The 63,926-nt window shown below is 39.7% G+C and overlaps 3 protein-coding genes and 1 long non-coding RNA gene across 6 annotated transcripts in view; 1 reads left to right on the top strand and 3 right to left on the bottom strand.

Annotated features, from left to right (window-relative positions):
* Positions 1-6,616: 6,616 nt before the first annotated feature.
* Positions 6,617-30,651, bottom strand: LOC109961218 (uncharacterized). The gene is made up of 3 exons (XR_002275104.1): positions 30,523-30,651; positions 10,084-10,166; positions 6,617-6,728 (listed from the first exon to the last, which is right to left on the bottom strand). It is a non-coding gene; the product is annotated as an uncharacterized LOC109961218 (long non-coding RNA).
* A 16,797-nt stretch (positions 30,652-47,448) lies between these two features.
* On the bottom strand, positions 47,449-50,350 carry c1d (C1D nuclear receptor corepressor). 2 transcript variants are annotated; one of them, XM_020601766.1, is made up of 5 exons: positions 50,257-50,350; positions 49,854-49,995; positions 49,288-49,354; positions 48,457-48,512; positions 47,449-48,358 (listed from the first exon to the last, which is right to left on the bottom strand). In XM_020601766.1, exons 2-5 carry the CDS (start codon positions 49,989-49,991, stop codon positions 48,167-48,169), a joined length of 453 nt encoding a protein of 150 aa, XP_020457422.1. In that variant the 5' UTR covers positions 49,992-49,995; positions 50,257-50,350; the 3' UTR covers positions 47,449-48,166. The 2 variants fall into 2 exon arrangements, with proteins under 2 accessions (XP_020457422.1, XP_020457423.1); XM_020601767.1 differs by having other exon boundaries at positions 50,194-50,269.
* Positions 50,351-50,649: 299 nt separating this feature from the next.
* Positions 50,650-63,349, top strand: LOC109961061 (uncharacterized). Of its 2 annotated transcripts, none has more exons than XM_020601617.1 (20): positions 50,650-51,354; positions 51,438-51,645; positions 51,930-52,096; positions 52,236-52,366; positions 52,791-52,957; positions 53,820-53,905; positions 54,247-54,327; positions 54,637-54,751; positions 56,224-56,399; positions 56,867-57,088; positions 57,521-57,723; positions 58,345-58,467; positions 58,930-59,064; positions 59,320-59,569; positions 59,800-60,001; positions 60,260-60,509; positions 60,775-60,902; positions 61,512-61,684; positions 62,072-62,294; positions 63,062-63,349. In XM_020601617.1, exons 1-20 carry the CDS (start codon positions 51,196-51,198, stop codon positions 63,199-63,201), a joined length of 3,339 nt encoding a protein of 1,112 aa, XP_020457273.1. In that variant the 5' UTR covers positions 50,650-51,195; the 3' UTR covers positions 63,202-63,349. The 2 variants fall into 2 exon arrangements, with proteins under 2 accessions (XP_020457273.1, XP_020457275.1); XM_020601619.1 differs by having other exon boundaries at positions 50,651-51,354; positions 61,545-61,684.
* A 266-nt stretch (positions 63,350-63,615) lies between these two features.
* Positions 63,616-63,926, bottom strand: part of dnaaf10 (dynein axonemal assembly factor 10) — a 4,573-nt gene continuing 4,262 nt past the window's right edge. The window contains exon 8 of the mRNA XM_020601620.1: positions 63,616-63,926. This exon is cut by the window's right edge and continues 185 nt beyond it. Coding sequence (XP_020457276.1) covers positions 63,904-63,926 — 23 coding nt within the window. The 3' untranslated portion in view covers positions 63,616-63,903.

Raw genomic sequence — 63,926 nt, 5'->3', positions numbered from 1 at the left:
GCTCTGCCTTGATATGGTTTGTAATCAGTTCTCACTGCAAATCACTGTGAATAGAAGCTTCCTTTTAATACCTCAAACAAGAATGAAAATGTCTGACTGTGCATAATGTGGCCTGGTAACTGTGATAAAGGAGTCCGTTGTTAAAACTCCCTGCATTTCAAAAATGGGTGATTATTTCTTCATTAGAACTACCTCATATTTTCATCTAGTATCACAAATGATCATTTATTCCACAGACTAAATTTGCCAGGGATCCCTAAGATGTTGTGCAAGGCCTTTGAGCAGGGAACACACACACAGCAGGAAAAGCCCCTTTGTAGAGCAGATTGGTATAGTTTCTTTTACAAACTGCAGTACAGTACATGGAGACATTATTTTATCGTGTCTTAGAAGTCAGAGTTCGTTGTTTGTGAAGGTAAAAATCAGCAGCACATCTGAGTAAACCTTTCATTAGAAGAGATTGGAATTTCCGGTTTTGGCAATAACACACTGATGGGCTGAATCGCTAGAAGATGTCTGCCTTGTTGTGCTGTTTGATTTAAATATCAACACCATCAGAAATTATTTGTGGTCAAATTATCCTTTGGGATTGTGAAAGTGTTCCTCAGCTGTCCTCAAAAGCCTGTCCGCTAACAAGTTTAGCACAGCTTGACGTTACCCTAAGGTGTGTTGTCTGCACGGGTGTGTGCATGCAGGCTCGGGTGGAGTCGCTCATGTGGCCACACACATGCACACACCATGACCAGTGTAATCACATCTGAGCTTACGTCTGTGTATATGTCTGACAGTCCTCTTGCTGTGCACCTTGTGGCCTACACCCCATTGATATAATTAAATTCTACTACAAACTTTCCCTTTGAAACTAATTAATTAAGATGCTATTATTTAGCCATTGAGAGGTTAATGACCACCATTAGCAACAAAGGCTACATCCACCATCAGCAGCCAAACTTGGTTATTTGGTCCATTTTGATTATTTACTGAGCCTGAGATTGATGGCTCCTGATACTGGTAGTGACACTAATTAGCTTTTAAAACATAACACACTCAGTCACTGCTCAGGACTGTACAGCAGCTACAGAACAATCCCATCATCCTTTGCTTTTTCAGTACAACAGAGGTCCTCTTTAGAGTGCTGAGATCCTTTTTTACAAAGTCACACAGTTAGTTAGGTTGATGCAAGGCCCTATGCAGCAACTCTGCACCACACCAAGCCAAGCAGCTAAACTACAGGGGTGACAACAACAACTCCTCTCCCACAAACACACAGACAATCTCACCCATGGCTCTGATGTACTTAAGTGATGATAACATTTACCTTCCCCTTCATTTCACACTTTAGAGCTAAGTTACTGGCCAGGCGTCATAATGTCATCGCGAGGACAGCCGGAGTCTGGTGGATGTTACACCTGGCCCAATCCGGTCACCTGATTGGATGACCCTGGAGCTTCAGCCAATGGGAGCACTCGTTGAAATCACTAAGGGGTCTAGATGAGTAATGGCCTCACCAGTAAAGGGCATTCAAATGACATTGTGGGGATAACAGAACTTAGTGTCAAGCGTTTACACTGCTGCTGACATACAGCCGCTTCATAAATGTTTATTAGCTTTGCCTCTATTTATAACTTCTGGAAATCATGACAGACTTGACTACACACTTGTGTCTTTGCAATTTTATGATCTGGGAGTGTATACTCCAATGCACTGTACTGAGGGATCTTTGTGTGGATGTGTGTGTGAGTCTGTATGGCTTTCTGTATCTATAGTTACAGTATATGCACCCAATACTTGAGCATATATGTACTCCTGTGAGTTCATATCAGAAACACATACATAGACATACACCCCTGCCCTCTCTCTCCCTTTCCCATTCTCACATACACAGCTGTTATGTAGAAGCATGAGATTTACTGAGGCTGTGACCAGCTTTTATCTGCAAGTGTGTAAATCAGCACAGCTTTACATCTGGAGGAAGCGGACACTAAAACAGCACTGTGCCAAGGGGTCCGATTCAGGCTAAAGAGGACAGGGAAGAGGAAATACTTATTCATACATGTTTATGAGAAGATAGGTAAAGTTTCCATTAAATTAACTTTATATCATTAACATATATCAAAATTAAACTTGTAAGAAATCTCTAATGTCTGTCAGGGTTGGCATGTAACAATGCCAAATGGTGTTTGTGGTGAACTCAATTATAAAGCCAGACAAACTGAGGTAGAGACAGGATCTTTACTTGTTGCAACCAAACAACCAATACACAGTCCAGGATGACAATCAGGTCGAAAAGACAGTCCAGGGTCAGTGCTGGTAAACAGGTATAACCAGGAGATCCAAACTAGAGAGGTCAAGGGGAAATAAATCAGAAGGTCGGTACACTACAGGCAATCCGAAGCTGAGAGGGCATAGACAAAACACGGTGGTCAAAAACAGTAATTCAACGTCAGGAACAGAGAGTCAGGTAAGGAATAATTGCTGGAGAGTCAGAGCTGGTGTCACCATAGGACGCTGCCTAAATAGAGGTGAACACAGGCGCAGGCAATAAGGAGCAGGTGAAACTAATCTGAGTAAGGAAGAAAGTAAAAAGACCGAAGCTATGGTGAAACAAAACAGGAAGTAAAACCAAAATAAAAGCCTGACAGGAAGCAGCGGAACCGAAACATGACAATGTCACCCCTTGCTAAACCTATTTTTATCTTCCTGAGATAGTATTGTTTTATTTTACTATATTATAAAAGTAATTTATCAATTTATTTCACAGAACTTAAAGCTACAGTATGTAACTTTTTCAAATATTTTTGTTTAGAAATACATTTCAAAACCTGTCTTACATGTGGAGAGATGATGTTGAAACCTCCTGTGACCCAGACTCACTGAACAGCACTGGCAGCAGGGCAGAGACATTAGCTGCTAAAAGCTGTTGAGCTTTTAAAGAAGCTTCCTGAAATTAGAAAATGTACTGTTTGATGACAATATTTTAAAGCTAAAACACGACATGTAACATAACATGTAACTAACTTCAACCTGAAACTGGTGATTTATTATTGGTTGGCACCGATCATTTTTCCTGCACCATGCTGTCAAGAATCTGAACTTAAAGGAAGATTAATATGGTTTAAGATGATTCTTTTTAACACTATCCCACAGTTACCTCATCTTAATATACATCCAGTACAGAAGCAAACATAAAATGTACCATTAAAAAAGTACAGCCCTGATTTAATGCTTGCATCAGCAGAGTTCTACCATACACTAGAAAATCTGCACAACATAACTGTAAACACTTTGATTAGCAGGTATTTGATTTGTAGCTGTTGTAGCTGTAGCCTCAGACCAGTGTGAAGGCTGTGATGTTAATCGATGTCCTGGATCTTGGGCATAAAAAGTGAATTTGTCCAAAATGTGAAACATCTTTACTCTTTGTTATTACGTTAATATGTCAATAGGCCAATTCATGCTTGTTAAAAAAAATATTTGACTTCATGTGCACACTTATAAAAATCATTCCTATAGAGGTAGAGCTTTTCCTTATATGAACAAAACAATAATTAATTGATTGGCTTTTGGCAGGGGAGAGTAAAATGTTCCTGAGCTTGATGCTCCCAGTCTCCCTCCATCTACTTGTCATGCAGAAGGTACTTCTACAAATTAAGGGAGTCGAGCTATCCTCCCTGGCCGCCAGTCTTCAAACGTTAATCATTAACACAGGCTTTTAGGTGTGGGCCAACTGTGGTCATCTGTGACAGCAGAGGTGTAACTTTATGAAATAATTACTTCACAGACCTTCAGAGTATGTTGAGGGCTGAAAATAAACAGCCCTAGGGGAGAGATGGGGGAGAATGAAGTGAGGTCCAGCAAATGAAATGCAAAGACTAGCTGTTCACTTTCTCTCTGGGACAGAGATTTATGGGAGATCTACATGACATGGCAGCAGCTCAGAAGAAAACCCCTCTCTCTCTCCTCTTCTCTCATCTATCTCTCTCCCCTGCCCTTGATCCCACTGCAGCTGTCCCAGCCCTGGCCCACTTGCTGCACCTGCCCAAAAAGGCCCTTGATCAAAGCTAGCATGAACTAATCTAACAGCTCTTAAAGGCACACTGCTGTTCATTTATGGACTAATTCACACATATAAATAAGAAGTTGAATCAGACATTGGGGTTTCCTTGCATTTTAACCTAAACTACTGTGAAACAGAGAAGTCTGATCCTGCATTTTTGCTTGCTGAGGATTAAACCTGTCTGCCAAGTTTCTTCCTTTCTGTTATCCCACTTCAGACCAAGAACAGGAGATTCCCCAAATTTACAGCAACATCCTTTAACCTTAGGACACATGATTCTTTTGTACTGTAACTACTCCTGGCGCTGGCTGGACAGAGGTTGTCTAGTGCTAGTCCCAATGTCTGGTCTTCTTTGTTGATTTATATGACAGGGGCTGGTGAAAATCATCAGTGACGCCTTGTCCCAGACAGGAAATCAAAGACAGGGAGACAGCACAATCAGTGGAGCAGCCTGACCTGGATTCAGAGTGATCAGAACCTTCTGGAGCATGGCAGACAGCTGCTATCATCACAGGCCTGGCTGCACTTAGAGATCAAAATTTACACATCTAAAATACAAGAGTACGTTTTCCGAAGGATTTCAAAAGTTATCATGATGTCTACATAGACATGCATATAGCCAAATTAAAGCATTTTTTGCATATTTTGGAAGAAGAAATGTACTTTTTACATTTTATTGTTTTCATTTTTATGTATTTTTTCCTATACTTTAATTGCATATAGGTTTTAGGCTACACTTCATTACCACAAATCACAAATGTATGTGGAAAAAAAAATAAGTATAATAATGTTAACTGATGAATTACATAACTCAATTAAGTTTAACATAATTAAAGTTACTGTGGGGCTCTCCACCTTAGCTCTTATTAACTTGGTCAATTGTGCACAAATGTTTTATATGATGTATTCAATTAAACAAAAATTGCTCTGTGTGTCCTTGCAGGAATATAACTCACTGTGAACAATTATCACAGCCTGGGAAAGAAGTGGATAATTATGTATATAGACGTACTTTGTTTTACAAAGATAATGCACGACCATTCTCCACCATGGATGAATTAAGAGTTATTACTGTCGCGTGAGCATGTCATTGTTTATATAACGTATATGTTTGTAGGTCTATGTGTCTGTTTGTGCATGCAAATGTGCACATGCATCCATGTATCCCCAGTTTTCTTTAAAGGCCTAATGCAGCCATAACTTGACAAACTGCCTGAACAACCACCATGTGCATTAAAGTGACTAAGAAAAAATAAACGCACAGAACCCAGATCAAAGTGACAAATAGGCCGTGCATGCAAAGTGGCAAAGGTAAACTCTGTTGCTAAATGTGAGTGTGACTGCTGCACTGGGACTATCTGTGATAAACGAGGGATAAGTGCTAAAGCGCCCAAGTCAGAGCCACTAAATTTCACACCACACTCGGACTACTTATTCCCCTCCAAAAACATCGGATGAAAAGCAAGACATTGGTTGTAAATCAAATAGATGCACTGATCTGCAAAAACGGATCCCACTTTAAATAAACCATTTTCCCATCAGCAGAGTGAGAACATGTCTGTTGTGTGGACTGTTTTAAGGTGCACACTGAAATGTGAAGGGTGAAACGGTGACACAACACGGCCAGAAACAAAATTAAACATGATCCATGCTTTATATGCTTCAGAACAAAGATGTGACGAATATGGCTTTCATGCTAATTACAAATGTGGACATCACAGCACATATCTAGAGGACATTAATTTACTCTACTACTGACATATATACCAGTGGTGTAGCAGACAATGGTTTCCAAAGTAAACAAAATAACTGGATCATCACAATTATCAGATACAGGAGACTACCATTAGGAATTTATGTTAAAGGCTATATCAAGTTTGAGATGCCTGAGCCATAGAAAATAAGACTAAAATGACAAAGTTGATGACAGTTTTATAGAACAATTCTGAAGGTTTCTTCACCTTTCTAATTTAAAGCAAGATGTTAGGGTAGAACATAATTTTAAGAATAGAGAAAAAGTGCTGTGAGCAGTTAACTGCATTGTTTTACTTGTTTTATTCTTTTAACTGAATGAATCCTTAACATCTCAATTTGTGGGGATGTGACATCATCTCTGCTGCAGCCTTACCTTGTGAGTTGGATTGAGGAGACGTATAAACTCTCGGCCTGGAGAAACTACCAAGAGCAAGATTCAAAATATGCAGCTATAGAAAATAAATATGCATTGCCAGTGGTATGTGAAGCCACCAGCACAGTTGTTTGCATGAATGTAGTAATATTATTGTCTAAGAGTTCACTGACAGACCAGTAAACACACTCAATTATGTATTACTCTGCCTTCCAAAAGCAGAGATGGACTCTGACCCTTCTTTCCTTTTTTTTTTTCTCCTGGATGGTTTGTGAGTGTTACATGCATTAAATATATATGTACATATAGGTGTGTGTGTGGGTGTGTGTTTGTGTGTGTGCTTGAGTGTACAATGATATTTAGGTTGTGCACGTCCTTCTGGGCTGGGTTTTGGCATGTCAGTGTTTATATGTTTCGCCACAGACCTGCCACTTTGGCCTTCGGAGATGAAACATGAACCAACAGGGCAGAGTTTACATCAGCACACGGCAATCACAGGAGCCAACTTCCCAAAAGACTTGCCTCTGATCACATCAGGGTGGCCTTCGAAACATAAACACAGCTGATTTAAGCTCTGACACGAACATATAAAAAGGTGCATGAACTACATTTTACATTTGCCCTTTAGACATTTAGCTGGCAATCTTATCCCGTGTGACATTTGTTTTGAATTTCTCCAAGTGATCACTGAAAGGCAAAAAGCCATCAAGTTTTTTTTTTTTTTTACAACTCTGTACTCTGATGGCTCTAAATAGAGACAGGAAATAACTGTTTGAACTGTCGCGTCTTTAAAGCACGTTATAGCTCTTAAATTATGCCATGAGATACAAGCAAAGTCAAGTGTGCTGTACTTTGACCTTACACCTACAATAGTTTTTGTGCAAAATGCACAGCATCGCTTTCAAAGATAAAGCTCCCCTCTGCTGCAGTGAATTAGTCCGGTGCATTTTTACATCAGTTCAACTGATACTTGGACCACTCCCTTATTTAGTACTTGTACACACTATACTACTACAAACACTGTAAAATCTATGTAATCAAAATGTATTTTAGCTACTGTAAATGCAGGCTCCCACTTTTAAACAAGGTGGACAAAACAATCAGATGCTAAACCTTCTCAAGATGAGACATTGAGGACATATGAATGCTGAATCGCAATTACAAAAAGCTGAATTAAAGAGGAAGAGATATTTTAGGATCTTTCAGCTGTGAATAAAATCTACAGCCTTTTTGTCAAGAAAAAAAAAAACAGCTGCTGCTGTTAATCTCTTGCTCTGAGATTTACAGCACAAACTAATGGATGTTTTGAAGTAAGGAGAAAAGATTTCCCTCCATCAGAAAAGGGGAGGGAATTTAATCTACGGCATTTTTATTGAAACTATGTAATGTTCCTCCAACTTCGAGTTCAGGCGAAGAAGAGGATGATATAAATCAGACGAAGGACCTCCATCCTCTGGGCCGGGAGAGCTGAAACCCAAACCAAGCCGAGGTTAATGGAAGTTCAACTCAAGATTTATTTTAATTGTTCTATTGTAATTTTTTGAACTCAAAGAAAATACTGTTTTTGTTGAAATCGCTTGCTAAATTATACCACATCTGTAGTGAAAAATATAACGTGTCCAAAGAAAACCTTTCCCCCAATCTCTAGGTTGAATTATTATTATGCTAGAATTGTATAACAGCTCCATTCACGAAGCCGAGTGTTTACTTCTATAAAAAGTGGCTGCAAATTAAAGCAGATTTTCCTAATTTTTTGGTCCTACTTTCAGTAATTTATCATCTGTTAAAAATATTACATTGCTGGTACTTGAATTTTAGCCTCTAGCTTTTGTGATTGTCAAATAGAGGTGATTTCACATTTACAAAGTAAGTCAAATAAGAAGTAATAATTATCAACCCATTCCAGAACAAGTATCCACTTGATGAAACTACAGCGCACTGCCTCCCAGTGGGACACTTCTATAAGGGCCATTCTCACGTCTTTCATTAGACGACAAGCAAATTAATTACTCAACATGAGTTACTGTGGAGTTTCAGTAACTTGCAACAGTAGCACATGTAGATCAAAGGGATAGTATCTATATAAACTTTAGACAGGTGCAACATTGTCAAGCGCACAATGAAGGCCAACTTCTGGCCTTGATCAGTGGCTCAGTGTCTGTCCTTGATCGCTGCCAAGGAGCTTAAAGTGTGGTTCTGCATGAGTCAGTGCAGGAAGCCACCGCATGAAGCATGACAACCACACAGGCCGGCTTCAGTATGAGCATCTGTAAACAGGGACTAGCTGGTAATCTGCTCCTCCCTCCGTTCCTGCAGCCCCAGCTGTGTAGGGGCCTATTTTAGACATCCAGACTGCATGCTGGGATACTGTGCAGTGACACCCTGTGAGCAGTGATCAGCATGAAGAAGTGTGTGTGTGTATGTGCATCTGTGTCTGTGCAGCAGGGGTGGGAGCTGATGATAATTATTGAAATAACTTCCTGCCACCTGTCTCACTGTTGCCTTGTGCCAAAGTACAACACATAGTGATGAAACGGTTGAAGGAGCTTCTACAAAACTGACAGCTGATGGGGCAAACAGATGCGTTAGGCTCTACCTCATTAATGCCCACAGTATTTATAATGATGATGTGGAACATTTTAATAATAACTGCTGTAAAACAAAAGCAATTCAATCTACATGCTGAAGAGCAATGCTGGGAGAGCTGCTGCAGCCAGTATCTGGGAGGTCTTAATACAGTAAGAAGTCCTACACTGCACATAGCCGATGCCTGGCAGCACCCAGAGAAGATGATGATGATGATCTGGGTAACTAGCCACCTGATGTTGTCTTGCCACATTTGACTGGGAACAGTCGTCAGTGTACTGGTCTATAAGGGGAGTGCTATTAGCTTTTAAGTCGTCTTTCTGAAGGTGGTTGAAATCACAAAGTGACACCTGAAGGATGTTTAAACTGTAAACTACATTCTGTGCCACAAATCCATTTTGAGTCATCATCCTTGCCTGGGATCACTCTACTCCTGCTTTCATCCAAATCCTTGGCCACATCAAGTGACAGAGCTCATGTAACCTTGGCTCTTTAACACCTCTTCTAAGTAGTCAAAGTGCTGAGCCAGCAGGACTATGCTGAAATGAACCCAATTTAATGTTACAGAGTTTTAATATATCAAATTGTGTGGGCGGCTTAATGAACCGTTGTACTATGAACCTTTATTTAAACATTAAATTTAAGCTGTAGTCTTTGTAGCCTTTCTTGCCAAGGCGTCTTTTCTGTGCTCATTATATACACATTTTAAAAGGAGTTTAGTGTTTTTGGATCATTGCCTCATTATAAATGTACTCTATGAATGTTATACCACATCTAATGGGATACTATTTCTCCCCCCACTTGAAACCTAAGATTTTTTTACTGTAAGTGAAAGGTTCCAGTGTTTTGAGATGCTCAAATTTTTCAAAATTTGTGTAAAACTAAATACTTTTAATGTCAAATTTAAAGAAATTTCTGTGATTCTTATTTCTACCACTTTACCTCAGTTAGTTTTTCAGCTTTGGTTCAAGTTTTCCCCATAAACAAAACAAAAAACAAAAAGGCAAACATTTAATCAGGATCTAAAATATCACCATCATGGCGGGTAAAGTTGCTTGTTAGTGTATTTTTGTATCACTCTCATGTTCATCCTCTCTCTCATGCCACAGTGCGCATTTATATGCATATATATTTATAAATCAATTGTTTCTCTTTTGTCCACATTCTTTTTTTTTCTTGTTGCCTTACAAAAGCACAGTGGGAGCCTCTATACCGAAGTCAAAATCCTTCTGTGTTTAAACATACTTGGTCAATAAAGCTCAGACCTGCTTAGGATACAGTTTTGTATCTGTGGTGTAGGAGCATTACTTACAGCATCACATCCGATCGCCAACAAGGCAGCAACCAGTAGCTTCTGCTTGGACCTGTGTAGCTGCACCAGACGTGGGCATGGACCTAAAATTTGTGAAAGAGATGCTTCATGTTACATAAGTACTATTCATGTCATTCTCCTTTCCTGCACTCTGTCAAGTTGTATTAACATTATTATTATTATTATTATTATTATTATTATTATTAGCATCATTACACTGTTACTCATTTCTTCTTCCATTCCTTTTTCCTGCCACAGCACTGACCCTGCAAAGAGCCAGGCTACTGTTGCACCTGACACCAAGTCAGCTTTACAGCTCCATGTGGTAGAAGACAAATGGGTATAAGTATACCCTCCCTGACATGATGGGATACAGTTCCAGGCATACCTGCCTGGGCCTCAACTAAAATACCTCAGAATAAAGTACAAAATGGTGGTGGTTAAACCCAGTGCTATCTGTGACCCTGATATTTCACACTGTCTTGATTTCCTCCCAGGCTTTACAGTGCTGGGCTGGCAGCCATGTTGGAGCTATAACTGCAAAGGGAGATAAGTGTCATGACCCCAAGGCTTCATTACCTCCCACACAGCTTAGCACTGGATAGCATTAGCTGTTAATGACCCTTCTAACTAAAAGGGGTGATTCAGACAAACAGCATTCAACCCATAAAGCCACCGCAAGAAGCATTTTGCTAAATAAGGACACTGTCAAAACACAAGATGTTCCTTGTGTCTGTTTTCAGAGAGCAGGCATTTGTGTTACTTTCCAGGGGTACTGTGTGTTTAATAACACAAACCGATGCAACAAGTTCGTGTTTAATTGAAAAGTAGCTTGTGAAAGTGATTAATTAATTGACACACTCATAATAGAGCTCAAAAACATCTGCTACTGAGAGCTCATATTCAAAATAAATGGATTTGTTAATCTTTTCTGTCTTGAAGAATTATACAATTTTAGCAAAATGATTTTATTAAGCTTATTCATAAGTGTTAAATGATTATGTCTTATAACCAAAAGCCATCAACACAACTAATATTGGCTTTAAAAGTTGCCTTGATGGTCACACAATGAAAGCTGTACCTTAGTTCATCTGCAAGTACGTAACAAAGTTAACAAGATTTGATTACAAGGAATCTAAATTTAGCTGAGCAACTTATTAAATCAAATAGAACAAAGATGTACAATCAGAGTTTGGGGCTGCTAAGATCTATTATTTAATAAGAGAGCCCCAATGTAATCTAAAGTGTATCCAAGAAATTTGCCGCTGTGCACTGATGTTTTCCTGAAATTAGATCTGTCTTATTTGCTTTTTATTCACATGCCTAACGTGAATGTGTGTGAATAAATATATGACATAATTTCATTGTTCTGCTTGACTCTTCTCAATTTGTGGCTGTAAAATGAAATGATGATTGCATGTGTGCTTGACAGTGTTCAACTCTATTAGATTCTCAGCAGGGACTCTGTCCAATTCCACAACACCATTCCACAATTTTCCCTTTGTTTTAACTGCAAACAGCATGTCAGAGTGTAAATATCTGTGTGTGCATGACAGAGAGACAGGTAGAAGACATTTAATATCCTCATTGTGCCAATAACACTGACATGGCTGCTCAACAATATAAACAGTTTAAAATTTAGTTTTTTTTTTGTTTTTTTTTTACCTCTGTGCTCATGCTTAAACTGTAGCTACAAAACTCCACTAAAGTGCAGACATGAGCTCTAAAGACACAAAGTTGTCTGCTTGATACTGTTCACAAAACACCTTTTTACTCTGGTTCTGTTAATAGCTGAGAATCCTAAATTGAGATGTTTAACAGGGCTCCAGATCAGCCTTTGACAGGGCACACATTTATTATATGCTAAGTTATGTGGTTCTCTATACTGCCTGCGCATGGCTCAGTTTTCCATGCTGTAAACTCGGGTATAAAAGGTCAAGGGCTGTTTGGGCACGTTGAATGGATTTGGCAGCACATAACAGGCATCTTGTCTCTCTGATAGGTAATAAAATCTAACAAATTAAAAGCCTTATGCAACTCCCAAGACTGGTGACATTTACGCACTAATCGCCCTGTTCATGGCAACAACATTTGCCAAATCCCAGTCATTGTCTAAACCCCTGTCACTGACTTATTTTTCTTCCAAATATAGTCGGTGATATTGGCGTCTTTGCACTGTTGCAATAGTGCCACTGTTTACATTAGGAAAGGTCAGCTGTATACTTGAAGTAATCTCTTCAAATACACACTGTACTGATGGGTAATGAAAAGGACAGACTGGTTATGGAGCACTGTCTGCGACTTAATATTTATTTGCAATCACAAATGTCACTTTACTGACCATGAAAAGTATTTAAACAGATGTTGCACATGCTGAAAATATGATGTCTTTAAAAATTCAAACCGATAGCTGTCTAGTGGCACTGTGAGCTTCCAACAGCCCATTTTCCACTAAAACAAGCATATGGTCATGTGCCATTAGTTTCATATGCGCCCCTAATTCACTGTGTGTCTGACAGGAGGCTTCTGGCAAGGCCTGATATCACCCAATGCCATTCCATGCCTCTTTGATATGGTGATTTATGGCATAAAGACAGCGCAGGAACATTATGTTAAAACATAGCATGTTGTCGGCAGGAGATACAGACTCAAAGACTGTTTGTGTGGGTTCACAATGTTCGGCGGCCTTAACATTCCTGAACTAATCCTGCTTGTTCATCCCTGGACTCACAAACAGCAGCGTCAGGTTTCAGCCGCTCTTCAGTCTACTCTGGGACTGTGATGACAGGGGACAATCATGTAATAGAGTTCAGCTCTTATTATCAGCATGTTGTAAAACTCTGTGAAGGTGATTTTCATGGACTAACATGGAATGTCAGCCTATTTATCACATCTGATCTATGGATTGATCTGATATATGGTAGAATATACACATGGGCGATGAATTAAAGGAAAAACCGACAAAGTGTTTCAGTGAGGGATTGGGCCACCACGTGCCACCAGAACAGCTTCAGTGCATCTTGGCATTGACTCTACAAGTCTCTGAACTCTACTGGAGGGATGAACACCATTCTTCCAAAACATTCCCTAGTTCATCCCAAAGGTGTTCTATAGGGTTGAGGTCAGGACTCTGTGCAGGCCAGTCAAGTTCTTCCACACCAAACTCACTCATCCATGTTTTTATGGACCTTGCTTTGTGCACTGGTGCACAGTCATGTTGGAACAGGAAGGGGCCATCCCCAAACTGTTCTCACAAAGTTGGGAGCATGAAATTGTCCAAAATGTCTTGGTATGCTGAGGCATTAAGAGTTCCTTTCACTGGAACTAAGGGGCCAAGCCCAGCTCCTGAAAAACAACCCGATATCATAATCCCCCCCTCCACCAAACTCCTGGCAACCGCCAAACCCAGACTCGTCCATCGGATTGCCAGACAGAGAAGTGTGATTTGTCATTCCAGAGAACACGTCTCCACTGCTCTAGAGTCCAGTGGTGGCGTGCTTTACACCACTGCATTTGACGCTTTGCAGGTGCACTTGGTGATGTAAGGCTTGGATGCAGCTGCTCCACCATGGGACCCCATTCCATGAAGCTCTGTACGCACTGTTCTTGAGCCTATCTGAAGGCCACATGAAGTTTGGAGGTCTGTAGCTATTGACTCTGCAGAAAGTTGACGACCTCTGTGCACTATGCATCTCAGCATCCGCTGACCCCGCTTTGTGATTTTATGTGGCCTACCACTTTGTAGCTGAGTTGCTGTCGTTCCCAATCGCTTCCACTTTGTTATCATACCACTAACAGTTGACTGTGGAATATTTAGTAGGGACGAAATTTCATGACTGGACTTATTGCAAAGGTGGCATCCTATCACGGTACCATGCTGGAGTTCACTGAGCTCCTGAGAGCAACCCATCCTTTCACAAATGTTTGTAGAAGCGGTCTGCATGCCTAGGTGCTTGATTATACACACCTGTAACCATGGAAGTGGTTGGAACACCTGAATTCAATTATTTGGATGGGTGAGTGAATACTTTTGGCAGTATAATGTAGTTGGGATTTGACCTCCCTTCTGTCACACAAATTTATCAATAAATTCTCATAAAAGCTTCCTCATAAGCAGATCCATCCATGGAACATGATTGGCTCAATAGCTTTTGCCTCCTCTTGTGGCCCGCAAGTTGTATCAACTGCCTGCTTTGCATGGATATGTCAAGGCTGGTAGAAAAATCAAGGTGCCATTTTTATTTTAGGTGTGCCACATGCACACACATCAAAAAATAGGTTGCCACCTTTGTACGAAACCCACCCCCCTTTGCTACCTCCACTGCAAAAATCCTAGAGCTGCAACTCATCCTAAATGGTCTCTTGCTGCCCTCTAGAGTACTATTACACCTCCCTCATACACACACACTGTATAGACACACATACCAACACAAATATTCCTACTCACAGTGAAGTTCCAGGACACTACCCTCTCTAGAACAAGGACAGTCCAAATAAGTCATGACATGCAACGCAGCAAGGACCTTCAGCACTTTGACATTTCCAAAGATGGCAATGATTCAGTGGCATCACAGAAGTGAAGTTGTACTCACTAAAACTATATTAAACCAATCAGCCTATGCATACAGTATTTAATATATACAATATTTTCAGGGTAGTCAAAGGTTTGGAAGTGGAATATACACCAAGTTTGCCCCCTGACATGTCAGGACAGATGTCAGGAGTGTGGTTGTGGTAGTAGTAGAGGTACTGGCACTTCAAGGAGTAGTAGCAGCCATGTAAAGGTGATAATATCAGAAGGAGGAGAGTATGTACAGAGAAGGGCTGCTAGTAGCTGTAGCATTAATATAACCAGTAGGAGCATAGTATGAGGGATTGAAGTAGTTGTAGCTGCAGTATTAAAACACTTTTAGTAGAAGTACTGGTACTGTGGTAGTGTACCAGAAGAGTTAACTACAGTCCAAACATGCCTCTTCAGCTCACTGCTGTATTATTTAAAACATGACCATGCCTGCGGTCTGGAGATTCATTGCTCCCTTTGCATATCTTTGGGGTGATGTCTTCATCAGTGAGGCATGTAGTGAGCTGCTTCCATGATCCGTTTAGTGTCAGCAGAAGTCCTGCGCATCCCCTCAGGTAAGCCCCTGTCAGACTCCAGACAGATAAAGCAATACGAAGAATAACAAAGTGAGGGACATATCCCAGAGTTTCTCCTCGAGGCAGTTGGTTTGTTTTTGCCCAAGACCTGTCAAATTCTGAAGAAGGGCTTAAAGCAGGGAATAACCCCAAGTGATGAGTGAATGGTGTAAGACAAAAGCCAGACATTCAACCTTACAACATTCTGGCTGAAAAATGCATATGTTGTACCCCACAGCCCTGACACTTAACTATATTAGACTGACACTGTATGTTTACAGCAAAGAGATGAACTAACATCAAAAACCCACCCCTTCAACTAAGCTAACGGGCTGCCGGGTAGCATGTCCTTTGCTATAATCTTTGTGATGAGGGTTGTTGTTTGCTCTGCATGTCGATCATCAAACTTCCTTCTTCGGGTGACAACGCTATAGCAACTGACTGTTGATCTGCAGACCACACCCCACTTTCTGCTGGATCCCTCGCCATCAAATAGCTGTTGTCGATTTATGATATGCTAACTTAACCGGGCAGAGTTTGCACCGCACCTCATTTTATTGAAGGGGTTTTTATGGCTGTAGTCTCTGCATGTTTCTGCTGTTTGTATTTGGCGCTGTAATAAAATGATATACTGACCATGTTATCACAAAATTTCCAGGTGCAGGTAAAAGTTTAATGATGATTTGAATATTCTAAAATAATTGCCCATCTCCACTTCAGTATATCACTCTTTAGTACTACCACTATCTGGCCAACCGCCTTCTCTCAAATGGGAATGACTTGTATGATAATGACCTTGTGTCAAGTAGGATGGTGTTGATAGGGACCACTGTGGACTGGCCTGTTTTATTTTATTTATTTAGACTGGCTGCTGAGCGGCCATCCAGGGCAGGCAAGGTGTCAGACAGCCTCTTGGGTCCTCAGGCCATCTGTTTGGGGTCCTACTTTAGCAGGGGAGACGTGTGGCCATTTTCTGCTTAATTAGGTCCAGTAAACAAGCGCTCATCAAAAAGCAGCTGCTAACGTCCCCATTAAGACACAAACACACACACACACAGATACATGTACACATGCATGAGGACACAAAAACAGACATGCCATAGAGATAAAGTCACACAAACACATCAGTAATGGCTGTGGTGAAGATAAAGGTCAGTTCCAAGCGTCAGCTCTCTCACCTTGACCACTTAAACTGCACAGACACCTGAGAGCCTTCCACTGGTTAATGTCTTGTTACAAAGTAAGAGATGTTTGGCAGTCTCTTGTGTCTGAATGTGGGTTGACTACCATTGCATTATCTCAGAACATTGTTTTGTACAGTATGAGCAAAGTGAATGTCTGTGTTGCATATGTGTGTAAAGATGCAAAGGTTTCCACATTATCACCTCAGAAAAATTAGAGAACATGAAAGTGCAAACAATTAAATGCATAATAGCACAATTATGGAGCTTTGTGGCTCGCCTACACACTACAACAAAACAAGGAGAAGCAGGAGTCGCATTTTCACATCTCACACTCAGCCTCCTTGTTTGTGATTTCACACAACAAAGTTGTAAACTGGAGGGAAATATACTTAACCACACTGGACGTTTGCCAAATTTCCATAGGGCATTAGCAACCAACTGGTGCAGGCTCATTAAAGAGCAGAGAAACCTATAACCATTAAAAGGCCATTAGGCAGCATGTAATTTTGTGGAACTAAATGGTGGAGAGTAATCAAAAGCACATGAAGCCCAGCTGGGCGACTGGGCAAACTGTTTCGATTAGGGAGGAATCCATCATCGACAATGGCAGCTTTTTGGGGGGTCAATTTTCCTGTGCACTCAATTCTTTCCCTCTGTCACTTTCACTCTCTCTCTCTTTCTCCGTCTGCAAATTTTATGCTCTTTGTCATTAGGATCATCGTTACAGCCAAAACTGCAACAGACGAGATTTCTATCTATACACCTGTTTCACAAGACTCGTTCACAAAATGAAGCTGACAGTTCTCCCTCCTCTAAGATAAAGATAATAAATAACATCAGTCATATTTGGTAGTACCTAATCCTCGTGTCAAATACATCACCTCCAAGAAATAACTGAAAATTAGGGGCAAGTTAAAACTTTATTTTACAATATATAAAATAAAAATGGTCCCCAAACACCCACTGCTGTGCAATTGCTGTGTCACTGTTTATCAGGCACACTGCTAAATATGAACAATACACAATGAGAACTAAGACTGGTAAAATCTCAATATCAAAAATGGGGAATTTTACTATTTCTCAAAACTCCCTGCATACTCACAGCGGACCTACAAATCATAAAACAGCATATAATATTGGATTGGTATCCTATTTCTTTATTAGCTACTACAAATTGCAGTGACAGCTCACATGCACAAGGTTTAATTCAGCAACTTCACTATAAAGTTCACCTCAGGCAAAAGTTTCAGAAATGAGGTTTTAAAAATTTTAGAGAACCACAACTGCCCTGGGCCTTGTAAAGGTTGTGTTCAGCTCTCAGACTGACTCCCTTCAGTGGTAGAGGGTGTCCAAGAGTAAGTTTATGTGTAAAACAGACCAGTCAAGGTGCATATTTCTTGTTCTGTTCTGGCTTTGATGGCCATTGTGCAGACTAACTATTCAGATTAGGATAGAATTTGGACTGGCATACCTTTCAGGGATTAAATCAAGTGCATTCCACAGTATTCACACCCAAACCAAAAGACTAGAAACATTCATCCTCTCTAAATTAGAGTTTGACAGTTTTAATGACACTTTTGGCCAGTAAAGAACAGGTTTGTAAGAAAAAACAAGGCTTAAGATGACAAAATTAAAAATGGCCACTGAACACAATATTGTCACAATCTCTCCCACAAAAAACATTTTGGACTTTTAGTTACCAGATTTATCCAAAGTGCTATAGCAAAATAAACATCCAGTCATGTCTCTTTGAAACATTATGTGCCCTAGACCGCTACGGAAAATGTTACTATCAAACACATCAACCAAGTTGCTCTGGGTGTGTACAGACAAAGAAGAAAAGGTTGAGCGTGAAGCAGAGGAGGATCTAATACGTCAAGGAAGGTAAGGGAGAGAAGGACAAAGGGTTCCTTCTCTCAACACCTCATTTATTACAACTACACTTCCGTCTGTTTAACCAGTCACAGCACACAGGAAGCATCAGGGCGTACACACGGCGTGCTCTTCACAATAAGACTGAAGACCAAACCTGAACTGCAATACTAAATTCACTCACTATTGATCCATTAATGCAAAGAATTTTGTAGCCGTTTGATAGAAAAATCATGGGAATGAAGATCAAATGTTTAACTTTTATTTCGCTTTATAATTAGTTACAAAATGTTCTGAACTTGTTGTTTCTGTTCTAGAAATCCAGCTCTCTTCCACTCATTGTAGCAGGAAATGTGAGTGCATTTATTCGTGTCCTCTAAGTACACTTGCAAGATACTCACATTTAATCTCAGAGTGCACAGAACAATTTGTAGAAGTGCCAATGCATTTGTCCATCTTGTAGAGGACAGATGTTTCAAATCCAGCTCAATTTAGTTGATTTCATTTATTTTACAGAGTCACTGACATTCAGCCAAGACTTTAACACGAAGGCCAGTTAATCTGGGAAATGAAGGAGAGAGCGTGACCGTTTGCCTCGTAAAGGTGAGGCATGCCTTTGCAAAAGTCAGTCAAGCTGGAGAACACACTTCATTATGACCTACTTTATAGTCTTCCATTGTTGTCTTTATGTATATGTACTATACTGTATGTGCTGCACGAGTGCCTTCACTCGACTTTTATCCCATTTGTGATTATACTTCCAGTACTGTCGTCCTGCCTAAAGTAAAATCTGGATAAAACTGAATTCACACCAAAATCTAGGCTTTTAAAGTTCTAACTCTCAAGCTTAAGATTGCTGATGTCTGTCAGTTTGACCCAGTACACTGACCACAACACATTAAAGATATTAATGTCAGAATTTTGGCTTCTTTTACCTTAAATTATAGACTATGCTGACAGAGAGAAACTCCTCAATGTCAGTTGTAGACCTGCCAACAGGTCCATGCCTCAAACCCAAACAACCTTTCAACAACTGAAATAAACACTATGTAATTCCTGGCTTGCTTCATAACCCTAAATTGCCATAACCAATTTAATTTATTGATTAAACATAATGCAAAAATGGGTGGAAAGGGGTGAAAAAAGCATCTTATGTAAGTGAAATAAAAAGTTCCAGGAGACTTGCACCAAAAACATTCTATCCATTTATACAGTACTTCAACTAAAACTGCTTCCTCAAGAACAGAAGGGTCAGTGGCCATCTTAATGGTATTCAGTGGTACCTCCACTGTAAGAGTACACTCGAGGACAGTGCATACAAAGTTTACCGCAACTGATCAGGGAGCAGTGCAGTATAAAGCTTGATTAGGCACTCTGGTAGCTGTTATAAAACAAAAATGCCAAAGCAGTACTTACAACCTGAATTAACAACAGAAGGAAAATATAAAAACAAAATATTAATTTTAAACTAATAAAACTATATACACATTACTGTACATATGTCTTAGGCCACCATTAGATCTGTTGGTTTTTTGTTTTTTATATTTATTTATCAGAATACAGCTAGAAAATATAGAAAATATGTACACAGTATTAAAAAAAAACAAAAATTTGCAAACAAACTGGATACTCAGGATGGGGTACTCAAGCTGTTATAAAGAAATATGAAGGATCCAAAAAGGTCGAGGACAAAATAGAAGTGGAAGACCAAGAAAACTGTTCAGATCTGATGAGACATTTCTCAGAGTTTCTTCTCGAGAGACCAGAGGAAATCCGGCAAAGACCCGGCTCAGCATCTGGCAGCTTCATCTGGTTGCCAAGTTGGTTCTTCCACAGCCCAAAGAAACTTGATCAGGAACGGCCTTTGTGGAAGGACAGCAGCCAGTAAACCACTTTTTCAGAAGGAGGACAGGGAGAAAAGGTTGAGATCTGCAAAAGCTCACAAAGATTGGAGTGAAGATCAGTAGAAAAGAGGATTTTGGAGTGATGATTCGAAGTTTGAAACTTTCCGGTCCAGTCAGTATGTGAGTTGGAGAGAGCTGGAACTATGAGTGGTCATGATGAGACATTTCTCAGAGTTTCTTCTCGAGAGACCAGAGGAAATCCGGCAAAGACCCGGCTCAGCATCTGGCAGCTTCATCTGGTTGCCAAGTTGGTTCTTCCACAGCCCAAAGAAACTTGATCAGGAACGGCCTTTGTGGAAGGACAGCAGCCAGTAAACCACTTTTTCAGAAGGAGGACAGGGAGAAAAGGCTGAGATCTGCAAAAGCTCACAAAGATTGGAGTGAAGATCAGTAGAAAAGAGGATTTTGGAGTGATGATTCGAATTTTGAAACTTTCCGGTCCAGTCAGTATGTGAGTTGGAGAGAGCTGGAACTATGAGTGGTCACAGCCTTCGGTGAAACATGGTGGAGGGTCTGTCAAGATTTCAAGACTGGCTCCCCAAAGAATTCAAGCTGTGCTAAATGCAATGGGAGGTCACACAAAACACTCACTTTAGAAGCCATTTTGTTCTGAAAATGTTATGCTTTTTAATATTGTGTACATACTTCCTGTATTTTCTGGTTATATTTTAAAAAAAGAGAAATAAATATAAATTATCATTACAACCTTGTTAAAACACAAAAACTAATATTGATCTAAGACTTTTGCACAGTACTGTACATATTAAATGCTTAATCTAATATTTTATTTTTAGCCACAGCACTATTTCCATCCCCTATGCTGAGTTGAAAACCAGCCAGTTTCTCATGTTTATGCTGAATTAGCTGCATCATTTGCCCACACTCTAAAATTATGGGATGTTGTCATTTTATTAATGACACTCAAGCAACAATGATTGAGTATTCAATGGAAAACTAAAGTGTTTTCACACTCCATCTCTGTGCAATGGAACAACTCTTTCTTCTCAATCATACCCTCCGCCCTGCCTCCTCCTCCTCAACAATGTCTGACTGGTGTGTCAGACGCTTATGCCCTCTAACTAGTTTGATTTACATGGATGAAAAAGAGGAGTTAAGATGTTAGTCCTCACTCCACCATAATTGTATTTTACCACTGCCCAACAAATCTACTGCTGCATCTCGCTTTGGGCTTGACATGTGCAGGAGCCCCAGCCAGCAAAGTCCTGCTGTCCCAGACAACCACACACAGCTACTGCACACATTTAACTGCACACAGATAAAGCAAATAATTTACGTAATCTGACATGACAAGGAGCTCTAATGTTACAGTAATCATATTGCAGGCACGCTAGATATTACTGTAAAATAGTAGCAGTCTTAGAGTCTCCCTCTTAGGTCACTCCAGCAGCAGCTTCAGGCTCTTCCTCCCTTTTCTCTCTCACTACAAATTATTCCCATGTTTCCACATCGACTTCGCCCTGCAGTGAGCGTGTGGGACACTGAAAGGCCCCACCATGCACCAGTACTCACACTCACTACTTCATATCTGGAGCTAACAACACAGAAAAAGAAAGTGCTTCCTCTTCCTCATTTGTTTCTGTAGTACAAGCGTTCTAAACACAAAGGAATATTTCTCACGTTTTCTAGCAACCACATCTGGCACCATCACGAAGGCTGAGAGAAAAAAAAGAGCAAATAATGGCTCAGTAATCCTATGAAATAGCAGACCAATAAAAAAACAGACACCCGGCATCAAAAGACACCAGAGGTTCAGTACTGTTATGCTATGGAAGATCTGGTTTAAATGTAGTTTGTTCATTCTCTGCAAAATACTTGATGTACTCCAAAAACACATCCATTTGGTGTTGAGGTTCATCATTCCCTCTGTCTCACACACAAAATGCAAACACACAAGCTGACTCTGCTCTATAAGGGCAATTATGAAATGCAAAAAGGGCTCCTTGTCTGCTGTATGTAAATGTGTGTTTGCCTTGTCATTCACCAAATTCTCCTGCTCTCCTCAGCAACACAATACAAACACACTTTGTTAAATACTTGTTATTATGTCTCCCTCTTCAGCTGAAGAAAGCCTGGAGTTCTCTCTCTCCCTCTTTTTTATCCAGTTTCTTCCATTCTCCAGTGGCTGCCATCACTGAGTTTACTTATTCTGCATCTTCTGACCAAATCACCTGCACCTGCAACCAATCAGCAATCAGTCCTTGTATTTCTAGAGGGAATCCAACAAGCAGGCCACCATGTCTATTCATGTTCTTTCTTGGCAGTTGGCAACAACTTAATATGTGCATTACTGCTACCTACTGGACTGGAGTCGATTCATGTTCAGGTTTTATTATCTGTCCTACATCTGATTTGATTATCAGTTGCCAGTATTATTCTTGTTTGCTAATTCTGACAGTATTCTTCATGTGTTGCCATCAGGTTACTGGGTCAAATTGACACAGAACATCAGCAACTTTAAGTTTAAAAGTTTAAAAGTTAAAATCCTTTTCTTCAGACAGTGAAAAGAAAAAATGTGCTGCGCAGTATGCTGAATGCAGAATGTTGGGTAAAGGTTTATGTCCTGTCTCCTGCACACAGAAAATGTTTGACCTTGCTTTAATCATTGAGGTCTTGTAGAACCAGTTCCCATGTTTTTTGAACAGCATAAATTTAGAATATTTCATTAACTGTTGATTTCAGTATTTTTATTTAAAAGTTGAAAGGTATCAAAAATAACTGCAGTAATAACAGTAATAGTTAAGTACTTTAAATTCATGATCCCACTGGTTTCTCCCACGTTACAAATTCCATCCAAAACTCTAAACAGGTTGAGATATCAAATCAGAATGACTGGCACTTGTTGTGTTCTAGTGTCCTAAGATAACCACAAGCGTATCTCATTTGCGCCACAGGACCCCTGCTGCTTTGTGGTGAGATGTCTGTTTTTATTTATATCAACAGGGAGGAGAGGTGGAGAAAGCTGAGATGATGAGGGGGAAGGATCCCTCCCACCAAGCTACCCACCCAACACATACTAGGACATAACACTCCAGAGATGGACTGCACCTGCTGTGGCCCCTGGCACGCCAGGCTCATCTCCACAAACACCTCCTTATATTATAGACACACACGCACAAGCCAGCTTTTATTTCTGTCTGTGTTAGTTTCTTTACTTACACTATTGTGTCTTCATTTGCTGTCCTCACCTTGCCTGTGCAATACACCCATATGGTTCTAAGGCTGTTAAAAACACATGATTTAATGTTACTGTACTGTTAGATAGACAGACAGACAGACAGACAGACAGACAGACAGATAGATAGATAGATAGATAGGGCTGTCAAAGTTAATGTGATAATAACAAGTTAACACAAATTCCTTTCAACACCACCACCCTGTAGTCTGGGAAATCAGGAAGTGATGCAGCAGCAGAAATGAGCAGAAATGGATAAAGAAAAGGGTCTTTTGAATGTCAAGTTCAGTTAGGAAGCCCTGCCAGATGGTTCTCTCAACAAGACCAAAGTTAATGGCATTTACTGTTGATTTGAACTGAATTATCACCGGAGTACGTCGACTCTCATATACCACTTGCTGGACAACTCTACAAGCAACATACTTTCAGTAGAGATAACAAAATGGGCGGCTATAGCTTGCAGGTCAATTAACATTGTGGAGGACGAGGGTTTGCATGAAATAATTAGCTTTGCATCCAAAGACTGCACCACTGTAACCAAAATATACAGTACAACCTGTATGAGATCAAGAAAGCTAAAGTGAAGGAGGCACTGGGCCAAACAAACACAGTTGCGTCAGTTCGGGGTCCCTTTAAGGTACATTAGAACCAGTGGTGGAAGACGTGCTCAGATCCTTTACTTAAGTAAAAGTAGCAATACCAGCAATACAGTGTAAAATACTCTGCTACAAGTAAAATATTACATTTCAAAAGGTTAAATTTGTTTGAACCTTTGTCTAAAATGGGCAAAAAAGAATACCGTACATTGATTTCTATGAAGAGAATCATTCAGAGGACACTGGTGATATCACACCTAAATTGGGGAGGCTGTTGAACTTGTCCAAAATGATCTCTAACTTGTTCTCACATGTCTTGTGATACACAGTGGTAACAAAAGGCCTGGTGCAGAAATAATCAAGGAGAGTCCACTTAATATTCAAAGATATATAATGTAGATATATAAATGCAGGAAAGAAGTTAAGTGAAAGTAAAACTGTCAGCTGGGATAATATTACCTATTTTGACATGTAATCAGGTATCACTTCTTTGTTTTCCAACAGCAAGAGGACTTCAGTCTGCCTGAACATAAACTCCTGTCATTAAATCTGTCCGCTGTTGCCCACATTACAAATACAAACCAAATGGATGATTTTATTTTTCCTTGGTATGTGGTCAATTATACATGAGCAGTATGTTCTAAAAATGGCTCCTCAGGCAAAAGGTAATTACCTGTCAGGAAAGCTCCAGTCCAGTGTTTGGTCAGTTCAGTGTGATGAAGGATGGAGATGGGGAGTTTGTGTTTATTTGTCAAATGTGGTTATTACCCCTGTCAGGCCCTCCTTTGAAATCCCAGGCTTTTGAACCGCTGATGGCGATGTAGAGGCAAAAATGTTTTCTTAGTAAATTTAAGATTCAGAAAATTCAAACAATAGACAGGCCACTCAAAAAGGTAATATTTTCTGAATCTGATATTTATTTAAATGGACGAGCCATAGATTATTTGTGTAATCAAAAAGAGCTTTTTGCTGTTCAGTCCACAAAGCTTTCAAGTCTGAATGTGTTCAAATAAATAAAGAAAACGAGTCTGAAGTCTGAAATCACACACAGATGATGAGGGTTGAAGTGTGTAGTCACATACCATGGGAGCCCGTTTGCTCACTGCCAGAATATAAATGGAGTTTTTAATTGTTTCTGACTCAGGTCTCTGGGCTGGGTCTGGGTAAAGCCAATTAAGAGACTGGAGGAAACAGTGAAGGATTGTCTGCGGAAAAGGGCTGTGACTTTCTAGTAGGCAGGTTGACAGTGTAAGCAGCTGCATGTTATTGTGCACATATGTGTCAGTCTGTGTGCAGCTTATGTGAGACTACTTTGTGTTTGCATCTGTACATGTGCATGTGAGTGCTTTTCTGTGTGTGTGTGTGTGTGTGTGAGAGAGAGAGAGAGAGAGAGAGAAAGACAGTGAGCGAGTGCAGTTTGAGTTCAAGGGAAGAAAATGTCATATGGCATATCTGATTACATCTTGCAATTTTTTTTTGTACAGTATTTAGCTTTTTCCGCCCCTGACACTGAAATCCCTGGCCACTGCAAAACTATCTGGAGATTGAAATCAGACCCAGAATTCTGGTCAGACTTGGAACCAATACAGAGAGAAAAGCAATGCCGAGAAACCAGCTCTTAGGTTTTATGTGACTTATGTGGTACTTAAATTTCACCCATTGTTTTGCACAGTCAAAACAGTGTTTCAGGAAGAAGAGAAAAGTGGTCAGTAAAATTTATGGTGCAGTTCACCAATGTGAAACTTCATACAGTATGTGAAGCTGGGTTTCCTTGTACCATGTGTGTCGCTGGGAAAAAAGACTTTTGTGCAAGTCATGCTGTGAATAAGTTGGTGTTGTTCTCTGTTATCACTATATGGCCTCCACTGACTGCATTTTGTTATATGCTGCAGGTGAATGTTAGTGCTGAACGAGACAGGCCCTTGCTTTTTGATTATTTAGGACTGAACCTGAAATAAATATTTGGAGTCACAAACTCCATTGTAGCTGCACTGTAAACATCTCAACTCAAATTCATGTCATTTATGTTGGAATAAATATTCACAGGAAAAGGTAAAGCACACCACAAACAACAAAATTAAAAACATCTTCTAGTTATACTCACAGCTCAACAGTGCATTATTCTGTTAGTATTAATGTGACATGATTTGAAGTCACCCTAGATAATGGTGTGATGGTGTTATTGCTGAAAGATTTTAGCGTCTCCACTGAAAGCTGCTTATTTTACTAAATTGGATTTTCAGTATCAGGGTCGAGCCACTAAACAAGAAGAGCAAGTTCCTATTAATAACTTATATATTTACAATACAGTGTTATTATTTTAAAAATGAGGTCCCAATGGTTTGCATGCTGACACTATGCTGGTTGTTACTTGCCGACTACAGGCTACACCGAGGTCCCTGGAGGCCTTTAGACTCCGGGACAGAGATCACTACAGTATCACGCTCATTCACCACTGCTGCACAAAAAGCACATTACCCTGATGAGAATGTGTATTATGTCCACACAGGTTTAGTGAAGTATGTGAGTGTAGGTATGCAGGTATGTACACATGTGGTGCTGTGCACTGTTTATGGGTCAGTTTGTGTGTACACCCACTTTCTGTGTGCAAGTGTGCATGTATGTGTGCATTTGCAACACATAGATTTACACATAAGCGTGTAAGGAAATGACCTGATTGGTGACGGGGCGGTGCTGGGGTGCAAAGTATGAAAATGCTGTAACTTAATAAAATACATGAACTGCATGAATTCGCCCCTTGACCACAGAAACGTCAACTTTTATGACAAAATGAAAACTTTACTTTTGATCTAATTTATTGTCTGAACTGCAACAACTCTTTCATTTTTTACCAGTTTTAATCAAATTTGTAGTGTAGTGGTCAAATTGCTGCCCATAAACAAAGCACATATAAAAGAGTGATGGTGCAAAGCCTCACACTTTCTCTATTTATGGCATGCACATTTTTTGGAAAGCCATCAATTTTCTGTGAGTGTATGCACAGTGCTGCTATGTTGGGATTTTCCTCAGCTGAAAAGGGTGCTGTAGTCTTCTACTTTGTGGGAGCTGATGAAAAGGCTTTGGTAGGTGTTTGTGGCTGTGACGGCAGCAATAAATGTCAATGCATTCATAGGCCACACAAGCACACTCTCACACACAACATCCTAACAGTGGTGCACAACTACACGCTCAAATCCTAAAAGAATCACATAAAGCAAGTCAGGAGACCTTTGAATGCAATATGAGACAAACAGGTGTGCAGACAAAGCCTAGAAGAGACAAAGATGATACATGTGTTTGAGATAAAAAAAATATCCTCTCTTGAACATTCACAAAAAATGCACATATGTAACTACAGCTGTAAACATAAATGAGCATATCCACACACATATGTGTCAATAAATTACTGTACAGACAGAACACAAATGCAAACAAAGCTCTCAGCCATTCTTTTGTTTTGAAACAACTAATTCTGGAGAAGATAGACCAACCAAATCACAATACACACCAGGGAGAGCTGACCTTCACCACCACAGACACAAACATCGCTCCAGAACAGAGGGGGTTGCTGACAGAACAAAGAGAAGATGAGCCAACACAGTAATACTGCTAATCAAACTCCAAGGCAAGTACAACATTCAGGTGGAAACTAATTAAACATTAAACATGATGCATTGGCAGTACGGCTTGTGTCTCTGTTTAGCTATGATACAATGGAACATGATCAGAGGGTAAACCTGTGTACAACAGGTTTTGCTATTAGCACCGCAGAATCAAACAACAGCATCCTCTTGATAGACTGATTTCTTTTGAGAAATACTTCAAAACTCCAGATTACATCTAATGACAACCTTAAATACGTAATGGAAATTTATATTTTCAATAATCATTCTAACTATGTGATAAAGCTGAGAAAGCACCACAAGGTTCATTTAACAAATGGAGTTGCCATGATGTTATGGAATTGCACATACGTTCAAATTACCATGTTTTTTTTTAGCACTTAAATGACTTTTATCCATGTTTACATAAAAACTGAAATGTAAGTTCAATCTCGACCTTGGAAGCAGCAGCTAAGAAAACAATCTCACCACAGCCATTTAGCAGATGTTCTGGACCATAGATCAAGCTTGATTTAAGGTTAGATTGACATCATAATTAAAAGATTAATGCACATGGTACAGACCCGGCCATCACCACAAACTCCACACTCATTATTTGCCATGTTACATTGAAAGAACACTACTTTATATCCTGCATTATTAAAAAAAAAAACACGTGTGTGGGATGTAAATCTGCAGAATCACCAGGAGACTCGGCTGTCCTGTCCTGTTTCCATACGAGTCATTCTGCATTAACATTCAACAATGTTAATGTGAGAAATCCATCACGAAAAATATACAGAGAGCAGTTCTGACCCCAGAGTAGCTTGAAATACACCAGAAAAGCCACTGCACAGTTTGTATATTCTGTGTGACAGTCCGTTTTTCTATATTTGAAAACCTCTTGTTCTACCATTGCTTTGCACCTTTCAACCTATGAACAGTACAGTCAAAAAGTACAAGGAAGATAAAAAAAAAAAAAGAAGCTAATTATAGTATGTCATGACAAGATAACTCTTAAAATGTACTGACATCACAGACTGGTGATGAATCTAATGAAAGAGTAGTAAATATTTTCTTATGAAGCAGTTCTTGGGGGTCTGACACTTAAAAAAAAAGTCCAGCAGTAATTCAGGGTCTAGTAACCACAGTTTCTTTATGAATAATCTAACGGCCTTTTCTATAGAAATCAAAATCAAATTATATTACAATTCTTACAGTAAATTCAGAGCACTCACTTTATGATAATTTGATTTATTTATTAGCAGGCTGATAATAACCAAACATTTCTCTTAGCATTTCTTCCACCAAACCAAACATCCAGGACAATATGTATTTTGGAAAGTGACCATGGTGCAGAAACCCCTGTTATTATCAAAGCAATTATTATTTTGTGTGTTCTTCAGTGTAAAAAAAAATCCAGCTGGTATCACACTAACACAAATGTATCACCTGACCTTTCATATCACCTGCAGCTGCATTTACACACACACACACACACACACACACACAGTAACTGAGTGGCTGGGGATGGATTCTCTAATTCTCCAGGGGGCACTTTAGATGGTCATGCCTTTCCCCCCTGTGCCACTATAGCACTGCCACTGTCTGTTTCACATTTAACATGGAATCCCCCCAACACACACACACACACACACACACACACACTCTCTGATAATGCCTGTTTCCCATTACAAACACATGCATGCATAAAACACATACATTCATCTAACACTAACTGACAAGCATCCAGAAAGACACAAACACACAGGCACACACAATTCCTCTGTCCCTGCCCAACATTAAAGCTGAGTCCCTCTGCACCAGAAGGCTGTTGTTTATGTTGGTATAAACTATTGCTCTAATTACCCCATATGTAGTCCTCCAAAAACATTGACGCTCTCTGATGAATATTTAACGACCGAGCTCATACACATAGACACAAATGCATAATAATGATATGTGTGACACCATCAAACACTTCCTGATTAGAATTTATCACCAACAAACTGTGTTAAATTGGATCAGCCTCTCTTCTCCTCTAGTAATTATGTATATCTCAGAAACTATGGTGACCCCTAAGGACAAAGCACATACATGAGTGGAAGCATGAACGTTATGGGACGTTCCAAATCCAGAAATATAAAATATACCAAAACATATACAAATGACCATGTATTTGACATTTACAAGCATTTTTTGGTTTGTTAAACATATCAAATTTGAAAAATAAAGTTTGATATTACATGAACTCAGTTGTAACTTTGCTGCTGATCCCAGAACACTTGTACCGATTCTTATTGCATATTTTTATTGCAGATTTGTACAAGTTTTGGACTCTGGATTTGTAAAACATTTCCCATCATGTTTGTGTTTCTTCTCATGTATGTGGTTTGTCCTTAGGGGCCACCATATAAAACATCCCTTCTCTCAAATATCCCGTCAACATACTTACTATATTTACATTACATCTTCACCCTTGTTTAGCATAACATCATGATTCTGTATTCGACACATTTCAGATGACTTAACTAAAACTTCTTGAGACTGTAACTGCTTCATTCAACCTGCAGTCAGTGGTTATTTAACAACTGGTGACGGCTTCTGATGCAGCAGCTGTAATAACCGCAAGCTAATCTCAAAAATATCATGCAGACTCAGTGATGAATGCTGTCAGTGAACAAAAAAGAAAGAAGAAATATCTGACACAAATTGCTTGTTTCCTTGTATTTGTCATGAATAGTTCAAAATAAGATTGGTCCAGGGAGGACTGATCTCTGTGATCACAGACCATGAGTGCACACAAACAGCAGTATCAAAGCAAACCATGGTGACTTCCTGACAATTTAGTGCCTAGGTAATTAAAAATCTAATGGATTTGTCTTGTATCTAGTGTCTCATTTTATGAATGAAGAATACATAAAAAAGGGGCATGAAGCTGTATTTACTTACCAAACAAAACTGACTCTGACATGGGGGATGGGGTGACCTCACAGAGGGTGAAATCCAAGGCTTGGGGACTGATAATTGGGAGGGTTATGGCAAGCTGCTCGGGCCATCATTAGTTAGCATCATAGAGGCAGATGCTTCCTGTGAAGAGGCAGGAGAGATTTCACTCAGATGTGGTTAAGTGTGGGTAAAGACTTCCAAGATTTACTCCTGTGAGTGCAAACACACATACAACACACTCACACAAACAGGCATGCCAGATGCTTTCTTGCATAAATGCCACATGTATCGTTGAGATGTTAACATTTGCATTTTGCTATCTAGGTTATTGCACATCTGTCTGTCATGGAATAGGGATTCCTCCTCTGTTGCTCTTCTTGAGGTTTTGTCCATTTTTTGGAGGAATATACCATAAGTGATTTGAGAGTCTAAGAGCAGAGGGTGTCATAAACTGGACAGGCTGTTGATAGAGGGCTGTACAATTAAAATATGACCTGACTTGAATTATTTTTTAAAATAATTGCAAATAAGTAAGACAGGACTGTTGTAGTGAAAATATGAATTTTTCAAAACACAAGTCAGGACACTGCTGGGGGGGATGCTGCTGCTCTGGAAAAATGCTTCAGAAACCTTGTCAAAGCACTGAAAACTAATTGAGAACTCAAATATGTTGTCTGAGCTTTGATGAGGTTAATCTGTCAACAGAGAAGTTGTGATAGAACACTTGCAATACGCCAACCCATAAAACCCTCGAACTCTGCATTTACAAATGTATGTATATACAGTATGCAGATGCTGGCACAAACACTCAATTTCTAGGCATACGTACAAACCCATATTCATAAACAAGCTCGGCATTGGTCAACCATGTTTTCATGTTAGAAACATGCATTTTCCATCTGCCATTTTGAGCAGTGGGACACATGAGTCACCAGTGTTTGTTGAAATCTGTTAGAAGTCAAAGAGGGTATAATATTACACTCTTTAACAGCCACATTCTCTCTTCAACTGAGATAAATTAGCATAGGAAAGAGAAAATAAACTCCCTCCTGTGATGAGTGAAAGACAATGAATGTATTGAGATTAATCACTTTTGGGAAAATACATAAGCATGTAAGTTCATACTTCATACAAACAAACATACACACATTCTTGTTTAATCACATGCACACAACCATATATTCTCATGCATACGCACACAACTGGCCACAGTTTTCCCTTAATACAGTACCTCCATGATGGGACGCAAGGAGCTAACACTAGCATTAGCTTTTCACTACAGTTTTTTTTGACAGGATTGAATCAAACCTGTGTGCTTTCTTTTGCAGAGTGCTCTTTTTACAAACCCTATTTTGTATTTTGTAAGTAGACAGAAGTAGTTTTATGATTGAAAGGGAGAAAGCAACAGGAGGTTGGAAAGGGACATTGTGAATAAAAAAAGACATTCTACTGATGTGCACTTTTAGATTTTCCAGTAGGTGCAGAGGTAAAGGAATATTTAAAGTCACACGAAGGATACACCCACAATACACAGGGGGACAAATGGGGTAAACTCAAACGCTTAACAAACTCCACAATGCACAAACCATATTACTCTGATCTGTTACCTTGTATTCCAGATCCAACAACACTACAGAGTACTGACACATTTCCTCTGATGTGCCACCTCAGGCATAGACGTGCTACAGTCTTGGTGGATTTGTAAAGGAGTAGACACAGAGTATAGAGTGATGTCTGGCCCAGAGGGAACAACAGGTCTGCCCTTCCCTGCACCTCCACCTCCCCAGTGACTTTTCATAGAAAACAGTCCTGGCAGATATTACAGCTCCTTTTTTTACCACCTCTTAAAGAATCAAAGAAGCCCTAGACCTGGCACACAGACACACAATTGATAGCACAGGTACACACACAGTACCTCTATATGTATGCAGACACTTGTCTGTTGTGATATTTGTACAATGTGTACAAACAAGTATAAATGGAAACTAAGACATGCCAAACATGCTGAATTATACTTCTACATACACACACAAAACTGAAGACAGCCTAACTTCAGCTGCACACAGACATATTAGAATTTGTGAGCAGGAAAGTAAAAGTGCACATGCACATACACATACAGCTAACCTATTGTATGCTCCCTCACACACCTGCACAGATACAAATTCACTCCAATTACACTTTTTTTCCTTTTACTGCTCTTCTTCAGTGTAGTCCTGAGTGACAGAAGATGGGAGCAGTAGAGAAGAAGAGGATAAGAGGATCAGGAGGGTGCCTAGAGCCAAAACGAGTTGGTTTTCAAGAAAGGAGTAATCTAATCTTCAAGTCCCTGTCTCTTCTTTTGGAAAAGTTAATCCGTGTCCCTCTCCTAGCAGATATGATCCCTCATCTACAGGACTCTAGCAGCATGAATAGAAGCAGGTGAACTGTCAGGGGATTCTGTTGCTGCAGGAGCAATTGGATTCTGCAGTACAGAGGTGAGCCTTTTTACATGGGCCAGCAGAGCTATCAGAGCTCTCCAAAGCTGGTCCAGTGAACAGAAACCTGCCTCTGTAATGTGTGTGCCAGGGTGAAATGTGAGCAGAAGCACATCTGTGTGTATGCTCGGTTGTTATAGACTTACAGATAACAACCCTATTCAAGCACACTTTTTGAGTTTCTGCTATAGTAAGTAGGTTGTAGGAGTAGGAGGAGCCGGGTACTACTTTTACCAGTATTCATCGTAGATAACATGCTTTTCCAGACACCGTTTGCCTAGTCTGGGCCAGTGTACCTAACAGAATGTTGGTGCTGAAAAGCTTGGCAATCAGTGAATATTAATTACACCTTGCTTACCGGGCCACAGTCTTACTACTATAACTGTTCCCGATTAACATACGGGAGAAAAAGATCCGTTTTTATAAATGTTGCTGCAATTTATCATGGTAACTATAAGAGGCTGATAGTTGTTAAAGATTACTTACTACATGCTTTATGTCTGTACGCACAGGTGTATATTTGTGCATGTGTTATGTGCATGTTTAAAAATATATACTTGTATCTGGACACTGCATTCCCCCATGCAATCATGGTAAGCAGCTGTCAGGGGGCCCCAGTCTTTGGGTGGTCTCACACTCATCTATAAATTATTACCCTACTCTCCTGCTGCTGGCCTTGAAGTGCACTGGGCTTTAGTTCACACACTTTGCTAGAGTGTCCATCTCATACCCAGCTACCGTGAACATACAAATCTGGACCATGTGTCAGGTTTAGATAAAGTTTAGATTTAGAAGTTGATTCAGATTTTCTGACTTCTTAATTCTGATTCTGATATTATTTCTGGCTTGGATCAAGTCCCAGGTTTGAATATTTGAGGAATAAAATAAATGGAAACACAATCAAAATAAAACTCACCTTTTAAAGCAGATTTGAGTTTTCTAAAACATATGTGTTATTGTTTTTGGAATATGGGCCAAGAAGGAGACAGCATTGTGTTTATACATTTAAAGATAAAGGTAAAAATACCACACATTCACAATATTTTTAGATAAGCAATTAATGATTGTGCTTTGGCTTCCATACCTGGCTTTATGTCAGTTTCATTTTTATAGCAAACCTGTTTGCTTGTTTGATAACTAGTGTCATTTTGTTTGCTGCTGTTTTCACTTAATTTAATTTAATGTAATTTTTTAAATAAGCCTGGAACTAAATTGACCTGAAAAACATTTCTTACAAAGTTTTATATAGTGAGAGCCTCAGTACATTTTGCATTGTAAATTTGGTGCATCGTGATTTACACATAACTGAAGTTTATTCGAAACTATCTGTCCATAAAGTTGAGTGTAATTGGCAGACTTTGTGTCTTTGACTTACACTTGAGATGGTAAAGGAAACACATGCTTGACTAAAACATACAAACAAACTAGCACATGCTGCTTAAAACATAATTTTCTGCATATTTTGCCAGCAGTTAATCATTCCCTTAAGTGTAAAAATTGCTGTTATTATCTTTGTGTATTATATCTAATTGTTGCCACAGCTCATGTAATCCGACTATGCATATTTAACAACATTTGTGGTTGTGTGAGACCATAAATAATAATGTCTGTATGTCTGTTAAAGTATATGTGTGTTTCTGTTTAACTGAATATGCACATAAAGCTACATACATGTGACAATGCAGATGTTTGAGAGGACCGGTGTGTCTGGAGATTGCAGATCTCTGAAAGCACTGGTGTACTTAACATAGTTGTACCAGCACCAGCAAGATAGACTGATGTCTTTCCAATACACACAAGTGTCACAATACACACACACGGACACATGGACACAACTGAGCAGTCTAGTAGTTTCCATTAGGACACAGTGAGGAGTTGACTTGTGTGTTTAGAGACAGAGAGATGGGGAGAGTCAGACAATTGTTATTTGAAACCTCACCCACTGTTGATCCCTCGATACAGTAATAAACTCTTCTGTCAGCATCAGTCAGTGTCATGTCGAGTTGTGCAAAATTCCTTTAAAAGTGCTTCACAGAGAAAAGCACAACGACAGATGGAGGCAAGAGTTGTACAGTAAAAACAAGAAAGAACAGACACTTCACAAACTCCACTGAAGCTATCCCCATCTCAGCACATGCTAACTGGAGGAAGCCTGGTCACATAAGAAAACAATGACTCTTTGAGTGACTATTACCACCATTTCTCATGGGCTGACATCAATTGTTTTGACTCTGTCTGAAATCAAATGGAACCATGCTCTTGGCATCTTGCTAAGGTTGATGCTGCACCTTCAGAACCAATTCAAAACATGGCTCTCCACCAAGACATCCACTGTGCTGCTGAGTATTATCGAATTCCCGGCAACACTTTCCTCACCACTTAAAATGCAGAGTGAGATTGGAAGTAATATGCTCAGCTGTGTAGGACAGATCACTTTGATACTGTGTAAAGACTGGAAAAGCACTGCATAACAGCTTCTTAGATTGTATAACTTAATCATGCATGAAAGAAGGCAATGCAGAAACATTCAGATCCTATTCAAAACACAGAGGGTTTATTTTACCACTGCAAACTCAGTCCAAGTTCTGAGCCTCATTGGGGATGATAGCATGGTTATGAAGCCAAGCTTTTATAAGCTTTGGTCCTTTATCTTGATAATACAGTAGGATCTTTTTATGGCAGAAGAACTGTTTTTGTCAGTGACTTTTTGTTAGCATTTGTTTAAAGTTAGCATGCTAACGTTAGGGGAAACAAAAACCAACAAAATACTTGGACTCTTCATTGTTTCAGCAAAGTCAATAGAAAAATCTAATAGCCATTATCTTTAGTCAGACTCCAGTGAATTGCAGTGGAAAAAAAGAACAAACAAACTAAAGACCATTGAGAGAATCATGCCTTGTGCTTGTTTTCAAACCCCATCCCAGGGAGCAGATGTTGTTCATTCTGCTTGGCTGTGCTGAGGAAGAGCACCAAATCGTGCTGTTTTCAGCCCAAATAGCTCACGCACAATTACTCTGCCGGGGATCTGTGTGCATTGGCACGTCGCTGCGGTTCCCCCTTTGTTTTCTTAATAATTAGCTTGTGTTTTCACACGGGGTTTATATGTGTGTGGGGAAGGCAGCCTTTTCAAGGCTACTTAATCTACTCCCGAGCCTGTTTCCCTTCAGCTCTGTCTCTCACCCTTCCTTAATCTCCTCCATTACTTCTCTTTCCCATTCCACCTTATTTTCTGTCTGTCCCCCAGTGTTCAGGGACTGCATGATGAATAAATGCAAGTTCAGGTGTTGTTGCAGCTCATATATGATGTGAGGAGCAAAGGAAAATGACTAAACGTGACACTGATTTTGCATCATTGGCCTTTTCTGTCCTGGCAAGTTTGCAAGTGCTGGGTGACTGAATGGCAAGGCATGTATAGCTATTAACACTACGTACATTAATACTGAATGTTTTTCGGCATGGCTCTAGCAATGACAGAATACTGGAAAGTATGCAGAGCACTAACATTATTCATCTTTATGATCATCAGTGGTCTATCTTGTGCACACAGTTCATATACACCTTCTTCAGATTTTACTCACTGGCAACTTAAAAAAACATAGTTGTATAATCTCCAGAAATTCAGAAAGAAATTTAAATCAGTTCTTTTTTAATTACACAAAGGTGTACTGTCCTAGCAGGTTTTTTATTTTTGTTTGTTTTAGCACCACTTCCTCATCTGGATCTGTACTTAATGTAAGTCCAACACATTAACTCCACTGTTAAACACACTTCCACTGTAAACATGTCAATCAATAGTGCCTGTTTGACCAGTGGTCGATATGCTCTGTGTGAGTTAATCTCATTGATTTTCCACCTGCTCAGGCACCTCAATCACCTTGACCTCAGTGGGATCTCTTCACGTTGCCCCTGTTAATTAAACTGAACTGAGGACATGCATTTGATAAAGCACACATGCACAGATAAAGGCACAATAACTTACACACACTTGGAAGCGCAGCTGTAGTCAGCTGGCTTACACACATTTTACATGTTACAGAAGAAGCACTGTGACTGGAGGGTCACCAGTTCAGACTCTGAACTATCTGGGCAAATGTGGACAGGGAAGGTAAATGAGTAACACAGCCATTAATAGCTGCTGCACAAGTAATCAGATCATTTCCATTTGGGAAGATTTATTTATTCTTTATTCTTGGATAGATCAGATTTAGCCAATAAAATAGTGCAAGTCAAGCAGCTTAGTGCTGGTCCCAGGTGTCAATGCATAATACTTGATGAATGTGGTATTGGTGATGTTTATAAAAAAAGAGCATGCACATCTGGTTGACTCTGAATGAAACACATACACTCCGTTCTGAGAAAGGGAGTGGAAGTGTCCAGTCCCAAAACTTCTGAATCATACAGAATAGGACTGAAAACATACTGATGTGGATAATGTTGTCTGTATACTGAGTCCTGCATGGTGTTCATACTGTTTCTGTTTTCACTTGAGCCATCAATATTAAAAATCAATGCACTTGTGGCATTGTGGGACACAATTAAAATGTCTACTCATAGCCAGAATTCATACTGGGGTAAAGCAATCTCCTGTACTCTTTTGAAAATGCATACAAAGCAAAGTACAATAAAGTAAAATAACATTTTAAAAGTTAGTTTCAATAAAGGTAGATCAAAACTAAACACATCTAGCAAATCTTCTCCAATAACATTCTTTATTCCCCAAAGTTGTCCACTTTATCTTGACTTCACTGGCACTAATAACAGTAAGAAGAAAAACAAACAGAGTAATGAATCACAGAAAAGTAGTGGGATGAATTTTGATGGATATGTTTTAACATATGTCATTATGTCTTATCTGTTTACTGTTAGTTTATTTTGATATTGAACTGGTGTCCTTCCTGCATGCCAAAACACCAAAAGACACACTCAAAAATATATGCCTACCAAACTGTACATCCATTTATCCACCGTGAATGAGATTAAATGTAAAAAACAAATGAAATTTAAAAACGTAAGGAGGTCTAAAATCGATATTCCAACTCATGCAAAGTTGCCTATTTCACAAAAGAACAGAGACAAACTTTGTCTAAGTACACTGCTGCTGTGACATGCACAAGAACACAAATGCATGCACATACACAGAGGTGCACCCCAGGCCCGGGCTGTCAACATTGTTGTGTGAATGGGGTCACACCTGCAGCTGCTGGTAGGGGTGATAAACGATGTTGCTTTAAACTTTGAGACCGTCATTTTTGGGAGCTGCTGTTTATCCTCTATTGATGTATAATGGGGGCCTTTGAGGCCTGGAGCACCAGAGACAGAGGCTGCCCTCTGTCTGCTGTTTTGAAAGGAGGCGAAACAGTCCTCGATTAGTTAATGATACATTCTGCTTCAATTTGCCATAATAGGACCGAGCAGCCCTCTGACATGAGGACTGGCATTTTCTCCTCTGGTTGCTTTGGGAAAGTTTCTTACCGCTTTCATGGGTCAAATAAAATAAATCAGTTTATATCAGATGTTTTTGTGTGTGCTTGACCACACAGTTATTTTTTTATTATATAGCCTAAATTTAGATACAGTTATACATTTATGTATGCTTACAAACTGGGTAGATGGTCTAAGTGTACATGTACAAACGGCTACTATCACACCACCAAGGCATACGTGTACATGTGTTACTCCTATATTAAAAGCTGGATAGCTCACGCTCTTCAGTCATCACCTATACCTTTGACAGTGCTGTAGCCTTTCGCACACCAGAGCTGCCTTTTCATGCTAGCCTGAAGAAGTCAGCAGTAGATCCTCTTACCACCACTCTTATCAGATGAGGCTGCATATCTGGGTGCTCCTCCTTATTTGTCTTTTAGGCCTGAAGCGATAAAGTGACGTGAGAAAGACAGTCTAGACTGCAGCTGTCTCTCTAAGAGGTATTCCAAACCTTCACTAAAAAGCACTGTAATCTCAGCCTCACACACACACACACACACACACACACACACAGAGGGAGAGAGAGAGATTTGGGTATGCACGTAGCCACATGCACAAAAAAAACAGCCAATTGATGTCAGTTCAAGCATACAGTTGTTATTAGATCATGATTAGCCTGTATTGTCTGCAGCAAGCTGAACATAGAACATCCTTTTTACTTTTTTGTTGGGAGATTTCTGTGGTTAATACCACGACAAACTTTTATTTAAAGTCTTACGTCAACTGTCATTCAAGTCATTTAGTACATTCTTGTACTTTTCATGCAGATTTGCAGTTATGAGTAGACATTATAGGATAGAGTATAGTCAGTGGATATAAAACCAAAATAGCCTATGTACAAATACACTTGTTTATGTACGGATGTCTAAGATGATTAAAGTTCAACATTATCATTTTTATGTCTATTTTTATGAACAACTGGACCTTTTACTGTTTAAATTTAGGCTTTTTTTCTATGAGGGTGATGATGATATGATTATCTATGTCCATTTATCCAGACAGAAAAGCACAGAATGAGAAAAAAGTACCAGAACACACATACTTTCACACACACACACACTGATTCTCATAAAAAATAATACTTTATATTTTTCATTCAAAACATAAAAAAACTCTCTTCTGCTATCTCCTCTTTAAAATTGAGTCACCTCTCTCAGTTAAACAACCCCAGTGGAAAGTTTATGTAACAAATGGCTTTAAATCACAACCACACAGCAACAATTTCCACACAACACGACACATTGCGGTTGTCATTCATCACACCACCACAGCATAACGTGGGGCTTCCACAACAATTACTTCTGTCATTAAACTTCTGTATTGTTGTCGTTTCCTTGCGTGATAAGGGTGATTAGTGGCCAAGCAAGGGATAATCTTCCCCAATCTGCTCTGCTAGGAGGAAAAGAGAACCTCAGCTTCCCGGTCAAGCTTGTGCAGAGCACAGGCCTGTATTGCTGTGTTGGAGTGACCCCCTGTGGCTGCTCGGGGGAACCTTCTGATGCTTTGGGCTTCATTTCAACTCCTACAGTATGTATATCTGGGAGATTTGTTATATATCAAAAGCAAGATTCCACTGGGGAAAATAGTCATACAGAAAGGGTAGAAACCGGCTTTGATTGTAAACAATTATACTCCCACAGTATAAATTATTAGAGCCCTTTTCTTCATGAAGTAGGCTCCATAGAGAAAGCTGCTCTATCTTAATGATTTCAGTCATACTGTCTCTTATTTCCTGTTTTGGTCCTGGAATTATCTGTGACAGCCAGTTAATTTTGCTGCAATCATTTGTGCTGTTTTGCTGCATTTTTATAAAAAATACATTTTGTGACATTCTGTATTTTTATTACCAACAAATTCCATCAGGGGTTTATTCTATCTCTCTGCCCTGTTGCTCTTGCTGAAGCCTAAATCTTACACAGTAAACCACAAATATATAGTTTTATTTTATTTAGTTAAACAACTGAGCACTAGATTTTAGCAGCTGTTACTCAAACAGGAGTCAATAGTGTATTTGTTGGGCCTTTTTTTTCCACTGTGCATCAATACACATTTGGTGCACTAGTGAATGTTAAGGCAGCAGGATGGTAGACGTGGGACTGACTCAAGATAAACTAGAATGCATTCTCATTTTAATGGAGGAATATGTTTGCCAGTGCTGCAGTGTGGCTCAGTATTGTCTTAATATTTTTTGGACAACAGTGGAGTTATATGGGGGGTTTGGCTACACATGGGATAGTTGTCAAAAGAGACAATTCACTGTTGGATGTTGGTCTTTTCGTGGGATTTGCTGACAACAAAACAGAAAAAACATCACACAACCTGCCCTTAATGTAATGTTATTGTCTGACTTACATTTTCCATTCTTGCAGCATTGTCCTCATAAGGTCTTAATCTTAAGAGCTGATTTTTCATTGACTGAATTAAAGTTTACTGTTAGGAGATGCGATAAAGTTAAATTAACACTGATGTTTTGTTGCATTTCTTATTATTGACTCCTTTTAATGTTGTTAATTCATAAGCTTAGTTGATGGTGTTCCCACTGTACTTCATTTGGGATAATAGCATCTGCAAAAAGTCCTAAAGGTGATGTAAAGATTTAGTAGCAGGGTATATAATCTCTCCCGTTCCCCTGCAGTCCAGTCGTGTACTGTATATTGACACACTGCTGCTCTCACAAGCTATTTTACTCTCTCAGGCTACATCATTCACATCATCGTAAAAGCAGAGGCCCTTCATCTCTTTAAAGTACCCAGTGCTACCATTAGCCCTAGGCACTCACATCAAGACCTGCAGCCTTCTGCCCCTCACTAGCTGTAAACATCAGCCCTGAATGTAAAAGGGAAGAGGGATGAGAGGGGTTATTGATGTGCCATAAACCCCATTATTTTATCAAGGGAGAAAGGAAACTATGTGTGTGGTAAGATGAGGAGGCACTCGAGCTGTCCATTTCCAGCAGGTGTGTCTCTTTTGAGGAAAGCTGAGGTGAAGGCTGATGTTGTCTCCATGAACTTGTGTTGTTGTTTGTTTGCTCAGGAGCACTATATACTACAACAAGTACAAAATTCAATTTGCACTTCGGACAAGCTTGTGAATATTTCCAAAGTGCTTAGAAAATGTTATTTGATTAACTGCTACCCTTCTTTTAATAGTTATTTATGAAAGGTGCACAAACAATGCTGCTCACCTGAATTACAGTTGAATTTGTGGATGAATCAGTGGGTTCATGATGAAATTCATATACTATAAGAGTTTAAAATGCTTTCCACTGAAACCATTCTAATATCAGAAGCTATGAGCAGCTCACATTTGACAATTTGCACAATTCTTAGGCAACACTGCCTTTTAGAATACAGTTCCAGCAAATATCCATGGAGCTCTGCGATCTACTTATGAAGACATATGACCCAAGTAGAATTAATACTGAGACTTTTCCCAGCTATCAAAACAATATCACATGCTACAAGCTGCATGCAACCTAATCTATCTAAAATGTCGCTATAAAGCCTCACAGTTGTAAAATAACATGACTAACATTAACTACTGTATAGAAAGGAAGGAGAGACTCTGGCCAGCTGCTTTTTCGCTGCCCAGCTGTTGAGCCTTGAGAACCACTCCACCTGCACATCATTTCATCCTTCTCCAGACCTCGCAGCACACCTCATCCTGCAAAGCTATAGCATATGCACACACTCACTGTGTGTGTGTGTGTGTGTGTGTGTGTGTGTAGCCATTGTGTATGAGGATAAAGGCATGCATTCAGTGACCTTGTACATGCCTACACAAGAAACCCTTTTCACACACACACACACACACACACACACACACACACACACACACACACATAGTCACAGACTTAAAAGTCTTTAGGGTGATCATTTGTCATCTGCACAGGAATCTGCACTCGAGCTCCTTATGCTGAAGCCTCGGACTTAAGGCATTCCTTTGCAAATTTATGTCCAAACAGCTGTGGTCTCATCCGCCTCTGTATGGACCTAGAAGACAACGCTGCCCCAGGAATTATGAGGGGGATCCAATCCATTACACACCTCAAGTTAACTCTGAATGTGCATGTGTAAACTATTTTCTGTCTGTACATCTCTTAGCATGTGTAAAAAAGTGTTTCCCCACTTTCACGGTGTGCTTGCAGCTGCCTAACTCTAAGTGTGGGTGCCCATGTGCACACGGGCTTGTGTGTGAAGGATTCAGAGATGGTTTTGCATTCAGTTCTTTGATGGCTGTACAGTTATCCTGTGATCTAATGCATCAGAAGCCCCTGCTTTAAAGAAGAAAAGCCTTGATTTCGCATTGCAGCCATATGGACTCACATGTTTCGCTCTTAAAATGAGGTCCACACCAGAGGTAAACACTGGGCCACAGTAATAGATGAGGTCTTCGAACGGCCACAGAGTCCGCAGTACATGATATCATCATAAAGCTGGTCTGCACCTGGGAGGAAGAAGATGAATAATCCTTGTTTAATATGGGTGTTAAATTTTCAAAACTTTATTTATCCACTGAAAGGTAATTTAAGTTTAAGTTCCTATTTCACATTTAGACACATTAAAATATTGGAACTACTCAATACAAGCACATTTATTCACAAAGACAACCAGTCCAGGTGATTTAAACTTACAACCTTCTACACCCATGCTTGATCCTCTAAAATGATTTTGTGTTTTCATTTCTAGTAGTTCATTTAAGCCTGATAGATGGACGGTCAAAGCCAGCTCATTCACTCAGGAGTATTTCTGTGTAGTTTTTTTTTCTCTGTAGATTAAACACGCTGGCAGGAGTGAGGAAAGGATGGAAACTCAATGAAGTGTGATGATGATGTGATGTGTTTAGCAAGGAGGGTTCAAGGCCTCACTCTGTGCATGCTTTCACCATGTCGTCACCTTATAGCCAAACCCCACTGGGACGTACACTCGTGGGGGAGAGAGAGGCAGAGAGTTAAAATGAGAGCACTGAAGAAATATGGAAGGTGGATTAGAGCTTTGTGTTCTTTCTGGTGAAGCTGTGCAGGTTTGGTGCCTCCTTTTTCTAATTAAATGTTTTGTAAAATCCCAGAGAAGCTGAACTGCAGGACACACTGCGGGAACTCAACACAGATGGATTTAAAAATGTGGCAAAACAATCTTGCTAATGTAACAATATGTAAAATAAATAAATAAATACAACTCCTGAACCTGTCATAGAAGTGATACTGACCGAGAGAAGGAAATAAAGACAGTCAGGTAAATGCAGCGGTGACAATAAGGTGCATAATAAAGGCAAAGAAGGTGCAAAACTAGAGAATCCATGGCGTTGTAAACTCAACAATGTGGTTATAAAAACCTAGAAACTTCTGATTGTTTTAAAGTTTTCCTTTAATATTAAAAAATTAAGCACAAGCTGCTCAGGAACCTATGTTTTAAAATAGAAATGAATTTTACTTTATTTCTAATGTACAAAATCTTCACAGCCATTTCAACAGAATCTAAAGAGTTAAAATGAAGAAGGTAAAAAAAAAACTAAGCCTAATTGATGTTGGACACCCTGGTGGTCTGAGCTTCAGTCTCACCTGCTGACTGCTGAAAAAAGTAATTTGTCCCAGCGCTGGGAGGTGAGGGCTAAATATAAGGAAAACATTGTTATCGTGATTAATCAGCAGCTCTGTCAGTGGGGTCAGGGTGAATAGAAAGTGGCACAAATGACTGCATGGAATTCCTGATGTGTCAGACAGAATAAAGCTGCAATGTCCGTCCTTCACTCACTCTCAGTTTCACCCACTTATTCAGAGGAAAGCTAATCCCAGTTGCTTCAAATCCCTCATGGTTCCCTGCAGTGTAGGCTGCAATCAAATGGTTTTCAGTCAGTGGTGGATGATTTATTTCAGGTTGGTAAATCACAAACCATCATCCAGACATAGGATTATCAGCTATAAATAAAGTATTGGATTTTCTTTTTCCACATCATGGAAACAGATGTGATGAACTGACTGAACAAAAAATGACACACACTTCAAAGACACAAAAACAGACAAGCTGTGGGACTGAAATGTGGAAGCTCCCAAGTTTTCTTTTTTCTTTATTTCTTATAAAGGCAATGTTTCAACCTGAAAAGTTAGAAACTGCTTTGCCTTTGAAACCCTGCCATCAGTTTCACTGTTCTCTGACAGCTTCCATGTTCCTGTGCTGATGTTTTGTCCTGCACATGAACCAGCTGGGACTGGATGTGCACACCATCCACCTTGTTTTTGTTCTGTTGTTGTTTTTGCAGTTCCTTTAATTAAGTGACTTGTAATTATATGTAAAGTTACATTCATATTTATTAAGTGCTAAATAGTATAAAATTAACTCTGTAGATATGGATCTGAGGGAGGCACAGCGGAGCAGTGGTTAGCACTGTCGCCTCACAGCAACAAGGTTCTGGGTTTGAGCCCTGGGGCCTTTCTGTGTGGACTTTGCATGCTCTCCTTGTGCCTACGTGGGTTATCCACATGTCAGCACTGTGACAGACTGGCTGTGTACCTCACCTGCCAGCTGGGATTGGTTCCACCCCCCACCCCCCACCCCCATGAACCTATTCAGGAATACGCAGTATAGATAACATATATGGATCTGAAACAATATGGAGGATAGATCCTTAAAGTGTTGAGAAAAAAGATGAACATCTAGAATTCCTGACAGCTCCATCTGCTGATAAAGATGTGATATTTCAGTGAGGAGAGATAAAATAAAAATGAATTAACATTCATTCATAACATGATTAGACTCCAGTGATGTGAAGCAGCTTCATTAAGCGTATGCAGAGGGCAGGACGGATCCCCTGGCATCTATACTGTGATGGTGGTGGAGCAGAGCCAGCCGATGGTTGATGGAGGCTTTGGACAGAGACTCTGGACATCATGGAGGTATGGTGGTGTCGGGTAGGAAGTGGGTTGCAGTCATAGGTCTGAAAGGCAAGCAGGCAAAATTGTAACTGTATATTTAGAAGGGCAGCCAGTGATTTGCTCAAGTGATCAAAAAGATCACTGGCTAGGTATGGTGATGTCAGGATTAAAGGTGGAGGGAGACCTGACAGCACAGGGCAGCAGAAGGGAGTTACAGTAAATAGCCCATGTTAATTCACTGATGAACAAGAAGAATGTGAAGGAAGAGATCATCCTTGGTGAATTTTTTCCTAAGCTTTATGATCTGAATAACTAAAATGGGCCTTGTGATAAGATTATTTCATCAACTCGTTTCCAATATCAAGAACAAACACTGAACCTCAAACTTTTAGATATTTTTTTCTAGCTTTCCATGTCTAAATGGCAGCACTAGCATGACCTAAAACATTTACTTCTTCCTGATTTGTTCTGAAGAGGTCAGCACTTTGGTTTCCACTATAAATGGACTGGAAACCACCAAATGCTAGCAAAGTGAAAGACTGATTGAAAAACAGAATTTGGGTTTCATTCCGCTGCCCATTAAGATTTATTAATATACAAGGATTATTCTAAATAATCAGATTGGCTGATTTTATCTGATTCATTGTTCCATACTTTAGAAAATTACAGGAAAAAGGCTTAACAATAAAATGTCTTTTTCCCCCCCTTGAACTTTAGCATTCTGTGAATCTAATGTCAACAACCGTCATCACAACCATAGATCAAGTCTGTTTACAACACTGCCTTCTAACTACTTACCTCAATTTGTGTGATTGTGATTTTGTGTTAAACCCATTTGGTGCCCTAAGCAGGTTAATGCAGTCTGTTGTCAAAACACTTCTTCCTCTTAGACAAGTCGGGACGGAAGGCTGTTTCTGGCTGAACCTTGCCTGAGGAGGTCATTTGGTCTGATGCCTTTCACTCCACATAATTTAAACTTCCTCACCGCAAGCTGCTCACAAACAGCATAAATAAACAACCACAGGACAAACCAGGGTTTGGAGCTTGTTAGGGTGCACGATTTCAACATGTGAGTTTGTTTGTTCAAATCTGCTCGCACAGTGACCTAATCCCTTTATACCGAGCACGTGTGACGAGGGGGAAAAATACATATTTTTCCAATACGCAGACAAGGCTGTTCATCAGGCAAGGTTTGACACGTCTTTGAACACAGTTAGAAACAACAACTTGATGGAAAAAGTAAAAGGTTGGAGTAGGGTGGTTTGGCTAAACAAAAGTCACTTTTGGACACTGCTGCATGGAGGATGGGAAAAGGAAAGATGATGAAAAGAATGAAAAGATACATTCCTGAGTATCTAACTCACTGCCTCGCTGTTTCCTGGGCTTGATTAGAGGGATGCAGTGACTTGTGGGTACATTAAGATTAAGATCTCAGCTGTCCAGAGGGAATTACAAAAAAAGAAGCTATATGAGTGGCTTTATCAAATGTGACATGGGTTTTTATAAAAGGAAGTCTCATTGCAGCCTGTGCTTACACTGTGCAGCCATGCAGATACATTATGTGATGATTACAGAGGCCAATGCATAATCAAAAGGTCACAGCTTTGACCCCCACAACAGCCAGTCTAAATTGCTGCCATGAATTAAACAAGGCCCTGCTTGATTTTGTTGTAGATTGTGATGCACAATACACAGGTTAAAGGCTTTATATAGGTTCGTGTCTTATAGCTCAAGACACAACAGACTGTCAAAGAACATAATGAATGAACAAAACTAATATTGGGGCGACTGGTTACTGAGACACTGACCACCTGTAATCAGTTTAGATACTGTTGAGAAGATTAACAAAAAGGGAGCAACTCAGGCTCACATAACCAGCCTGGCTGTGAAGGAAAACAGTATTTAGCATCAGTATAATCAGGACAAAAGCACCAGCTAGGGTGCAAAGAATGTTCAACTGACAAAACGAGACATCTTCACAGCTCAGTGTGCAATCCATTCTTAAACCATATGGTGCAAGTTGTCCTGTAAATCTGAATTGCAATGATTACTTTCAACTTGTGCAACTGCTGTTAATGTAAGTGTAAATGTAAGTGATTCTAGATGGCGATCTTTTATTGTTGATCTGTTGGTGGCTAATTTAGCCAGTAGCTTCTACAGCATTTCATGAGTACAAACAACATTAACCAATCAACAAGTGTTACATAAATTAATGATGGCTCTGCTCTATTCAATTAAGTCATGACAATGCCATGACCCTGAAACTAAAGCAACTACATAAAATGGAGCATATTTTAAACTTGAGCTTTTCTTACTGTGACATATCAAACTATCCTTTGTCACAAAGGCCTGGTGTGAAAAGCTAGAAGATAACTGTTTTACCACTTTGTTTGTAGTGCAATAACAGGAAACACAATGAAAACAGGAGGAAAAACTCACTTTTAAAACACTATTTTTGAATGGTTATACAACAACTCATTGATGAAGTAACATTACAGAGACAATACAGTGTTATATCCATTCAATTCTAGGGCAATTGCCACCATCACTGCCCCAAAAATATGTTCAGCAAATCCCAGTGTACATAGCAGTTAGTCTTGTGTTTCTAGTACATCCAGTTACACTTGCTGCAGGGCAACAGTGGCCAGTGACTCCAGGATATGATCTCAGGCTATGATTCACCCCAGATAAACATGCATGATGTCTCGTCACACAGCCTCAAAACTTACTTTGTAAGCAAAAATGTCAATTTCAGTGTTTGTTGCCCCAGAAAGTGAAGTGAACTGCACAAGGGCCAGACTGTTGAGCTCCTGCTTCAGCTCTGCTTTGGCCGCTTTGACCGTGGAGTGTCAGCTGCTGTGTCTGCCACCTTTTTTCTAGAATCTTTATCCTCTGGATCATAGAGAGCATTCCTGAGAAAGCGTGCAGCAGCCCCCTTATCTAGACGGGCAGCTTTCTTTTTGTCAGTGATCTCTTTCACTCTGTTCATGTATGTCCTTATCCGCTCCTGAACAGCAATGGAATAGTTACAGAAAAATTAAAATAATGCACATAATGATAAAAAAATTGGATAAAGACAGTACAGAGAACATAGAGAGTACATACCAATTCCTGTTTGATTCCATGTTCTCTGGGATTTACTCCTTGTGTTACCAAGTACACTGTAACAAAGACCAAAAGAAAGACTTCATATACCGAATACTGATCCCAGATCAAGACAGATTCTGTATATGGTTCAGACAATATTCAATCTAAGCCTAGGGTCTCAAAAGATCTGTCTGGCATCTTTATTTTCTTTTAATTTCCTCTCTGAATCAAATACTTTGAATATGCAGACAATCGCATTACTGCTCTACTGTTCTTCAATTTCATATATATTTCAATATCATTATGTTCTGGCACTACAGGTATATGGTATGCAACTTAACTCATTGATATACCAAGAACACAGTAGTGTTCTTTAAAATAAACCACACAGTGAAAGCAGAGAGAAATTTGGAAACAGTAAGAAACAATCATGTGAATAACTATGTGATGGCTCATATTAAAACATGACATTGCAAAAGCTCATAAGAGCAAACATCTGGACTTTTGTGAATGCAAATGCGGAGTGGCAATATATTCTAAATTATATTCAATCTGGTGCACATGCACAAACAAAATGACAGATTTGTGACCAAAAATAAACAGTATTTTGGTTTTTCATTTAGCTTTTCAGTTTTCATTTCACACAGGAGACATGAGCATGGTGTATCTCTACAATAAAATCCCCAGAAATATCAACTATCATTATTATTTCTCTGCTCAGTGTGTTTTCTGGCAACTGATGTCAGGATCACTTTCAAGAACCACCTAAGAAAACCTCTAATACACTACAAACATTTCATGTGTTTTCCTACATCCAAAGAATAATCACAGTGACTGAACAATACTTACTCCAGAATAATGAGTTAAGGGTGTAGGCAGACATCAGATCCAGCTTGGCTTGATCCAAAGGATTCAGCTGTCAATGAAACAGATTTACTTTAATGAACAACAGTTACCTAAAAAACAACCACCTCCTTTTCTCACAAAATGTCATCACCACTGTAACACAATAAGCAACCCATCAGGGAAAAGTGTGTTCATATGTAATACTACTAGGTAGATTTACACCACAGAATGCTGAGTAGACAACCCAATGGGATGAGACTATAGCTCCCCCTTTAAGAATAATATTGAGTTTGTTGTATAATGGCATGTAAAATGTTACTCTTCAAAGTAACTGGGAAACAGCAACCTCACGATAGGTATGGAAGGTTGTCTATCCTGTGTGTTAGACAACCATACTGTAGGCTATCACTGTTGTCTGATGTGATTTATTTCTTTTGGTGTAGTGACTTACAATTAAATCATACTAGTGAGCCAGCACATACATGGTTGTGTCTGATTGCTTTTTGTCTAGCATCTGTAATTTGTTAGAAGAGTCACAAGGTCGGCTATGAGCAAGCTCTTCAGTCTACCTTTTGCAGTAGGTCATTTCTGTGCATCGACATCAACTTGTCCAACATGGTTTTTACAGAAGAAACTGAGGAGTCGAAGCCTGTGAGCTGTTCGTCTATTTCATGGGGATAGTCGTCAGTTTTAACGTCCGCTGCCATTTTTCTGCAAAGTCATTAAATTCATGCAATGTTATGTTACTACTGTAACACGATTATTCCATTATCTTAGACAGCAGCAACACGCTTTAGATGCTAGCTAACACTAGCTAAAGATGGCGTATGCTGATAACAAGAGATCGTGTCGATTAGCAGAAATACAGTGACAATTAGCATTATAAATTATTTGTGAAGCAACACCTACTAATTACTTAGAAATCCACTGAAGCCTGAATGTAATGTTTGACGTTAGCCATATATTTGTTACCTGGTTAGCAAACAACACGCTTTCGCTGAAAGGAAGTGACGTTACCGAAGTCAATTTCCGATTCGTGACTTCCGAATTACCAGTTAAGGTAAAACTTAAGTGAAATTTAACAATGACCTCACGCAATTTTTTAACAAACCCGAAAGCGTATTTTAAATAGTCACGCTAGTTTATTTGTTAATCATGCCAGGTTTGAAAGTAAATGTGGATGTTTTTAAGCTGGACCTGGTCATCAGGATGGAAATCTTTTTGCTTTTATAAATATAGGTTTCATAAATCAGAATGGGGGGGTTGAAACACCTCGAGGCTTTCATTGGGATGTTGAACATCGCCCTTCCACAACAAGTGGTGTATAAATAAATAATAAACATAAAACCGGTCCCTCATTACAAAAGTATCTGCCCTAAAGTTTTCCTTTACATTTCCCCTTAACTCCTGAACTAACTTCAGCATCTGTATTTTATCTCTACTGCCATCTGCCGTTTGGAAGAACGAAAGAGCTACTTTTCTGACTGTAACACTAACTTTTAAATATTGACGATTTCTTTTATAGCCCGATAACAGCAGTATCTGTGAACACAAGTTTTGTTTTCTTTAACTACCACAACTGTCATCTGTATTTTCCTTATACGTGAACCCCCTGTTTATTGACAGACCTTCTTAACTGATAACAAAAATTAAGGGCAGATTTTAATGTTAGTCTTAAAGTTTTAACCTTTAGAGAAAAGGTGCTTTTCAGCTAACTACGCTAACAGCTAGCTAACGTTAGTAGTAATTTAATATCGAAAGTCAGGTGTTCACGTTACTATGGTAACGTGGGGCATCAGCGCTGTGAATGAAGCTAATACACTGTTCAAGAGCTTAATTGACAAACCAGCTTTAAGGCCTTGGACTGTACACGCAAACTGTTGCAGAAAAGAAAGAAAAGAAGCTTGAAACATGGACAACTGTAATTTGGAGAAACTCTCGGTGTCTTGTGGGAAACTCCAGCCAGCGTTCAAACCAGAAGTTACAGACTACAAAGTGACAGTGGAGAGCAGTGTTAGCAAAGTGACTCTGGACCTGTGTACTAGTGACTGTGGGGCTTCTTACAGTATTGTGAGTACTGTCCTCCGTGTTCACTTGTCCTAGCTTACCACCTGAGACTTTTTCATATGGGTTTTAACCTTTTTATTTTTCAGCTCTTTGGTGACAGTTCCAGCACCATTAAACTGAATGATGGGTTAAACAAAGTAAGCATCGAGGTGGTTGCTGAGGATGGCACCATAAAAAAATACTGTGTGGAAATCATCAGGATGTCTGCAAAGATTGCTGAGCTCAGTAATCTGAGTGTGGAAGGGGATATTCCACTTTATCCTGCATTTTGTGCCCAAGTCTATGGATACAGTAGTGAGTACATAGATCATTTACCGGAGTTAAACAAGTTGAATTAATTATACCATTTTGTTTTGCCATTGTTTTTTAATGTAGTACATACACTGATATAGTACGTAATAGATTTGCAACAATATAGTTTCAGAAAATGTTTAAAATATAAATACGTGTGCACATATCCATTAGTGATATGTTAATGGTAACCATGTTATAGGCTTATTATTTGAAGTACTTTGCATATTGCTGGGGAGCTTGTGAATTTCCCACAGGGGGTACTCACTGTGAAATTTCTCCACCAGGTGTTGTTCCCTTTTATTGTAATGCAGTGACCCTGCTTCCCAAGGCACCAGACAAAAACATCAGAGTTAGAGTGAATGGGGCAGACAGCTCACAACCGGTCCCTCTGAATTTTGGAGACACTGTGGTGGAGATCTCAGTGTGTTCAGCAGATGGCAGTAATTCACAGGTAGGAAGAGACACACTTAGGTGACTGCTTATACTGTAATTACATAAGCAGTACTGATGCTGTGTGTGTGGTCCTGCCACACTGTTGGATGTTTTTACTTTCTACTACTGGACTATTGACGCTCCTCTCTCTCTGTCAGGTGTACACAGTAGTGGTGACTCGAGAGCTAATACCCATGGCTGTGACCTTCACTGATGAGAAGCAGCAGCTGGACTATGAATGTCCAGTATCCCTGAGTGCTTTTTATAGGCCTGTATCTATCAAGCACAGGTGAGACATGAATAGGAATAGTTGTCAGTATGAGTTGTAGCAGCACTAGCCTCCTTTGTCATATCTATATTAATACTGTGTTTCTGGAGCAAATGCTTTGTCTGCAATGCAGTTGTAATACATTTAAGAAAACAAACAAAATTTAAGTAAAATACAAACATGCATTAAACCAACAACCAGTATTGGATGCCCGGTCTCAGTTTATAAACAGCAATCACCATTTGCCAACCTCTACTTGTGTGTTTTATTTCAATTTGGTTAACTACAACTACTGAAGTGTATCATTTGGCTTGTTTAAAACTTGTTTAAATATTAAGGGAGTTGCTATATAGGGTAATTTCTCAATAGCCTTAGCTTAGACATTTGTCTTTTGTATTACAGTAGGTTTCAACAAATGCAGTTTGGTTCTCTCCTTGATTTGCAGTGACCCAAAGCACATCTTCTCAAGACCTTATATTGAGATGCTGGCACGGAGGTCAAAAGTCGACCCACTTAGCAGCTGTCCTCTGGGAGGTGGCTGGAAGGTTGTTGAACATGATCTTGACAGAAAGATGTCTGCTGCTCTGGTCAAGTGCTTCTTTCTTTATCGAGGTGAAGCTTGGAGTTTTAGTTCCTATAAAAGATTTAGCTAAAGCAGAGCTGCTGTGGAGGCAAAGCTATTATTGATTGAGTTAAAGGTAAATGGATGGAGCTGTAGAATCACCATTATTTCTCCTAATGCCAAGCAAAAAAGCCAGTGGTATAGAGAGGAGGAAGGTAATAGCTTGTTAACATCCAAAAAACATGAATTTCACAGTAATTGATGAATAAAGTAGAAGTGCCATTTCCTGATTGCTTTCAGAGTACATCTCTCACCATTTATGTTGTGACACCGTTGAGCTGCACTCAGAGTAAATGATTATTTGGCTCCACCATTGAGCTTTAAATATTTCTCTCTACTTCTGAGGAATACTTTTAAAACTACATTGTTAATAATCTAGGTAAACTTTGCTTTACCTTTCAACAGTCCTGTTACACTACCTATACTATCATGTAACATGATGTAACTATTGTGTTGCTGTAATGATGGGGATACTATTACTTAACTAAGACCTCAGGTTATCTAGTTATTGTGGGCTGACAGGTGGATTTGCAGGCCATCTTATCCAGCAGACTTCCCCCCAAGTCATGTGGATTTCTAGTCAACCAAGTTCTGCAACATTTAGCAGAATGTTGCACCAGAACAACAATTATTGAACAGTTTTCACATTTGTAGGGAGAATAAATCTGTAAAGTTGTTAATAAAGCTAACAACTCAGTTCATCCTTTAAAAAGACACAAACACTTAGCACAAGCGTGTCACTTATTGTCGTGCATGATACAGTTTTTCCTTTTACACTTTCCAGCAGCGGAGGACACCTCTATACTATGGTGATTCTTTGTGTCTGTGATGTTTTTTTTTTTTTAACAAAAGGATGTAACAGTGTGATGAAACTGTCTGAACTGGGGTCACACTCTCTGGACTGTCCACACAAGCCCACAGGGGACCTGGATGCAAAGGTCAGTATGAAAGATTAAACAGAGCTCTACGTTGCCAGAATCACTGCTTTCAACCTTGACTCTGCTCATCCTTTATTTACAAGTTCGTGCTCCCTTCACAGTGACTAAATGGCAGCTTCTAGACTAGAAGTATCTTGTGTTTGTATATGGTAACATAGCTGAGTGTGAATAAACAATTTGTGTACAGTGCATGTGTGCAGGTTTTTTTGGGACAGGATGCAAAGGTGTGTTACTGTTTTTGCATTTATTTAATTGTTACAAATTCTTCATTAAAAATGAGGAAACCCAGCAAACCTCAGTACATGTAAATACATTTCACCTGTGTGTGTGTTTATTTTCAGGATGTCACAGACACAAATTGGTATAAGAAGCACTTTGCATCAACCAGTTGTTTGGAGATAGAGACCAAACATGTTTTGGAGGTAATAAATCAATACTGTTATTTAACTTTATTCAAGTATAAAATTTAAGTGCATTAGATACATTCCATTTGACCCTTCAATAAAAGTAAGTATTTTTGGTAAGGATTATAGCCATGTACAGTAGAAATAAAATCACTTTAGTTTTCATGAAAAAATAGGAATTTTCTGTAGTGCCTCTGACACTTATATACTCACATCTTCCACAAAAAAATCTTTTGGCAAATAAATTATTGGTCAAAGTGAGATGAACAGTTTTCTTCTTGTACTTCATGGTTTGATGAGTTGATGTTTGTTTTTTGTCTGCTGCAGGTGCGTAACTGGGAGGAAAGGCTACAAATTACAGCAGGAGTGGATGGTGTGGACAAACTGTGTGCCTTAGCCAAGGAACACCTGGAACTCTATCGGCAGCGCCTTCCAAAGCCAGGTACAGTATGTAGCACTTTCTAAACCAAGACTGTAGGACTGCATATTGAAAGTCATTTATTAAAGACTGTTGGCAACCTGCTTCAACAGTGTAGCAACAGTGAACTTACAGTATGAAAGTATCCTCCCAAATGAAATGTCTGATACACCCCCTGACTGGTGTTCACCAGTTTTTTAAAACCAATTCTAGGTAGACAGGATTCTCCATATTACTACATGTATATCTGCACTAAAACCTTCCTTTGTTGTTGTCTTTACTTACCAATTGCCAGTCTGTCTAAATTACCATCCACTTTAACTTCCACAGATAGTTAGAAAACAAACCTGTTGAGTATTTAAATACACCCTTGTCCAGGGGGCACAAGAGCAGTTTATTTTGCCCTACCTTGGGACAGCAGCTCAGCTTCAGCTATTAAAAAATACAAAAAATATTTTTGTTAACATCGCTGGAACAGGCCAAGAGAAAACTGGTATGAGACAGGGAGCAACAGAGACAATGAATCTTCACCTCTTTAAATATATAATACTGTAAACAAACTTTTTCTTTTGTACTGGATCAAGTTTTAGGGAGGATGGTGAATGACAAGTGTTGCTGGTCTGACCTCTTATATATCACATGTGTACATATTATTAAGCCTGGGGAATTTGGTGTCAATATAAAATGTTATTTCATTTTTAATGTTACAAAACATGAAACTTTGCATATAAAGTACTGTATTATCATTAGGTGTATGTACGTATATATTGTAGACCCACAGAACATTTTCATTAACTAAGAGGTCTTTTTTTATCTAGTATACTGTATGTCAGTTTACAACAGAATGGCAAATGCAGCAGCTGTAGAAAGGGTTTGTATGATTTATAAGGTTCTCTGCAATGTAAAGGCTGTGACATCAGTACAGTCTAGCAGATCAAGGGCACGCTTGCCAAGGGAGGTTACACTCTGAATATTTCATGCACAGGGTGCGTGCAGTCATTCATAAGTGAAAGAGACGAGGCAGCCAAATGGGAGATCCTGTTATTCCACATTATGCAATGTACTGAAGTGGTTGTCCTTGAAACAAAAAACACTGCTGCAAACAGTAGTGGAAGAGTTTAATTTCAGAGTAGGACTTCAACAAAGTGTTTACTTTTTCATGAGAGCATAACAAGGAAAGCAACCAAATTGTGGCTTTTGTATGCTGTGACAGTCACTACAGTCTGAAATGAAAGTAATACCTATTGTCAGTTATTATTACAGAACTCGTGTTAAAACTTAAATCTAGATGATGTTTTGTTTTTCTAACACTGACTATTTTCATGTAGTTTTTGACATAACAGCAAACTCTGAGAAGGTCACCTTTTAAAAATATTGATGACCAATATTATTTGATATTTTTTAACAAAATTTGGGATGTAGCCAAACAGGGCTGGACTCATTTATTTGTACCAAAGCTTTTCAACTGATAATTTTCACTTCTCACATTTCCACAGGGGACATGTTGCAATATGAGGATGGCCGGTCTCCTCTGCAGATCCTGGAACAGGCTGCTTCCCACTGTGCATCAGCTATCAGACTCAGCTCTAGAGAAGCCAGACTCCACTTCCTGCTGGGTCTTGTTCTGGAGGAGCAGTACTACGCTACAGAGATGTACGGCCTCCAGAGGAAGGTAGTGTTAGGAAATGTTCTGTCAGCTTTTTCTCAGATCACTAGCTAAAGCAGAACATGCATGGCTAAATAAATTTTAAAAATTTCAGCACTGACCCTGTTGACTACATTCATACCAGGCAGGTGCTCAGAACAAAATGTCACTAAAGGTGGGCTTCAAGGATCTGGACTGAAAAAGTTTCACTCACATTTACCATTTTCCATATCCTGCAAATGCAGACACACCTGAAAAAAACATAATTGAGCTGTATCAATACAAAGTCCACATGTAATCTGTGGTCTAGGGATTTTTATAGTATGGCAAAGTTGTAAGGAAATATTAAAATAATATTGCTTTGCAGGTACATTTGTCAAGCAAACAGCAGATTTATGAAAATTGATACTGAATGATATTATTGGTGAAAAGTTAATTTCAGAACAGTGAGATATGCCACTGATGACAACACAACCCTTTCCCTCCATCTCCAGGCTGACAGAGACACAGATGTATTAAGCGATGCCAAATCAGCAGCACGTCAGGATGACATCCTGGCTGTATGCAAACTCCATGGTTTCCACGGCACACCCACAGTGGAGAACCAGCTACAGGCCTTGGATAAAGAGTATCGGCAGCTCAAAGACCAGGGGCAGTCCAGCAGAGCAGACTATGTACAGACACTCTACATCTGGCTCTCCAAGAAAATTGGCAAGGTAACTGTGTCATACTATAGATAAATGTAAATGCTGTTGAACATTAAAGTTTACTTTCCTCCACTTTCTCTAATTAGAAGCACCAGTACATCTAAAAAGTAAATGTCAATGAGATGCATTTACAAAAACATTGCAGTCTTCACAAAGTTTTGGAAAGACAGTAATAATGGTCTTTAATTTCTGACTGCATCCTTTATCTCAGAGTATCCAAGCACTTTTTAAAATTAGATTTAGCAGAATAAGAAGCCGTTTCCTATGGTAAACTGTAGTACAACATGCTAATCCTAAATAAGAAAATGCTAGATACTGCCACATGTTATGGATACTTAACTGATGCATTTTGGTATAAAGACTGCCACCACATTTAGTTATTGTTTTCTCAAGCTGTTTGGAAAAAAGTAGAAACCAAGCTCCTTACCCACCTTCTTGCAGGATAGCTGTTCAGCTGTGCAGGATCAGGAGAGCTGTGTCCACAAAGCTCTGATGAAATACCTGGATGCCTGGTCTCTGAGTCCAGATAACTGGGAGTACAACCTCCATGTAGGACGGCTGCTGCTGCTGCAAGGGAGGGGCCGAGAAGCCCTGCAGCACCTCCAGAATGGCCTGGCACTGCGCCCCCTACATCCTGCACTCAGGTCAGGGCATGTTGGTAGTAGAAGCAGAAACTGCATTGTTTCAGTAGCTGTAATAATAAAAATACCCATAACTAAAATGTATCCACAGAGCTAGGAGGTTTTACCTAAGGATCTCAATCTGAAATAAAACCTATAGAGAACACTATCATTAGGTGCAAAGCCTCATTGTGCTCTTGACAAGTGATCAGTCTTTAAATTGATTCTAAAACTCACAAGAAGAAAATAAACCAGTAGTATGCAACATGTATTTCAGCTCCTGTTAACAACTTGAAGGAAACATTTTGTACAAACCAGAGCTCGGGGGTTGAAGCTGGAATAAAATATAGAGAGGTGAAAGTATATTATGGTTTTCTGTGTCCCTGTGACATGAGAGCAGGCTAACAGCTTTGGTCAATGTGTCAACCTGTTCTTCAGATGTTCTCTCCTTTGTAATTCCAATATGATATTGTATGATTGTGTGGAGATTAAGAAATTGAATAAACAGGAGTAACATATTCACATATTGGAGACATGGCCCGGCAGTTTAACAGAGTAACCAGTGTCTAGATTAGTATCTAAAACTGTAGAGTCAGAGGTAGTTTTGTCTTTAGCATATCTCCTGTGTTGCCATCATTTTCTCAGATTCTTCACAGGGCTGGCTCTGCTGCAGCAGGAGCAGAAAGCCTCTGAGGACACAGAGAAGGAGGCTGCTCTGTTCTTACAACAGGGACTGGAACACTTTATCAGCCAGCGCTGCACCAAGAGGTGTGCATGTGAGTGTGTCTGTATGTGTGTGTGTGTGTGTGTGTTGGAGGCAGATGCATTCAGTGAGAGAAGGAGAGAATGTGAGGGCATGACAGTATCAGTAATGGACCAGAATGTTCTGTTTAAAGTTTAGAATAGGATAGTGAAGAAGACCATAGTCTGCAGAAACATACTGACATACCATCTGTTACCCAGTTATAATGTTTTTAGAGCCATATCAAAGTCTATATTTTTCCAACTAACCACCATCTTTGTCAGTTATTGGAGCCAGAAAATTCAAATTTGGGCAAAATGCAATGGTCTGAATTTAATGGCAAGGAAATTTGGGTAAAGCTTCGGACAACTGATCAGTTTCATCTCTCTCCCAATGCCTTGTATCTGTTTTTGCTTGTACAGTATTTAAGTTCATTATCACAGCTGACATCGATGTAGTGCCATTCTTTTTCATGATTTTGTCTACAGCTGGGTGGAGCAGTATCCATCGGATCCTCTGTCCAGCCTCAGCATACAGTTCTTGCGAGGCCTTCTCACTCTGGGCCAGCTGCAGCAGAGAAACACATCTGGGAAGGCCATGAGTACTGAACAGGTCTATCACATGTACGTCTGTCTGTAACAAACAAGAAGTTTTACTGAAGTAAAAATGTGACAGATTTTTATTTTTTTTTGGTGATATTACTGCTTCACTCAGTGTGGTTGATCTGAGATCCAATTATCTGTTTCACTCATCACCAGTGTGAAGGTGTGATTCAAAGAAATGTCTCAATAGTCACATCAGTATGAACTAGTTTAATAAGTGTTTAAGCTCTGCATGAAAACCCTGTGTCTGCTCATCTCTGTGCTGGAATGCTTCAGTGTAGCAGTGCTGACAGCCCAGAGTGTGAGTCAGTGTGTGTGTCGTGGTGAGGTAAGCGGGCAGCTGGAGTGGGTGTTGCTGGATGCTCACTTCGCCCTGCTGCAGAGGCTGATCCAGCAGGGTGACCTCCAGGACAAGGCTGGCACTGAGAAGCGGTTCCTCATAGCAAAGAGATGCCAGGCCCTCACAGGCCTCATAGGCCTCACCTCTATTGCCCCCTGTCAGGAGCTGTTGGACATGCAGAAGGAGGTAAGAGTGTCTACTTGAAATATGCAGGGTGTGTATTTTATGTGCATTTGAATGGTCTGTTTGGGTTTGCTCATATTTTTCACCACAGATCTCTGCCAGTGTTTTGGATTGCTGTATACTCAAGCAATATAATGTAGCTTGTCAGTGTATTGACTGTTATGTCTGTAAGTACCTGGTGTGGCCTAGAAGTCAGACTTGTGGCTTCTGCCCATCCCCCCCGCTGTGTACAGGCATGCCAGCTAGCAGTAGTGACCACACCACGGGACAGCCGTGCCTTGTGTCTCTTGGGTCTGGCACAACTGGCTCAATATGACAACAACCCACATTCAGACAAGTCAAAGGAAGCCATAACTGATGCCTGCCTCAGTTTCCAGGCTAGCATTGAGCTGGAAGGCAAGATTCAGATGGGAGAGCCACCTGAGCAGCTGAGCAGTGAGTCTATGTAATGTGCCTTTGATATTAAACCCCACTGACATTTTCAGAATCACAGCTGGCTAACAGGCTCTTTATGTAGAGCTGGGTTTAATCTTAAGTTGGTTTCATGAAAAATCAGGCTGCATATGATATAGTAACCTGAGCATTCCCTAACAGATAAATGGAGCCCTGCTGTTCAAGAAACACATAAAACAATTATGATAGCCTTGTGGACATGAACTCCATGGCCATGTTAACCATTTCCTGTTTGCTCAGAACAAAAGTGGTGGCGGGACTGGCAGGAGGCTGAAAATAAGAAAGCTGCCAAGCAGTCTATCCTCCAACCAGCAGGGGTGAAGGGGGCTTCTGACACCAGTGTGGCCAAGAGTGGAACTAGGCGGGGCGGGAGACAGCCTGGGCCAGGGTGGGTGGCAGCTGCTGTAACCAAAGCTCCCGCTCCTCCCCCACCAGCACCTGTCAAGGGAGGGAAACCTACCCGGCCTCCACCCAAAACCCCTGTGTCCAGGTGAGTTACTTTGGCAGTCTGAGTTTGGCTGACTTGTTGTGTGGTTGTCTGTGGAAGTCCGACCACATGATACTTAGTACCTTTGTTGTGTATGTGTGTATAAGTACATTAGTAAAACTTAGACATTAACACTAAGCGAAATGTGATGTATATGCCATAATGTCTGCATGAGTACAAATTAAACTCACTGTAAAACAACATAAGCTCATGTCTACAACTGTGTATTTCATTTTGGAGCTTTTGTAACATATCTTCTTTCCTGCAGGGGGAGAGCTGGAGCAGCAGCTAAGACAGATGGATTATCTAAACCTTTCAACAATGGTACTAAACCCCAGCTCCCCGCCAGCAAGTCTAAACAGGACTGTTGCCTTGAAACTGTTGAAACAGCAGAGGGTAAGGCATGCCATAAGCACTGAAAGTGACATACGTTTAGGTGAAACCGCTTCTTCTCCAAAGTCTTTTTCCTTAATTATTTTTCCATAATTAGGGTTAAAAAACAACTCTTTTAAAATAGCTTAATATACTGTTTTGCAGCTGTACGCGGGAGTAAACTCAAAGTGCATTGCATAAGACAAGTCAGGATGGGGGGAGGGGGGTCGTGTATAAGAAGGAGATCAAACAAAATGCTGTTTGAAGAAGTATATAAAAGTGTGAAAACGGTTGAAAAGAATTCCACTCTACTTGAAACACCTTAAGGTTTGGTGGCATTCCCTAATGAGGATTGGAACATGTTTTTTGTTTAATTGTCCTTTTACTTTATGTTGCATGTCCCAACTTTATTTAAAATACATTAAATTCATAATCCTAATGATAACTGTGCAAATGTAGATGCAACGTCACATCATTACAGCGTACCCTGTTTCATGTACTGTGACATGCAGACAAACATGTCAGCTAGCAGATATCCACTTTAAATATCCACTGTGTTATTGTGAAACCATATTTATGATATGACATGAAATAACATTAGTAACAGACATTTTTTTAATGTGTTTGTCAAAGGGGGTAACTATACTTCACCTGTGTGTGTGGCAGACGGAGTCAGCGTGTCCAGTCTGGTGAACCGCAGGTCTCACACCTCACGGCTGGGCCTGGCCCACGCCCTCTCCCGCTCTGCAGACACCTTGGACCAGGCAAAGCACCTTTACCAAGAGGTCATCTCCATGGCACCAGGGGTCAGTTTTTATCTGCTACAATTAGATTTAAGGCATTTTCTCAGTAATTCTCCAGTGCAGCTTATACAGGATACCATCACCAGTTTCACACTCACCTAACTGTATGGCTCCAGTCTGTGATTAATTGCAGTGGAAAGATCACATGATCCTCTGTTGGATTAGAAAACTGTACAACACTTTTTTAACTTGATGTGTAAATGGTGGAATATGCAGTGATCAAGAAAAGAAAGCTGTTCCTCTTACTTCCTGAGTGATTGAAAACTATTCACACAGTGCAGTCAGTTATACTCTAAAATAGAAATGCCAGTCATAACCAGTGGAAAAAATACATTCCTAAAGGAGCATGTTTGATTTGGTCTAATTAATCCTTACATTCTGGCTGCCCAGGTCCACGATGCTTACATTGAGCTGGTACAGCTGTTGGAGCCATCAGACCCTCAGGCTGCAGTGGAGGTGTACTGCAGATTCCCCCTGAAGCCTGTGGCTGAGCAAAGCTTTGATGATGCCTTCATCACAGGAGAGATCGTCCGCATACTGATGACGCAAGAGCAGTACGATCACCCGCAGCTGGGCCCCAGCCTAGCAGCACATGGCAAAGTCATGGGTCTAGGTAATTACTATTATTAATACTGCAACCTTGGTAATATTAATCTCAGAAGAAGTCAAATCTCAGTAGTAGTACTTTTAATAAATGTTGAGATGTTTAAGCAAGTGGCTATCGCTTTAAAACAGAGCAGAACAATTAACCACTTTTAATCATTTGGAGTGAACAGATTTGGGTTAAATACTGCGTTTGTTGCAGACATTTGGTAGCCACAGAAAAATAAGAACAGATTTTCATATTCTTTTGTAAAAAAAAAAAAAAAGTCAGTAGCACTCTTCACACCATGGTAGGTGGCAAAGTCCACCCATCTTGAATCACAGGCATGTTAACACTGCACTTATTTTCAAAGAGTGGTTTACCACAGTTTATTAGTCGTCACCCTAACTATATTTAATGAATGTGTTGCTTAAACAGTGTAGTATTAAAATCATGCAGCCAAGCCCATGTGTCCTGTCATGATGAGTTATTTATAGAGATGTATCACATTCAATTGGCCAGATAGATGACATGACATTACACAGAGTGCATTCTGTAGATGCAGTAGATTAGGATAATTTATTTATCTAAAGATGTTCAGTGTATTATTATTACACAAAGTCTCATATGAAGTGTTTGGTTTGAAAGTTAAATGACTGTATATTTCAAAACTCTAAAACACACTTCCCTGTGAAAAACATTGTGGATATTGCTTTGAAGTGAAGCTTGATATGTTAAAGCATTTGCACTTGTGTGACTGCAGTAATTTCGATCCTCTAACCTGTGGCTGTTTGTAGAATGCATAAAGAAATACATCGACATCTTGGATGAAAAGTGCATGACTAAGCTGCTGAAGAATGTCTATGCGAGGATCCATGACAGACTAGAGGACGATCAGCATCTACAGGACTTCTTCAGATTCAAATGCTGGATTTAATAGTGCTTGTAATCCTGTGACAAATGCCTGAATTTATCTTTCTGAATTGTTAAGTGAGTGACAGCTTGCTTACTCTACACCAAAAACACAGTAAGCTGGTAAGACACTTCCTTTCGTACAGCCAATGCTTCTCTTGACTTTACTTACCAAAGAACACTGTTAAATTAGAAAACAGAATTCTTATTCAAATGTACTATCAAAGGTCACAACTTTAACAACAGACAAAATCATAGTGCAACAGAAGAGAGGTGTTTCAGTGAGTATTCTGCAAAAATGGAAAGAGATTAAGAAATTAAATGTTGATCCCCAGAGTTCTTCCAAGCCAGTAGCTACATGACTCGTTTCCTTCATCCTAACAGAGGCTTTTCACCAATACAGGAAATGTATCATCATGTCGCAGGGGTATTTTTCTGAGAACATTACCTGCAGAGCTCAGCCAAGCATTACATGTTTCGAGTCAAATGTTTATCTGGCAAGAAAAACCTAAAGATGAGTGTCAATTGTATAAAATCTGGATGAACAGCTGCCAAAATCTGCAGCAGCAAAGTGTTGTCTTGTCATAAAATATCATCAGTTCAAATACGAAGAGGGTTACAATTCAGCCCCAGAAAAAGGCAGCGATTTACACACTGTTGGTGCATCTCAGCACTGCATCTTGCTTTGTTTTGGGCTGCACAGATCCTCCCTTTAGTGATTTTCTTTTCACACCACATTGAGTTTGGTGA

Source organism: Monopterus albus, unplaced genomic scaffold (genome assembly GCF_001952655.1).
Source record: "Monopterus albus unplaced genomic scaffold, M_albus_1.0 scaffold52.1, whole genome shotgun sequence".
NCBI lineage: Eukaryota > Metazoa > Chordata > Actinopteri > Synbranchiformes > Synbranchidae > Monopterus > Monopterus albus.
The sequence above is the reverse complement of the archived record's forward strand: the minus strand, read 5'-3'. Positions and strand labels throughout refer to the sequence as shown.

Coding starts and splice junctions, on each gene's coding strand:
- c1d (XM_020601766.1), bottom strand. CDS start 49,991: ATGGCAGCGGACGTTAAAACTGACGACTATCCCCATGAAATAGACGAA. Junction 49,355..49,853: donor GAAATGACCTACTGCAAAAG/GTAGACTGAAGA, acceptor TTTCATTGACAG/CTGAATCCTTTGGATCAAGC. Junction 48,359..48,456: donor ATGGAATCAAACAGGAATTG/GTATGTACTCTC, acceptor ATTGCTGTTCAG/GAGCGGATAAGGACATACAT.
- LOC109961061 (XM_020601617.1), top strand. CDS start 51,196: ATGGACAACTGTAATTTGGAGAAACTCTCGGTGTCTTGTGGGAAACTC. Junction 51,646..51,929: donor CCAAGTCTATGGATACAGTA/GTGAGTACATAG, acceptor TTTCTCCACCAG/GTGTTGTTCCCTTTTATTGT. Junction 53,906..54,246: donor CAGGGGACCTGGATGCAAAG/GTCAGTATGAAA, acceptor GTTTATTTTCAG/GATGTCACAGACACAAATTG.